The 71,131-nt window shown below is 42.8% G+C and overlaps 5 protein-coding genes across 8 annotated transcripts in view; 2 read left to right on the forward strand and 3 right to left on the reverse strand.

The window, feature by feature from the left end:
• Positions 1 to 12,761: 12,761 nt before the first annotated feature.
• vtna (vitronectin a) lies at positions 12,762 to 17,223 on the forward strand (the record flags this gene model as incomplete). Its single annotated transcript, XM_083773202.1, has 9 exons — positions 12,762 to 12,819; positions 13,191 to 13,310; positions 13,534 to 14,361; positions 14,507 to 14,646; positions 14,891 to 15,047; positions 15,291 to 15,443; positions 15,969 to 16,273; positions 16,670 to 16,901; positions 17,105 to 17,223. 9 exons carry the CDS (start codon positions 12,762 to 12,764, stop codon positions 17,221 to 17,223), a joined length of 2,112 nt encoding a protein of 703 aa, XP_083629328.1.
• A 2,505-nt stretch (positions 17,224 to 19,728) lies between these two features.
• On the reverse strand, positions 19,729 to 27,887 carry scarf1 (scavenger receptor class F, member 1). The gene is made up of 11 exons (XM_083772834.1): positions 27,414 to 27,887; positions 26,982 to 27,043; positions 26,446 to 26,547; positions 25,216 to 25,756; positions 24,749 to 24,961; positions 24,215 to 24,343; positions 23,264 to 23,370; positions 22,921 to 23,032; positions 22,598 to 22,716; positions 21,558 to 21,695; positions 19,729 to 21,299 (listed from the first exon to the last, which is right to left on the reverse strand). The coding sequence occupies exons 1-11, from the start codon at positions 27,509 to 27,511 to the stop codon at positions 20,161 to 20,163; spliced, it is 2,760 nt and encodes a 919-aa protein (XP_083628960.1). The 5' UTR covers positions 27,512 to 27,887; the 3' UTR covers positions 19,729 to 20,160.
• Positions 27,888 to 28,424: 537 nt separating this feature from the next.
• On the reverse strand, positions 28,425 to 41,029 carry rilp (Rab interacting lysosomal protein). 3 transcript variants are annotated; one of them, XM_083773595.1, is made up of 9 exons: positions 40,294 to 41,028; positions 39,140 to 39,269; positions 37,583 to 37,704; positions 36,032 to 36,217; positions 34,603 to 34,754; positions 34,305 to 34,427; positions 31,946 to 32,032; positions 31,496 to 31,549; positions 29,965 to 30,087 (listed from the first exon to the last, which is right to left on the reverse strand). In XM_083773595.1, the coding sequence occupies exons 1-8, from the start codon at positions 40,654 to 40,656 to the stop codon at positions 31,501 to 31,503; spliced, it is 1,212 nt and encodes a 403-aa protein (XP_083629721.1). In that variant the 5' UTR covers positions 40,657 to 41,028; the 3' UTR covers positions 29,965 to 30,087; positions 31,496 to 31,500. The 3 variants fall into 3 exon arrangements, with proteins under 3 accessions (XP_083629720.1, XP_083629719.1, XP_083629721.1); XM_083773594.1 differs by lacking the exon at positions 31,496 to 31,549 and having other exon boundaries at positions 28,425 to 30,087; positions 39,140 to 39,266; positions 40,294 to 41,029; XM_083773593.1 differs by lacking the exon at positions 31,496 to 31,549 and having other exon boundaries at positions 28,425 to 30,087; positions 40,294 to 41,027.
• Positions 41,030 to 43,469: 2,440 nt separating this feature from the next.
• prpf8 (pre-mRNA processing factor 8) lies at positions 43,470 to 66,952 on the reverse strand. The gene is made up of 43 exons (XM_083773665.1): positions 66,798 to 66,952; positions 65,996 to 66,119; positions 65,536 to 65,704; positions 65,238 to 65,402; positions 64,845 to 65,063; positions 64,344 to 64,556; positions 63,218 to 63,343; positions 62,776 to 62,881; positions 62,100 to 62,290; positions 61,627 to 61,746; positions 60,486 to 60,675; positions 60,082 to 60,201; positions 59,610 to 59,744; positions 59,342 to 59,471; positions 59,009 to 59,205; positions 58,627 to 58,833; positions 58,142 to 58,305; positions 57,893 to 58,019; positions 57,255 to 57,447; positions 56,765 to 56,952; positions 56,296 to 56,534; positions 55,984 to 56,130; positions 55,114 to 55,324; positions 54,815 to 54,931; positions 54,437 to 54,684; positions 54,029 to 54,208; positions 52,896 to 53,031; positions 52,292 to 52,461; positions 51,461 to 51,590; positions 51,150 to 51,296; positions 50,743 to 50,903; positions 50,333 to 50,524; positions 49,694 to 49,931; positions 49,201 to 49,329; positions 48,562 to 48,675; positions 48,271 to 48,444; positions 47,816 to 48,009; positions 47,390 to 47,629; positions 46,941 to 47,082; positions 46,460 to 46,600; positions 45,580 to 45,719; positions 44,487 to 44,689; positions 43,470 to 44,107 (listed from the first exon to the last, which is right to left on the reverse strand). Exons 2-43 carry the CDS (start codon positions 66,105 to 66,107, stop codon positions 43,953 to 43,955), a joined length of 7,020 nt encoding a protein of 2,339 aa, XP_083629791.1. The 5' UTR covers positions 66,108 to 66,119; positions 66,798 to 66,952; the 3' UTR covers positions 43,470 to 43,952.
• Positions 66,953 to 67,102: 150 nt separating this feature from the next.
• LOC310864147 (arsenite methyltransferase) overlaps positions 67,103 to 71,131 on the forward strand; it is a 4,526-nt gene continuing 497 nt past the window's right edge. Inside the window, exons 1-10 of one of the 2 annotated variants that reach the window (XM_083772727.1) lie at positions 67,103 to 67,216; positions 67,627 to 67,760; positions 68,202 to 68,352; positions 68,449 to 68,585; positions 68,702 to 68,771; positions 69,674 to 69,755; positions 69,894 to 70,025; positions 70,108 to 70,250; positions 70,367 to 70,492; positions 70,997 to 71,131. The exon at positions 70,997 to 71,131 is cut by the window's right edge and continues 497 nt beyond it. In XM_083772727.1, coding sequence (XP_083628853.1) covers positions 67,187 to 67,216; positions 67,627 to 67,760; positions 68,202 to 68,352; positions 68,449 to 68,585; positions 68,702 to 68,771; positions 69,674 to 69,755; positions 69,894 to 70,025; positions 70,108 to 70,250; positions 70,367 to 70,492; positions 70,997 to 71,074 — 1,083 coding nt within the window. In that variant the 5' untranslated portion in view covers positions 67,103 to 67,186 and the 3' untranslated portion in view covers positions 71,075 to 71,131. The remainder of the gene's footprint in view (positions 67,217 to 67,626; positions 67,761 to 68,201; positions 68,353 to 68,448; positions 68,586 to 68,701; positions 68,772 to 69,673; positions 69,756 to 69,893; positions 70,026 to 70,107; positions 70,251 to 70,366; positions 70,493 to 70,996) is intronic. The other variant, XM_083772728.1, reaches the window with a different exon arrangement.

The following is a 71,131-nucleotide window of genomic DNA, read 5'->3' on the forward strand; positions in this document are numbered from 1 at the left end:
ATGGCTGATTATGGTTGGTCTGATACCACTGTGCGATGGTATTCTATGTGGGTCGGTGGCGGTGTTGGTTACAACTGTTGGCCACCAGTTGTGACCAAGACCGCCACCAACCCACAGGAGAATACCATCGCACAGTGGTATCAGACCAACCACAATCAGCCAGCCTTCAAACCAAACCCTTCGACCTAGAAGAACGTGAAACTGCAATGGGAAAGTTGAAACCCGGAAAAGCAGCAGGGATTGATGACCTACTAGCAGAAATGATACAGCACCTGGGACCTAACGGAAAGACCTGGCTTGTGGGGATGCTGAACACATGCATAGCACAGAAAACCATCCCTTCTGTCTGGAAAAAGGCCAAAGTGGTTGCAATCCCTAAACCTGGCAAAGACCCATTATCCCCAAAGAGCTACCGACCCATTTCCCTCCTCTGCATCACCTACAAGCCTATCCCGTCACACCAAATTGGTCGACACAGCCCTAAATGACACCTGTGGCATCATCATAGGATGCATCAAGACAACACCTGACCCTGTCCCAACACCTGTTTACATTCGAGGGTCGCCGGTCCTCTCGAACGGAACAGTTTAACGTCATGCCCAGGACGAAAAGATATAGAGAACACCAACATGACAAATAACAGCAGGAAGGCATGGGCCACAATCCACCGTCTTGGCAAAGACCACACCACCCATAATTCACAACGGTCACAGCAAACTCTATTGCATCACAACTGGTGTAGTTATTGGATGGAGCCCGCACACCACCAAAAAAAAGAAAAACAACATACTATAGTATGCCCTCCGTGACCATGGACTTTAGCCTTTCGCTTTTCTGCAATTTAACCTTTTTTCAAATCCTCAACAATGATGAAGAATCGCGCACTATAGCGTGCCACTTAATGACCTTGACCAATATCAATGACCTTGAGCAGTATAAATTACCTTCAATAAGACTAGTAAATGACCTTGACCAGTATAAATGACCTTGACAAGTACAAATGACCTTGACCAGTATAAATGACCTTCACCAGTAGAAATGACCGTGACCAGTATATGACTGTGACCAGTATAAATTACCTTCATGAGACTAGTAATTGACCTTGACCAGTATAAATGACCTTTAGAAGACTAGTAAATGATCTTCACCAGTATAAATGACCTTTAGAAGACTAGTAAATGATCTTCACCAGTATAAATGACCTTGACCAGTATGCGGTCCGTGACCATGGACTATAGCCTTTTGCTTTTCCTTGATTTTCACCTTTAAAAAATCCTCAACAATGATGAAGAATCGCACACTATAGCGCGCCGCTCAATGACCTGAGACCATGGACCAATGAATGAAATACAACACATTGAGCAGGGCACTGCAGGGAGTTGAACCCCGTTCCGGTAAACCAGAAGTCCGACACCAGTGCCTTAGTTTTTGTGTTGTTGTTCATTTATTTCGTTTGCATGTGTGTGCACGCTTCAATGACCACTGTTGGACCCAATGGCGATCAAGGACCTCAGGGAGCCACCCATAATTCACAACAGTCACAGCGAACTCTGTTGCATCACAACTGGTGGCCAACAGTCGTAACCAACACCGCCACGACCCACAGGAGAATACCATCGCACAGTGGTATCAGACCAACCACAATCAGCCAGCCCTCAAACCAAACCCTTCGACCTAGAAGAACTCAAAACTGCAATGGGAAAGTTGAAACCCGGAAAAGCAGCAGGGATTGATGACATACTGGCAGAAATTATACAGCACCTGGAACCTAACGCAAAGACCTGGCTCGTGGGGATGCTGAACACATGCATGGCACAGAAAACCATCCCTTCTGTCTGGAGAAAAGCCAAAGTGGTTGCAATCCCCAAACCTGGCAAAGACCCATCATCCTCAAAGAGCTACCGACCCATTTCCCTCCTCTGCATCACCTACAAGAGAGGCTGCTACTCCAACGCCTCATACCACTCATAGACACCAAGCTGACTAAAGACCAAGCTGGTTTCCGTCCCGTCCTGTGCTGGACAGAGCTCAACCTCACCCAACACATTGAGGATGGGTTTGAGGGAAAACAAATAACTGGAGCAGCAACTGGAGGGCGAAGCAAGCACGCAGGCAGCTTGTGCCTGCCTGCGTGCCTGCCTGCCTTCCTCATGTGGAAGCTGCATAGTTGAGTTTGTGTGTGTGTTTCTTTTTCTGTCTTTCTTTCTTAGGACGAAGATCAAGGTAGACGCCGTTGGAAGGCTCAACACAAGCCGATGCCCCTAGAGATCCATCCCAAAGCTTCCCTCAGGGAGTCCAGCAAGCCAGCTAGCCAGCAAGCCCGCCTAGTCAGCCAACGCAGCCAGCCAGCTCCGCCAGTCAGCCAGTGTAGAAAGTCAGGCTGCCAAGCCAGCGCACATCAGCCCTTGCAGTCAACCATTGTAGCCATACCAGCCTTGCTCAGTCAGCTCAGCCAGGCCTCTCTCGAGGCCTGGCTCTCTGTCTGCCTGGCCCGGTCTGCCCCGCCCTGCCTTGCAGCAACAGAACCAGCCTTGCTGGCAAGCCAGCCAGCTCAGAATACGAGCTCAGCAAGCCAGCGCAGCTGGCAAGCACGCAGTTAGTCTAAACCAGTTTCAGACTGGCAGGCCAAGGCAGACAGACAGGAAGACCGAGGCGCCTAGGCAGGCAGACAGGCCAGGAAGGCAACAAAGTGCAGGCAGGGGGACTGTCCGGCCTAAGGCTGCGCTGCAAGGGTTGGAGCCTGGCCAGCTCCTGCTGGTCTAGACTGAGTGGCTGTGGCTGCACAGTAAGGCTGCGGTAACCTAGTCTGGGCTTGCTGCTGCACTGGCTTGCTCAGCTCGCATTCTGAGCTGGCTGGCTTTCCAGAAAGGCTGGTTCTGTTGCTGCAAGGCAGGGCAGGGCAGACCGGGCCAGGCAGACAGAGAGCCAGGCCTCAAGAGAGGCCTGGCTGAGCTGACTGAGCAAGGCTGGTATGGCTGCAATGGCTGACTGCAAGGGCTGATATGCTCTGGCTTGGCAGCCTGACTTTCTACACTGGCTGACTGGCGGAGCTGACTGGCTGCGTTGGCTGACTGGGCAGGCTTGCTGGCTAGCTGGCTTGCTGTGCTCCCTGAGGGAAGCTTTGGGATGGATCTCTAGGGGCATCGGCTAGTGTTGAGCCTTCCTATGGCGTCTACCTTGATCTCCGTCCTAAGAAAGAAAGACAGAAAAAGAAAGACACACACAAACCCAACTATGCAGCTTCCACCTGAGGAACCGAGACGCAAGAAAAGAACTGAGCGTCACTTGGGATGGTCACAAACTCTCCAACCATACCCACCCCATGTATCTTGGAGTTACACTGGACAGGACACTCTTCTTCAAAAAAACACCTGGAGAACACAAAAGCCACGGTCAACACCCACAATAACATCCTGTGAAAACTAGTGAACTCCCAAGTGGGGCGCAAATCCACAAACAATCCGTGCAACTGCCATGGCCCTGTCTTTCTCTACAGCAGAGTATTCCTGCTCAAGCTGGAGCCGATCACGTCACACCAAATTGGTCGACACAGCCCTAAATGACACCTGTCGCATCATCACGGGATGGGTCAAGAAAACACCTGTCCCGTCCGTGCCTTCATGCGCTAGCCGGCACCTCCCCCCGCACATCAGACGACTGTGTAACGCTCAAGATGAATGGAAAACACAGGAGATAGTCAGTGAAGTCTGGAATGAAATGATAGAGAACACCTCACACACACAGTTTCCTTTCGTGGCTGTTTACATTCGAGGGTCGCCGGTCCTCTCAAACGGAACAGTTTAACGTCATGCCCAGGACGAAAAGATATAGAGAACACCATAATGACAAATAACAGCAGGAAGGCATGGGCCACAATCCACCGTCTTGGCAAAGACCACACCACCCATAATTCACAACGGTCACAGCAAACTCTGTTGCATCACAACTGGTGTAGGTATTGGATGGAGCCCGCACAGCACAGGTATAAGAAAGACGTGATGCAGAGGAGGGAAATGGGTCGGTAGCTCTTCGGGGATAATGGGTCTTTGCCAGGTTTAGGGATTGCAACTACTCCAGCCTTTTTCCAAACAGAAGGGATGGTTTTCTGTGCTATGCATGTGTTCAGCATCCCCACAAGCCAGGTCCTTGCGATAGGTCCCAGGTGCTGTATAATTTCTGCCAGTATGCCATCAATCCCTGCTGCTTTTCCGGGTTTCAACTTTCCCATTGCAGTTTCACGTTCTTCTAAGTCGAAGGGTTTGGTTTGAGGGCTGGCTGATTGTGGTTGGTCTGATACCACTGTGCGATGGTATTCTATGTGGGTCGGTGGCGGTGTTGGTTACAACTGTTGGCCACCAGTTGTGACCAAGACCGCCACCGACCCACAGGAGAATACCATCGCACAGTGGTATCAGACCAACCACAATCAGCCAGCCCTCAAACCAAACCCTTCGACCTAGAAGAACTTGAAACTGCAATGGGAAAGTTGAAACCCGGAAAAGCAGCAGGGATTGATGACCTACTGGCAGAAATGTTACAGCACCTGGGACCCAACGCAAAGACCTGGCTTGTGGGGATGCTGAACACATGCATAGCACAGAAAACCATCCCTTCTGTCTGGGAAAAGGCCAAAGTGGTTGCAATCCCTAAACCTGGCAAAGACCCATTATCCACAAAGAGCTACCGACCCATTTCCCTCTGCATCACCTACAAGGCTATATGAGAAGCTGCTACTCCAACGCCTTGTTGCCACTCATAGATACCAAGCTGACTAAAGACCAAGCTGGTTTCCGTCCCAGCCGCTCCTGTGCTGGACAGAGCTCAACCTCACCCAACACATTGAGGATGGGTTTGTGGGGAAACAAATAACTGGAGCAGCATTCAGAGATCTCTCTGCTGCCTACGACACTGTCCAACACCGCACAATGGTCAGGAAAAGCCTCCTCAACAACAGGCGCTTCTATGTCCAGTTAAATGACCAGAGGAGTAAATGGAAAGCCCAAAAGAACGGCCTCCAACAAGGTAGCGTGCTCGCCCCCCTCCTTTTCAATATCTACACAAACGACCAGCCACTACCCAATGCCTAATGCCAGCGTTTCATCTACGCCGACAACCTCTGCATTACGACCCAACAAGCAGACTTCCAGAAGATTGAGTCTGTCCTTGAAAGTGCCCTCCAAGAAATGTCAAGCTACTACAATACAACCACCTGAAACCCAACCTATAGAGAACACCTCACACACACATAATTTCCTTTCGTGGCCGTTTACATTCGAGGGTCGCTGGTCCTCTCGAACGGAACAGTTTAACGTCATGCCCAGGACGAAAAGATATAGAGAACACCAACATGTCAAATAACAGCAGGAAGGCATGGGCCACAATCCACCGTCTTGGCAAAAACCACACCACCCATAATTCACAACGGTCACAGCAAACTCTGTTGCATCACAACTGGTGTAGGTATTGGATGGAGCCCGCACACCACAGGTATAAGAAAGACGTTCTTTGTTGAAATACTGACAGCGTTTCGATCCATTTGATCTTCATCAGGTCATGTGTACACAAAACATACACTTTTATACTAAGGGAGTGCCCCCATTAAACAATCAAAATACCACATTTTGGTGCCCCTCCCATCACTGCAGGTGTGACACGTCAACCCTGAGTGAGTAGGTGGGGACCCAGACATATTGATGTAAATATAGTCTGTTCAGAAATTGTAGTGCCTCTCATAGAGCTTGTAGGTGATGCAGAGGAGGGAAATGGGTCGGTAGCTCTTCGGGGATAATGGGTCTTTGCCAGGTTTAGGGATTGCAACTACTCCAGCCTTTTTCCAAACAGAAGGGATGGTTTTCTGTGCTATGCATGTGTTCAGCATCCCCACAAGCCAGGTCCTTGCGATAGGTCCCAGGTGCTGTATCATTTCTGCCAGTATGCCATCAATCCCTGCTGCTTTTCCGGGTTTCAACTTTCCCATTGCAGTTTCACGTTCTTCTAAGTCGAAGGGTTTGGTTTGAGGGCTGGCTGATTGTGGTTGGTCTGATACCACTGTGCGATGGTATTCTATGTGGGTCGGTGGCGGTGTTGGTTACAACTGTTGGCCACCAGTTGTGACCAAGACCGCCACCGACCCACAGGAGAATACCATCGCACAGTGGTATCAGACCAACCACAATCAGCCAGCCCTCAAACCAAACCCTTCGACCTAGAAGAACTTGAAACTGCAATGGGAAAGTTGAAACCCGGAAAAGCAGCAGGGATTGATGACCTACTGGCAGAAATGTTACAGCACCTGGGACCCAACGCAAAGACCTGGCTTGTGGGGATGCTGAACACATGCATAGCACAGAAAACCATCCCTTCTGTCTGGGAAAAGGCCAAAGTGGTTGCAATCCCTAAACCTGGCAAAGACCCATTATCCACAAAGAGCTACCGACCCATTTCCCTCTGCATCACCTACAAGGCTATATGAGAAGCTGCTACTCCAACGCCTTGTTGCCACTCATAGATACCAAGCTGACTAAAGACCAAGCTGGTTTCCGTCCCAGCCGCTCCTGTGCTGGACAGAGCTCAACCTCACCCAACACATTGAGGATGGGTTTGAGGGGAAACAAATAACTGGAGCAGCATTCAGAGATCTCTCTGCTGCCTACGACACTGTCCAACACCGCACAATGGTCAGGAAAAGCCTCCTCAACAACAGCCGCTTCTATGTCCAGTTAAATGACCAGAGGAGTAAATGGAAAGCCCAAAAGAACGGCCTCCAACAAGGTAGCGTGCTCGCCCCCCTCCTTTTCAATATCTACACAAACGACCAGCCACTACCCAATGCCTAATGCCAGCGTTTCATCTACGCCGACAACCTCTGCATTACGACCCAACAAGCAGACTTCCAGAAGATTGAGTCTGTCCTTGAAAGTGCCCTCCAAGAAATGTCAAGCTACTACAATACAACCACCTGAAACCCAACCTATAGAGAACACCTCACACACACATAATTTCCTTTCGTGGCCGTTTACATTCGAGGGTCGCTGGTCCTCTCGAACGGAACAGTTTAACGTCATGCCCAGGACGAAAAGATATAGAGAACACCAACATGTCAAATAACAGCAGGAAGGCATGGGCCACAATCCACCGTCTTGGCAAAAACCACACCACCCATAATTCACAACGGTCACAGCAAACTCTGTTGCATCACAACTGGTGTAGGTATTGGATGGAGCCCGCACACCACAGGTATAAGAAAGACGTTCTTTGTTGAAATACTGACAGCGTTTCGATCCATTTGATCTTCATCAGGTCATGTGTACACAAAACATACACTTTTATACTAAGGGAGTGCCCCCATTAAACAATCAAAATACCACATTTTGGTGCCCCTCCCATCACTGCAGGTGTGACACGTCAACCCTGAGTGAGTAGGTGGGGACCCAGACATATTTATGTAAATATAGTCTGTTCAGAAATTGTAGTGCCTCTCATAGAGCTTGTAGGTGATGCAGAGGAGGGAAATGGGTCGGTAGCTCTTCGGGGATAATGGGTCTTTGCCAGGTTTAGGGATTGCAACTACTCCAGCCTTTTTCCAAACAGAAGGGATGGTTTTCTGTGCTATGCATGTGTTCAGCATCCCCACAAGCCAGGTCCTTGCGATAGGTCCCAGGTGCTGTATCATTTCTGCCAGTATGCCATCAATCCCTGCTGCTTTTCCGGGTTTCAACTTTCCCATTGCAGTTTCACGTTCTTCTAAGTCGAAGGGTTTGGTTTGAGGGCTGGCTGATTGTGGTTGGTCTGATACCACTGTGCGATGGTATTCTATGTGGGTCGGTGGCGGTGTTGGTTACAACTGTTGGCCACCAGTTGTGACCAAGACCGCCACCGACCCACAGGAGAATACCATCGCACAGTGGTATCAGACCAACCACAATCAGCCAGCCCTCAAACCAAACCCTTCGACCTAGAAGAACTTGAAACTGCAATGGGAAAGTTGAAACCCGGAAAAGCAGCAGGGATTGATGACCTACTGGCAGAAATGTTACAGCACCTGGGACCCAACGCAAAGACCTGGCTTGTGGGGATGCTGAACACATGCATAGCACAGAAAACCATCCCTTCTGTCTGGGAAAAGGCCAAAGTGGTTGCAATCCCTAAACCTGGCAAAGACCCATTATCCACAAAGAGCTACCGACCCATTTCCCTCTGCATCACCTACAAGGCTATATGAGAAGCTGCTACTCCAACGCCTTGTTGCCACTCATAGATACCAAGCTGACTAAAGACCAAGCTGGTTTCCGTCCCAGCCGCTCCTGTGCTGGACAGAGCTCAACCTCACCCAACACATTGAGGATGGGTTTGAGGGGAAACAAATAACTGGAGCAGCATTCAGAGATCTCTCTGCTGCCTACGACACTGTCCAACACCGCACAATGGCCAGGAAAAGCCTCCTCAACAACAGGCGCTTCTATGTTCAGTTAAATGACCAGAGGAGTAAATGGAAAGCCGAAAAGAACGGCCTCCCACAAGGTAGCGCACTCGCCCCCCTCCTTTTCAATATCTAAACAAACGACCAGCCACTTGAAACCCAACCCATCAAAAACCCAACTATGCAGCTTCCACCTGAGGGAGACGCAAAAAAAGAACTGAGCATCACAAACTCTCAAACCATACCCACCCCATGTAACTTGGAGTTACACTGGACAGTTTAACGTCATGCCCAGGACGAAAAGTTATAGAGAACACCAACATGACAAACCCTACACTTAAACCCTCTATATTTAATAAAAAACAATTCTGGACAGGAATCCTGTATTGCAGGGGTGCCCAAAAGGTACATCGTGATCTACCAGTAATCACAAAGGCTGTGCAGGTAGACCATATGGCATGCCCCTGTATATAATCTATCACTTGAATTAAGGTGACTTGACACCAGCTCAAATGTTGCACACAAACATCAGTAGCAAAAGTACAAAGTTATTGTGACAGTAATAATTGCTATAGTGTGTGTTCAGTAACAGGAATATTCCTGTCTCTCCAGCTCTTTAATAAATAGAAAAGGGTTTAATCAGGAGTTGTAGTAGCCACAGGATAATCTAAGCGGTGGATATTGCTCTTGTCTTCATGTCTTTATGTATGTAAATTGTCTTGTTGTTTGTGTCAAATGCGTGTATATGTGTTCTGCATATACTTGGCTGCTGTGTTGCAAGATAATGGGAGTTACTGATACTATGGGAGTGAATGGGAGTGAAAGGGAGGTACTGTTACTATGGGACTGATACTATGGGAGTGCATGGGAGTGGATGGGAGTGAATGGGAGGTATTGTTACTATGGGACTGATACTATTTGAGTGAATGGGAGTGAATGGGAGGTACTGTTACTATGGGACTGATACGATGAGAGTGAATGTGACTGAATGGGGTGTACTGTTACTATGTGACTGAATGGGAGTGAATAAAAGTGAATGGGAGTGAATGGGACTGAATGAGAGGTACCGTTACTATGGGACTGTGTTTAACAAAAAACTGGAGAGACCGGGAGACCTCTGTTACTGAACAAACACTATAGCAATGATTTTGTCACAATATAGAGCTATTTAACACTGTTACTGAACACACACTATAGCAATGATTACTGTCACACTATAGAGCTATTTAACACTGTTACTGAACACACACTATAGCAATGATTACTGTCACACTATAGAGCTATTTAACACTGTTACTGAACACACACTATAGCAATGATTACTGTCACACTATAGAGCTATTTAACACTGTTACTGAACACACACTATAGCAATGATTACTGTCACACTATAGAGCTATTTAACACTGTTACTGAACACACACTATAGCAATGATTACTGTCACACTATAGAGCTATTTAACACTGTTACTGAACACACACTCTATAGCAATGATTACTGTCACAATACAGAGCAATTTAATTTAGGTAACCAAATTGACCCCAATAGTAGATCTTTACACTCTCAATAGTTCAATTGTTGTTAAGCATCTGCTTAATTTCCAAAAAACTACACAATTAGAGAATGTAGAAGATTGCTACTTTTGATCCTTGGATTTTATAATGCTGATTGTAGCATAGCGATAGTGGTTAGTGACTGAGCTTTGTTAACATGAGTGCCCGGGATCGTTTCCCACCAATTTCAAAGAATGTTTGTTGCTTCGTGCCAATTTTCACAGAATGTTTGTCCTTTTACCTACCAGACAATACTCTTCTCACCTCTAGTCGATTATTTATTCAGCGTTTGAGCCACGGACCAACATTTGAGGCCATCTAGTCTCTCAGACCCATTTGAGCCACTGACCACCATTGTGAGAGTCTATTAATGTGAAATGGTGGTCCGTGGCTCAAACATGTTATCACTTTTGAAGTTACTTGTTGTGTTTAGATATGTAAATACTACTCTTTAAAGCCGTGTTTCGGTAGTCGAGTGGGTACTGTCGACGGTTAGTAAACATTGAGGCCGGGCATAGTTGTTTATAAACCTTCGACACTAACCATTCGGCTACTGAAACACTGTTTTACAGTTTCGTACAAACATCATATATAAACATCATAACAAGTAACTTCAAGTGATAGACGTTTGAACACACAAACAACAACAGCGTTAAGTATTAAATAACATTTATCACTTACTTGCTCCGAAGACCGATGGTGACGTGGCACTTCCAAACAAACACTGACCAAACCTACCTCCACGCGTCTCTTCCGTATTTGAGGGCGGCGGCACTTCCTTCCGGTGTGAGGCCACGCCCGCGAGATTTAACCGCGAATCTATTGTAGTCAAATTGTAGTCATATTGCCCCTACGTTACATCCGGGTCCCTTGGTCCCATCCGCTTCTAATGCAAAATAGCTACATATGAACGCGTGAATCTTTTTTTTTTTTTTTTACAATAACGTTATTTGTCAGAAAGGAAGCCATTGAGGGTTAAAATGGGTCTTAATGCTTCCAACTCATATAACTGTCACCAACAACACTTTTAATGATATTACATGAAGCAGACAGCCCTGTGATGAAACCTTTAGCATTACACTGTGGTTAATACGTTTTTATTCACAATGGAATGTTATTGTACTCTTAATATATCATGGTGTAGCACAGCACAGTAGATTCATATTTCAATCGATCTGGGATGTTAAAATTGTGCAAAACTCTGTTCAATGAATGGCCTCTTCTGCTACATTAAAATTACTAAACATTAAACGTTACTTATACCTGTTATTGAGACTCCTATAGAGCATGTTGACATGGATAGCTTGGTTAGTAGTATCTCTGTTAGTTAATGCAGTTTGATTGATTCAATTAATAGCCTATTTTATTAGACAAAAATGTAGAACAGTAGTGTCATAGAGTGGAAAATGCCATTTGGTTTAATGTCACAGAATGCAGTGCCACGTAGAGCAGCATGATAAATGGTTAACTTTATAGTGTGTTCAAAAATGGCAGATCTGCAAGTTCAGTGTCTTGAATGAGATGTGCTGTGAGTTTGCATATCTGCTATTGTCCAGCATAGGACCGTTGCACAGTGAAGTATAGACAAGGCTTTAGGATTTATAAGTCGTTTTTAGAATATAATAGAATATTCACTCCAGTGAATAGCATTTATCCATTTAGATAACTTTTTGATGTTATTTAATTACTTATTTTTACACAGAAACATAATGTGTGTCTTTACAATAACTGTAATGTAATAATAATACTAATAATGTAATGTAATAATTATTAATTAAATAACCTTATTTTATTCTGAAGGCAACCGGATGTCTTAAATTAGCTAGCTCTCAGACAGGAAGTTCTAAATTAGCTCAAAAGACGGAGCCTCCTCTTACCATAATAACTCTATGCCTCTTACAGCTCAGACGTAAAACATCCCCAGCACCAGTGTTACACAAGAGACTGCTGGTAAGGCGGCTCTACCCCCTTGTGGAGTAGCAGTAGAACAGCAGAGAATCATTCAAATTAATGTCAATTCGAATTACACGACCAGACCTACTGTACTACCTGACTGGTCCTGACTCCTGACTTGAAACACACTTGTAGGTTCAAGGATGCTCTTTGACCTTATTAATGCATTGTTTTGCATTCACTGCTCCTGAACACGTGACATAGGTCTACTGTCTGTCTGTCATACTTCTGTCATACTAAGCTTTATTTAAACATCTTTTAAGTTTTACTCTTCAGCCATTGTGAAGGAAACATCTCATTCACAATGGCTGAAGAGTAAAACGTAATAGATTTTTAAATAAAGCAATATGACACATATGCTATGTAATAATGATACAACATTTAAACATAAAAAACAAAGGTATATAAAGGATCAAATATAGCTGCACATTATTACCTGCAATTCACTGAATGTGTTACTGTACTTGCCATGCAAATATATTCGATAATGCAGCTGCTTCTCCAATACATCTTGACCTGACAATAGGAATATTCAAGAAAACTGGACAACAAAATGTAGCCTAATGCTTTCTTTCCTTTTCTTCTATTTTGTTTGTCTTTCTTTTTTTAAGGAGGGTGGATGTCCTGCTCTGTTTGTCTAGTATGTTCTCTATTTCTATCAACCCAACCACCCCACCCCTCCTCCATACATTGTGCACTCCTCTACTTGAGGAGAAACTGGAGTGCAAACAAGGTTTGGGTAAACAAGAGGGTGAATGACACTTATTTCCACTGATTGGTAGCACAAGGCCCAGCATTACTCGTCTACTTACGGGACTTCATTCACAGAGAAAGCATGAGACTGAGGCCGATGCTGCTGTTAGCTCTTCTGGCTACGGCCTTTGCTGCTGAGGGTAAGTCTGAATATTTATATATTTATAATTGTAATAAGTTAAAAAAACTATTTATTTGTGCACTTTGGTCAAGTCAAGGCAGCAATATTGGGAAAGTCGAGGCCTAACTAGTTTGTAAGAATGTACCATTTTCACCTCCCGATTTCAATGGGTGCAGATACGGTATATTGGTCAGTGTATTGACAAGGGAAAACAAATTGTTTTGTAAGACTTGATCATGTGCTAATACCATGTGTACTGTATATGCGCTTTGTCTGAAGTATAAATATAACAAACATTACATTGTTTGTTATATTGCTATATTGTTATATTTGCTTGCAGTGCCACACGTTGGTTTATCAATTCTCTCCACTGTGTCTGTTAATCTCCAGAGTCCTGTATGGGTCGCTGTGAGAATGGATTTGATTCTCAGAAGAGCTGCCAGTGTGACTCTATGTGTAAATATTACACTAGCTGTTGCTTCGACTTTGCAACTGTTTGTCGCATGAATAGTAAGAAGCGTCTTTACTAATGTGTTGATAATCCATTAACATGCTTATTGTAAACCCAGTAAAGATAATGCATTGGATATAGATATTGTCACTAGTAGTACCCAGTAAAGATAATGGATTCGGTAAATATCAAAGTCACTACCCAGTGAATATAATGGATTGGATAGATTGGTTTGGTGTGATTAGATTATGATCACTAATATAACAATTTGTTCTCTCTCAGACCGTGGGGACACATTTATCATCGCTGAGGATGATGATGACTCGTTCACCAGCACTCCCACACCTCAAGTTGAGTCTAGTCGCCATCGGGCCCAACCCACACACCGCCCCCAACCCACACACCGCCCCCAACCTGCACACCGCCCACAACCCACACGCCGCCCCCAACCCACACACCGCCCCCAACCTGCACACCGCCCACAACCCACACGCCGCCCCCAACCAACACACCCCAAGACCCCAAACCCAGTAACACCAGGGGCACTGGACCCTGTAACTCAGAGGGTCCCGATTACAAAGACACAGAGCCCCCAACCCGCACACCGCCCCCAACCCCCACGCCGCCCCCAACCAACACGCCCCAAGACCCCAAACCCAGTAACACCAGGGGCACTGGACCCTGTAACTCAGAGGGTCCCGATTACAAAGACACAGAGGGCTCCCACCACACAAGCTCCCATCACACAAGCTCCCATCACACAAGCTCCCATCACACAAGATCCCATCACGCAAGATCCCATCATACAAGCTCCCATCACACAAGCTCCCATCACACAAGATCCCATCACACAAGCTCCCACCACACAAGCTCCCACCACACAAGCTCCTACCACACAAGCTACCACCACACAAGCTACCACCACACTAGCTACCACCACACTAGCTCCGACCACACAGAAAGTTGTAACCACAGCCCCAGTAACAACAGCAACCACAGAGATAGTGACCACAACTAGTACTACCCTTGACCCGGATGCTAAAGTCTGTAGTGGTAGGCCTTTTGACTCCTTTACACAGGTGAAAAATGGCTCCGTCTATGCCTTCAGAGGTAAGCATGACAAAAAAATTAATGAATAAGATAATATTGTTCTCTAGTTTCCATTGGTGTTGAGCAGAACATAATATTGACTGAACTGACATGAGACTTTAGACTAAAGTTAACTGGAAAACAAAAAAAATATGTCCTGACCTAGGGGACTACTTCTTTGAATTGGATCAGAAGAGGGTGCTACCTGGTTATCCAAAGCGCATTAAGGATGTCTGGGGCATCAGTGGACCCATTGATGCAGCCTTCACCCGCATGAACTGCCAAGGAAAGACCTACATCTTCAAGGTGGGAATGAAGAAAAGTATTTTCTGTAAATTTAGGAGTTGGGTTTATCTCTGCTGTGACAATTAAGGGAATTGTAATGCTAAAAGCAAATCAGAAATGCCTACACCTAGGCTGCTAATGCCGCCTGGTTCGATTTCCAATCCTGATGACTTTTGCTGCATGTCACTCCCCATATCTCTCTCAGTCTACTATACCTACTATCACTAAAGGCCAAAGCCCAAAAAATATCTTAAAAATCCCACAGGGAGACCGGTACTGGAGGTTTGATGATGGTGTGCTGGATGATGACTACCCAAGAGATATCAACGTGGGCTTTGACAAGATTCCAGATCATTTGGATGGTGCCTTTGCCCTCCCTGCCCCTGGTCACCATGCCAGAGAGAAGGTCTACTTTTTCAAATGTACCAGCAAGTATATTAAGCTATTAATATTTGACATTAATTAACCATGTTAGCCCAAGCAAATTCAGCTGCAATGTGTTTGTAGATTGGCTATTTTCAGCAGAGAGATTTGGCATAGAGCTGAAAAAGAGTTCATTGTCAACTCGGGTCCGTTTTACTCAGTATAGTAGAAGTATGGTAAAACGAAGTGTTTAAGTTAATATTAACTGCATATTATAGAATGTGTCATGTCTTCTCCACCAGCGGACCAGTATTATCTGTATGAGTTCACGCATCAACCATCACATGAGGAGTGCATAGCTATGTCCGAGAGGTCTCCCTCCACACTCTTTAGTCGTTATATGGATGTGTACTTTAACAACTACGAGCAGATGTTCCGTGAGCTCTTCTCTGACCGTAAGTTGTCCTGTTGTGTGGGTGATCTAAATATTGTGAGCATTTTGGAAGTTGCAGGCAGAAGAGATTTTGTCAACTGAAAACCTATAGACCAATTTAACATTCTATTGTAATAATAATAATGTTTAATAATTGCTTGCTTTAGTTTCTTGGATATAAAGATCACAGAAGATCAGAGAAACAGTTTGCTAGATTAACAGTTGCAAACAGGAAGTTCACAAAGTTTGGAACATTACAGGAAACAGTTTGCTAGATTAACAGTTGCAAACAGGAAGTTCACAAAGTTTGGAACATTACAGGATAGTTTAGGCACCCGGATGATCTACCCTGATTACATCAGATCGGGTCAGATTCAGATTACAGCGCTGACCCGTAATTGTCCTTTTAATCTAGTAAAGGTAAAGATGTGTGAGGAATAAAAGCGATTAAGAGCCCCCTTGCCCATACCATCTTGTGTTCACATCAGTGTTATTATTTACAGCTTGAAACAGTATAATTTTTTAATTTCCATACCCTCTTCCTTAGTGCCCCGGCATAAAAGTCATCATCATTTCATTAACAAGGACTGGAAGGGCATTAAGTCACCCATAAATGCTGTTCTGGCTGGCAGAATCTATGTTGCCCCGCCGGGCCCCTCAAGCCCTGCAGGCCGTGATGACCACCGATATGACCCACAAAGGAATCAACAATATGGCCAACAGAGGACCCAGTATTATCAACAGTATGGACAGCAATGGGACCAGCAATACGGGCAGCAGGGGGGTCGTCGCAGGCAAAACCGCTCACCTTTCTGGGAGACCCTGGCAGAGCGAGGGATGAACATGGGCCAGGGCTATGCTGATAGAGGGATGAACATGGGCCAGGGCTATGCTGATAGAGGGATGAACATGGGCCAGGGCTATGCTGATAGAGGGATGGACATGGGCCAGGGCTATGCTGATAGAGGGATGGACATGGGCCAGGGCTATGCTGATAGAGGGATGGACATGGGCCAGGGCTATGCTGATAGAGGGATGGACATGGGCCAGGGCTATGCTGATAGAGGGATGGACATGGGCCAGGGCTATGCTGATAGAGGGATGAACATGGGCCAGGGCTATGCTGATAGAGGGATGAACATGGGCCAGGGCTATGCTGATAGAGGGATGAACATGGGCCAGGGCTATGCTGATAGAGGGATGGACATGGGCCAGGGCTATGCTGATAGAGGGATGGACATGGGCCAGGGCTATGCTGATAGAGGGATGGACATGGGCCTGAGGCTGGCGGAGAGGAGCATGGAAATGGAGGGGAGACAGGGAAGGGACTGGGATGGACGATGGGATCAGGACAGACGGGATAGCAATCGCGATAGCAATCGCAGAAATGATGGCAACTACGACTCTAGATATAACCCCTATGTGAACAACGGGGAACAGCGGAATTGGCCTTTGCAGAGTGTGTACTTCTTCAAAGGAGGTAATGCTAATGGAATAGGCAATTTAATCCTTTTTATGTACAGTATATAGTAGATAGCAAGTTCCTTGATACATTATATTTCACACACAGTTCATTTTGAACTTTCTGAATTTGCTTTGAAACATAAGTAATAGCTGTGAATATGTTTCAACAAAACTGGTCAAAGAGAAGAAATAAATATCAAACTAATCTATGTTTTCCAGATAAGTATTACAGAGTGGACCTACAGACCAAGAGAGTGGATCCTGGCAGTCCTCCATACCCCAGATCCATTGCCAAGTACTGGCTCGGCTGTTCGGACCCTATTGGGGCAGAGAAATAGTTTACATCACTCAGTGTTTACCAATGAATTGAGATAAGTATTTTACACCAGGGGTTATTGTTACTTAGATCAGCTGTAGATTTTGCGACTGAACATTATTTATAGTGATAAGTTGTATACTGTAGTATAAACAGAATTATCATGTGGCATTACTGCTTTTATAACCCAACAGATTTTTTTGTTGGATTTCATTAAACCTATGAATCATACTGTACATACACAGAATTAATAAAGACACAAAATATGCTGTCTCTTGTGAAGATAGCGTGTTTCCCTGTCTGACAAGTATTCAACAACATGGCTCTTATTGGAGATCAATAAAGCTCCACCACTCCTGTACACCACAGCACTGTCTGGACCTCATGATGGTCAAAGTTCAACTGGTTGACTTTTGTTACTCAATGACTTTGTTGGTCTTTTCTGTATTTAGTAGTATCAGTTAAAGGACGACTTGCTTTTCAACGTGTCTTCATATATTTGGTCCTCGCTAATGTTCATTATAAAATAGCACAGAAACACGTCGTTTGTTAGTCAGATTTTTTCTTTTTTTTTTAAATAAGATGTACATTTTTGTTATCACCAGAATGATGGCTTGCATTATAGAATATTAAAAAATAGAAAGCCTGCAGTTTCTATTGGGTTGGAATCTGGATTCCCCCTCGATGATGTGACTGTAAGACGGGTTTCTGAAATGCCCACAGCCCTCCTATAAGACACTTTTGTCTTTTTTTGGCACTCCTCTGTGTACCACCAGAGGGGGGGCTCAAGTACCACTAGTGGTACTAGTACCAGTGGTTGGGAACCTAACCTACTTTGTGACAATATGCAAATGAACACAAGTTGAGGTTCAGGGTTAGCCAAAGCTAGTCACAGATCTGTTCAAAGACATCTTCATTCATCATTCTGGTACAGAGCCTGCTTAAGGTTAGACTTACTACAGTCTTAGACTAATACAAAGTGTAAAACTGAATTAAGAGCTAGTTGAAGTTAGAATTTTAAATGCGTATTGTAAATCTTATTTGCCAAATGACTACACCATGACCAACTTAACCATATTCAAATGGCAACTATTTTGCTCCCATGTTATATTGGTATGCGCATGACATGAGTCAAATGGTTGCAGCAATGAATATGATATATTGCACTAGTACCACATCATTGGTGAGAGGCCGATTGTGGTTGAGGTCCTTGGAGGCTGACACAAATATGTCTGCCTGGACTTGAGCCCATCAATTATATGACAGTACAGGCAACAAAACACCTGGCGGTGTGACCTGGATGCAGATGTGAAGAAGCCTGGACATAATATAGGGGACAGCAGGAGAAACAGGACCAGGATGCCCAGAGAGCTCATGTTTGCAGCCTAAGCCCAAAGGTGTAAGTAAAGAACTACAGGAATTAAAAAATGAGGGAATAACTTTCTGAAGTACTATTGTAGTGTTTTCCTTTTAGATTACAGTTAAATAAAGATGATCTTGGCATTGAGATTCTTTTAACTACAAGGACTACTCTACCCTCCCTGTGACTGATGACAGTGTCTTAATTGAAGGCCAAGGCCAAATAGAGAACTACTACAAAGCATTGTTTTGTTTTTACATGTTTAATAGCTCTGTATTCTGATTGCAATCATTGCTATATAAAATGTTTGTTCTCCCCGTCTGTCTCCAGCTCTTTAGTAAACATAAAAGGCATATTCAGGTTGGGATGCGTATTATCCAATCAGGAGAGACAACTACAGGATGCAGGAATAAATGAAACAAATAAAATTGGAAGAAATTACACAAAGAAGTGAGTGGAGTCAGTGGACAGAATTGCAATTGGAACACTAAATTGAAGCGGATGAATGGGTATTCTTTCTTTCTTTCTTGACCAACCTGAGAATGTTGCTGAAGTGAACACTATAAAAAATATTACTGTCACAATATAGAGCTTTAACCTTTCAACAAAAAAGGAAACAAATGCTTTGTTTTAACCAAAACATATAACTTCAACTACATTTAAAGGGAAATGTATGATACAAAACAATGAGTTGCATTCAGACGTGAATCGCATCCCATAGCCATTCCTCTATACCACTGAGAACTATAGCATTTCTCTGGGTACAGTATACGGTGATACAGTATACGTCTAAAGTAGTAGATGGAGGAGCACATGTGTTGGATGCAACCATGTCCCAACAGTGTGAATTGACTACACACCAAACAATTCTGTAAACTGTAAGACTAGTGAATAAAACACCTCATGTAGTAATAGTGTGCTTCAATCTCCAACTGTTTAAGCATGGAAACCTTGAGCCAGAACTAATAAAGATGACAAGACTAAGAGTGGAATGCTGAAAGAGATTCAACTGATTCAATGGAGGAGACAGACACATATACAGTACTTGTATCTTCATCTGAGCTACGTATGCTGTAAGTCGGGACTCACAACTTATATTGTGGATGTGGTCTCAGCATACAGGATCCCAGGATGGCTTTCAGCCACTCATAATTCTAAACACTTTTTTGGTTTCAAACCTGCCCAGGATAATAGTGTCAGAAATCCCATGAATAGCTCTGCAGTTGTAGTAGTGACTGATGAATCTTTGTAAAATGGTTGTTGCACTACTCTTGAACCATCATTGTTCAAGTTTATTATTAAGCATTTGCCAATTTATTACAATAATATTTCAAACTTAAATCTTTAAATTAATCATTCATACTATGAATGATTATAGTGAAATACAAGTAGGCTACAAATATGCCTATACAAATTAAGTTTCAACGTTCCCTAGCTTTCACCTTTATAAAAACCTTGTTTCAGACTGCTTTGTGAAGATACAACACTGGAGAGCCCCAGGAGAACAATGTTGAAGCTTTATAAAATGGGTGAAGCTGCGTTTAAATGATGCCCTCTGTTTAAATAACATCAATGTGATACAGTACGTAAACGTATAACTTATAAGTGTTTGATCATGACATTCTCATAGCTGGGCTCATTATTCATGATGCCTTCATTAGCGATAACCTCACTGAGGCTTTCACCATCCGTTACTGGTTTCACAGTTAAGTGCCTGCTTTCATTTTGTTCAATCTCAGAAGCATCACTTTCTAATCCAACCGCTGCAACTGTCACCTGTGACCCTGTGTCAGCTAAAGTCACCTCTGACACACTCTTCAAAATGGATGATAGTGGTCTCTTTGGAATGCCCTCTTCTGATGTTGGAGAGTCATTATCACCCACTGTGCCATTCACATTGGCGGAAGAGTGGTTCTTCCTACTAGGCTTTCGCATGATAACCTCGCCCGAAGGCACCCCTTCTTCCCAGACACTAGCCCGGGACCCAAGACTCCTCCTGGGTGGCTTTGTGATTCCTTCAGCCACCTTTGCCTTGGGCCTGCAAGTTGTCTCCTGATCATTCCGTCTCTGGAGGCTGCCTAGCCGGCGTAGCATAGCCTGCACAGGACCCTCAGAGGTAGCCTCCACCTTAGATATGGGCCTACCCGCCTTACCCACTGTCACATACACTGTGGTGATCTTATCAGTTTCTGGCTCCGCAGAGTGACCACCCTCAGGGGAGGATGCTGGCACCGGGGCACCTTTACTCGCAGCAGTGTTGGACATGGTGCGTCTTCTCCCAGCAGCCCCTGGGGCTTGTGGAGTGGCACGGCATGGGATGGCTGAGTACCTGTTTGCCTCATCGTCTGCTGCCTCACTCAACTCTTGGTTGTCCACACCTTTGCCATCAACATCCTCTTCTTCACTCACCACACCTTCAACGCCACCATCGTCCGTAGATCGCGCAGCACTTCCTTGAGCTTGCAGGGCAGAAATCATGAGAACACCCCATGGGGACTTGGGCTTGGTACGTGGCGGCCCAGGTGGAGCACCCAGGTCCTGGGCTGAGCCACAACGCTCTTTGAAACGGGTGCCTTCAGCAAAGGAGACAGAGGGCCGCTTGGACTTGGCGATACTGGAGGTGCGTGGGATGGCGAATGGCAGAGACATGTCCTCACTGCTGAAGCCTGAAGGGTCCAAGAACATGTTGCATTTGGAGCTCATCTCTTGGAATTCACCACCGGCCACTGCTGGGATGTCTGTCCAATGGCAAAAAAAGGGAGATGAGAGTTTAACCACCCTTTGTCTACTTTGGGCATGTCATTATAGGCAAACATTTTGTTTTAACTGTGAAAATAGCAGATCTACAAGCTTGTAATGTGACATAATGTCTTGTGAGCTTTTGGATCTATTTTCACGATGTTTTAAACAGAGCTTACACAGACAGAGCATCAGCATCAAAGGAGTAACATTACAGTGAGAATAAAGAGTAAACTTTAGTTTTTCTCTATCCTTACCTTCCCTTGGGGGTACACAGTAAAGCGCCTCTCCCTCCTCTTCGTCACTTTCAAAAGAGGAGGCCTCAGTCAACCAGCCACAGGATGGGGGCTCAATGAAACTGTGGTTGAAGGTCAGCTCTGGGTCATGGTGTGAAACTGTGGGGTGAAAAGATGGAAACCAGAGATGCAGTGACAAAAATGTTGCTGATCAAGCAAGGCCTTGGTTTAAAGGAGAATCTGCATGCGTGTGTGCGTGTGTGCGTAATCACTAATGTTTGTGATTTTCTTTTTGTATTACATTAGATCGGAAGTACAACCATTTTCAACTTACTTTGACCAGTATGCTAAAAAGGCACAAGTCATTGTATTAAAGGTATATTCAGTGATTTCACTTAATTCAAATATCACTTATTTTTTTGTTTTGTTGTGATAATACTCCTTACTATAGAGTGTGCTGACCAGAGTTCCTCCCTGTCCCCAGTTAACCCCTGGGGTAAACAAAGAATTCGTTTTTTTTGGCTTTGGCCTTCCGCCAATCATGATTGAACGGGAGCGGGCCTTGGTGTGCGTGCTGTTGGCCTGTTGCTTGCCCCCCCCCACTGTAGTGCGTGCATGTGCACATCTTGTTACCGGGGCAGACCGGGGGGGGGGTTCCAATTCACCCAAATCACTGAATGCTCCTTTAAATCGACTACATAAAGATATAAAGTTATAAAGTAATAGAATTTGAAACCTCTTTATTCACAGGCCATGTATATTATTTTCTTCTTCCTTTTCTTTCCATTAGGCCTATTTAATTGAGCAGTACTTTACAATAACACTGTTCATGGCAAATTAAACAGAATAAGTATTTCCAACTTCCAGCCCAACTCTTGACTGGCTGACACAGTCTTGTTGAGTTAAGCGAATGAGCTTTGGAATCTCTGACGCTCCCTTTAGAAAATGAGCTGCTGCATGGCCACCAGTAGAGGGCAGGGCAGCTCTTGTGTAAGTGATTTAAACAAAGGTTTTGGAGTAGGGACCAAGTTTGTACCTTTCTGAAGAGACATCAGACTCACCTGTGACCCGTGGCAAGCCAGAAGACCAGGCAGAGGCACAGGGGAGAGAGGCACTGATATTAGCCAGAACATTATAGACATGATGTTTCATCCCAACTGATGTGCCAACATCATCCACCCTAGGAGACCATGGACAGGTGTGGTTATAAAAGGTACATTTCGGTATCGTAAATACATGAAGAAGACAGGACATTATGCCATAAGACTACATTAAAGTACAATTAACTTTCTCAGACTGATTCATTATGTCATATTCTGATATTTATTTCTCATTTTGGAACTCAATGTAAACATTGTATACTAGATGAGGGAGTAGTACAGACCTGTCTTTTCCATCCGTAGGACCTCCTCCACAACACAGACAACAGCAGAGTACAGCCAGCAGCAGCAGAAATACTGGCACAAGCACACCTGCTAGGATAGCCCCATGGCCACCTGACACACACACACACACACACACACACACACACACACACACACACACACACACACACACACACACACACACACACACACACACACACACACACACACACACACACACACACACACACACACACACACACACACACACACACACACACACACACACACACCTGATTAACACCAACTGTACCAACGAAAACACACAGATGTGGATGGATAGATGGACAGACAGACACATACTGTTGAGGCAAGCACCAGTAGCTGGGTCACAGCTGACACCTTCTCCACAATCACATGCTGAGGAGCAGTTGAGGCCATACTGGGAGGCGGGGCAGCTGCTGTTACAACTAATACAAAACAGAGGGACACTTGATTACATAACAGTAAACCTGTGGGAAGCTGCAACCAACTCTTGGTTTGTGGTTGAAAATGTTGAGCAGGCTAGTTAATATTAACATCAAATACTTGCTGAACTGAGGTTAAAGTTAAAGCTGAGGTATCTTTAATTCCAGAAAAAAATAAATGTATATTGTGTGGACTTAGTGATGGTCAATATGACTTAAAAGTGATAACAATATTTAATTGTTGATGTTTGATACACTGTATCTCAGTTATATATCGGCCTAAACGGTCTTCATTACACAACTCAGAAATGTACTATGATGGAAATGGAGATTGTTGGAGGATACAATGTAAACATTACTATATTTATTTAGTATATCTAAATAGATTTTTATTATTCTGTTCATTAAAATATATTGATCTGGAAAATTCAATATAGCCAATAGAGGTTTTACAGCAGGACAATTAACTCGCATAACATCTCTTGAAAAGAAGAGAAGAAAAGTTCACTCCTCGCCCAATTTTCAAATAATTGTTCCAAGAATTACTCGGAGGAAGAAGTGCCAACTTCACTTTGGCAGACTGTTTTGCCCTTTTTGCATGTCCAATCCAGGATCAGACAGTCTGCACATTAAACCTCTGCGTGTACGTATAACATTAAACAGTAATAACAATCTATTGTTCTTGTATCAAAGTAAAAGGCTAAATTGAATGTGTCCATAAGTATGAGTTGCCTGAGCAGCCAATACAGACAGTGCACAAAAAAATATCCAACCAAAGTCAAATATTGCTTTAGGAACAATCCATTTAGTCGGCGCAGCTTGTCTGTTGCTTTCTCAGCCCTCTCACCTCTCTCCCTGAAAGCCAGGCTGACAGACACATCTTCCTGTCACATGATGGCAGTTACCATGGAAACATGGGCCACAGAGGAAGTGGCAGGCGTCTCCATATGTCCTATCAGAGCAGATCTCCTCACACCTGGGAGGAAGAAACAATAATCCAACATAAAACAATTTAGCTATTACTGTGTAGGACATCCCAATCTTACTTACAGTAAGATAGGAGGATATGGTTAGATATAGTGATAGAGATACACTATCTCTTACATACTGTAATATGTGCTAACAACCACTAATTAAATTCCAATGCTTTTTAGAGAAAACGTTCTTTGTGAGAGATGTTTGGGCGGGGAACTGACAATCTCTACATTGCTGCAGAGCATTTCCACACAGATTGACAGTAAACAATACTGTCACATGGGATAGTTAAGAAACTTAAGATTTACCTTAGCTGCAGTCACATAGGATAGGACAAAAGGTATAGCATAGATATACAGAACCCAAACACAAATGCACACGCCCACACACCCACACACAGACACACCTTGGTCCAGTCCATCCAGGGTTACACTTCCAACAATCTCCTGTTCTAGGGTCACAAGTATCACCACGCTTGCAATTAGGACACTTTTTCAAACAGCCCTCTCCATAGTAATCAATGGGGCAAGGACGGTCACATCGTGGGCCATACCACCCTGGCTCACAGTCAGCACACAAACCATCAACGGGAGAGCATGGTTCTTTACAGTAACCACAACTATGGACAAAATAAAGACAAAAATGAAAGGTTAGCCACAATAATAGCAAACAGAATCATGATCTAAAGCTACAACCAGTGGCTTATTTTAACAAATACATTTCTATTTGGACTAATCAGTACGTTAATACAATTTAACATCTGCAGTTGTTGGTGACCTCCATACTTCCATTGAGACAGTTTGTGTGTGTGTGACTGTGTGTGTGTGTGTGTGTGTGTGTGTGTGTTCCCTGTGACATAAGACGCAGACTTACCTCATCTTACACCCACTGTCATACTTGCCATCTTCACAGGGCTGATTGCAAAACAGACCTTTGTACCCTGGCAGACATATACACTGTCCATTAAGTGGGTCACAGCGGCTGTGTGTTAGGTCACAGTTGCAACGTCTGTCACAGGTGGGCCCCCACCAGCCTTCCTGGCAGTCGCACATTCCAGTCCGCTGGTTGCACTGGGACATGTAGCAGTTACAACTCAGGCTGCACTTCTGCCCCCAGTGTCCAATGTGGCATTGACACCCGCCAGTCAGCTGGTCACAGGTGGCACTCAACGCACCCCCGTTAAAGCACTGGCAGGGCTTGGCACACATCGGACTCCACCAGCCCTCGTCACATGTGCAGTTGCCGTGGACTGGGTGACAGCGCCCGTGGCGGGTGCACTTGCAGGTGTATTGGCAGACTGAACCCCATCGGTTGGCATTGCAGGTGCATTCACCAGTGACAGGGTGGCAGCGGCCATGTGGGTGACACTGGCACACTTCGCGGCAGTCCGGTGCCCAGAAATCAGGAGGGCAGCCTGGCAGAAACAGGCAAAACAGAATGGATGCCTGAGCAGGACATCTAGCAACATTACATTATTTTTAAGTTTTTATTTTGTTTAACTTTTATTGAACTTGTCCATCGTCCCGAACGGCGAGATGTCATTGCAACATTGTCTTTGGATTGGTTTGTTATTACATTTCAGAATAGCACATGGATAAAGTTAGTGGCAAAGTCAGTGTCAAAGCAAGTTTAACGTTGTTTAATGCAATCAGATAGGACTTGTCTGTTTGGATGTATGGGCTGATAAGGCCATTTGTTGCCACTCAGTAGGCGTTCCTGCATAACTTCCGGGTATGATGATGATGTCACGCGCATATGCTCTATTGTTTCCACCCAGACAGTTCTAGCCCCTACAGTGAAATTAGCGCAGATGTGCTAGTTACATTTGTATTAACATACTGTACCCTACCTTACAGCTTAAAAAAAACAATTATTCATTAAAATATGTCCTGGATTGTGATTGCTTCAAGAACAAATTCGTATTTACAATAATGGCAAGGCAAGACTTATTTTCAAGTTTACATGTAGTTATAATATTTATATATTTTATATAATAACAAGTCCGTATGAATATTAATTTGATTGATCAATGGTATATTTGAATGACCATGAAACTATAACTAAACAGTGGTGTAGTGTTTTATTGGTTTCAATGCGACTCACGTGTTTTGCAGTGGGCTCCATAGAAGCCAGGTGGGCAGCGACAGACACCAGGATACACACAGAGCTCATCTTTCTGGCAGGCTTGCTTACCCTCACACACAGCTACACGCGCGCACACACACACACACACACACACACACACACACACACACACACACACACACACACACACACACACACACACACACACACACACACACACACACACACACACACACACACACACACACACACACACACACACACACACACACACACACACACACACACACACACACACACAATTTAGGCATTTAGCAGACGCACTTAATCTAGAGCGATTTACAGTAAGCAAGAACAACACATGGTACTATATCAAATACATAGAAATAGTCATCAAGGATCATAAGCAAGCTAAGAGCCTAACATCCGACACACACACACACACACACACACAGCAGTGAAACTGAAGCATCACCTCACTGTACAGTGGGGTCACTGTGCAGTTTAGAAGTAGCAAAAACATATTAAATATAACCTGTTTGTTCAAAACTCACGTATCGTGCACTCTGTTCCTTCCTGCTTCCATCCAGTGCAACATACCAAGGTAGATGGGTCCCTGTACATTGGAGGGTTTGTTACTTGTAGTCATCATGCAATACATGTGCAGTGCAGTGAACAGAGGCACCCTAGAGGTGTGCATGATAGTTTAGCTACCAAGTGCCATACTTCAATGTCAGTTTACATCATTGCATAGTTTAAGAAATGTTATGCAAGGAAGAGAAATGGCTTAAAACAAACTTTCAATTGCAATCAGGTTTGTCTTTCTGTGATTAAGTTCAGCGGTTATGAGTGTCTTGTACAACATGTTGAATCAATCAATCAATCAATAATTTGAGATCTGAGATAAGCATTACTTAACATACATAATAAGGCACAAGGACAGACGTAAGGCATAAGCATAAGACATAAGGATGATAGAGCCATACCTGAGATTCTGGCAGACGTTTCTCCCGTCGATGTCTAGTGTCTGTGTGGAGGCCAGAGAGCAGCAGAGCAAAACAATCACAGCTCCCAGGAGCCCCATGTCTCTAAAGACGTCCTAATACTAAACTAAAACCAACGACTAAAGTCCCCGCTCTGGTCTCTTGTCAGTAAGTCCAGCTGTGTTCTCCACACATCTCGCCCTCCTCTCTTCTCTTCTCTAAGTCCTTATTTTCTCTTCCTTTTTCTTTAATGTCTGTTTACCTCCAACTCCAAAAAGGAAATGGAAGTCAGTCTATCGTTCTTTCAAAACCTCCACCCTTTCTCTTTCGTTCATTCTATCTCGCTCTCTCTCTCTTTTTCGGGTGTGTGCCTTGTGGCTCTATGAGAGGTCCCCATGGATTTCCTCTTCCCATTTCCTGGGGAAGTCAAAGCCACTTCCACCTATTGAAGCTGACCCACAGCTTTTTAAAGATGGACACACGCACGCACACACACAATCTACAGTACACGGTATACAGGCAAGCATATACAGACGTACACATGCACACAAACACACGTGCACAGTAGTCACCTTTTCCCAGAATACTTCAGTGCCTCAGAGGGGAGTTGCTTGAATTAAGTCATAGTGCATCTCCAATGAGTCATCAAACATACATAGTATGTACAGAGTTACATGATGGTCAGTATCATGTAAAATTATACTGACATGATATTGACCATGATAGTGACATGATATTGACCATGATGCTGACCCTGATACTGACCAGACCAGACCAGTATCAGGGTCAGTAAGGCCGAGGGACGAAACATCCGTACTTGATCTGCTGCTGGGGTTTTCATATTCAATACATAAGAGATCCTAAAAGGACCAAGACACAACAGACGGATGTTTCCACACACACACACACACACACACACACACACACACACACACACACACACACACACACACACACACACACACACACACACACACACACACACACACACACACACACACACACAATTCATGATTGCATTTTAAATAAGATCTTTATTCAGGTTTAGTTGCCAAAGAACCTTTTCATAACAAAAAAATAAACATGTGTACAAAAATACATTGTATACACATTTAATGTGTAGGAAAATATGAAAATATGTGACAAGGATCAAACATTTTCTCCTGCAACAACCATATGCCTGAAAACCTTCTTTCACTACTTGTGTACGACTATGGTGTGCAAGCGGAGGAGAGCATTACAATCTAATTGATACATTGTCGTACAACCATGTTCATTGCTGACAATATTTGGCTCATGACATGGTCGTACAACAAAATAGAAATGGGCCAATAAGACACAGCTACTGTGGCGTGTGTGTCTGGCAATAACTTAATAACTACATATGGTTATAGGGGCAGAAGAAAGCCTACTCACCATCGCTCATTTCCCCCAAAGGAAACACAGACACTTCCTCTAGAAGTGAAGCACAGGCTGATGCCCCAGTAAATGCCACACGTCATGTACACAATTGAACACAATCCTTATTGTGATATGCTATCGCAGAAATCCTTTTAGGAGTGATTACATTCAGGATGGGGGAATACAGTGTATGTATTCACAGTTACAGAATAGACTGGGAATCAATGGCAAGCTGCATCTTACTTAAGATAATAAAAGTGCTAAATGCCATTAGTCATGACATATTATACCCACACATGGGTTGGGGAAGGACACAAATATACCCTAAGTTAGGCGATTAGTTCAAGTTAAAATTTAAAATATTATGTAGGTTAATAGTATTCTCAATGAACCAATGCCCCCTTGTGGTACAAAAGTGTAGTACTGATTGGTTCCAATACAAGTTTCATTTCATAATACATCATGGTAAAATCTTTGGTTTATACATTTTTTCCCCTCTCTAGTGTCTATACAGTATACACAGTCTCACTGAGAATAATTTGTGGATATATAAGATCAATGACAAAAGTTTTAAAGTATCTCTCTCTTAAAAATGCTGCATTCACATGGAATAAGGTAGCGGTAGACGGCAAACAGCAAAACCTGCTGGACGGCACGGTAAAAAGATTACATATTTTAACATTGATGAACTGCTGTCTGCCGTTACCGTGGCCAGTTCTGGCTGCCGGGCCGTCCTGTTCCGTTTACCGTCCTGCCGTCTACGGCTTGCCTGATTCCATGTGAATGCAGCAGCTGTGCAACACTATGTATGCCAGTGCTGTCCATAATCACATCAATGAGAAATACAGTAACACCAGTGAAACTTACTATACAGGATGTGATAGAAAGTATGATAGAATAAAAGCAAAGAAGAAAAAGGAAATGGTTTCATGACAAGCAATGTCACTTTCACTTTCCTTAAATTCCAAAAGAGCCCCCTTGCTTGACAACCTCTTATTATATTATATTTTAAAACCATATAATAACTTCATTGTCAACATAAAGGATAAGGAAAAGGTTACAAGCACATGTAAAGGGCAGGCTTTTCTTTTCAGAAAAGCAGAAGGCAATGTAGGGGCACAGTGCAGCAGTACATGAGGAATTCACAGAGAAGGCCATGGGTTCAATTCAGCTCACCCCGTTGACCTCAGAATCTCCAATGATCTCCCATGTGGAGACAGAAGTGCTCATGTGGTTGGGGCTCCGGGCACTGCCTGAACCCGTCAGGAAACCAAAGCTATTGGCAACAAGGGAGATAAAACACGCCTGAGGTCAAAATCTACTGCAGAGGGCTAGAGCTAAACATAGGTTAGAAGGATAGAAGATATCCCAGATCTTAGAACTGAGGTGGTGTCAATCTCTTAACTGAAACAGGGGACCTTGCAGATGATCTCTGCAAGGACACTGTGTTTCTGGTGGTGGTCATTGTTGTTATTTAACAACTGTCCCTGTGAGAAATGTGAAAGGTCTTATGGCCTATGGGCAATGATGTGCATGACAAAGCCATCTCATTATTTTCAAGACATATCTTGTGCACAAAAGTCAACTTCGGTGCAACCTCTTGAGTGAATTGAGTAATGGAGGATGGAGGAATCAATTGGGTTAACTTTAACGAACGAGAATACTTCACGCTCTGTCCACTTCATTTTGAAGTGATTACTTATGATGTGTCACACAGCTGGAACACTCCGGATCCCGTAGGGCTGTCATGTGGAGGAGAATATATATGTCACAGGAGAAAGAAAGTAAAACAGCGAAAATAGGCTATACTTTATGTATCCCCTTTTTCACCAAAATAACTTTGGTTCTAGAACTGGTTCTGTACATTTTTGGAACCTTGGTGCTTTCACGGAACCGGTGGCCATTTTTTGATTCCAGTTTCAAACCAACTTTAAGGGTTCTGAACCAATTCATTTTCAGTGGAAACACTCTGAGCTGATTCAATATTAGGCGGGAAGAATAACCGAACCGGTTCAGCCCTGGTGGAAAAGGGGCCACTGATACCCACTCCAAGCAGCTTTGGGAGCCTCCTCTCTCCTCGCTCTCTGCTCCTTCAAAAGCGTTTAGCTGGAGTATTGCTTTAGTACTTAGCTAGTGACTGCAAGCCATGTCCTTGGTGCTGAAAGCTGAATCAATGGGGGTTTCCCTCAAAATGTCCTTCTCAAGTAAATACGCTATCAATCAATCAACTTTTATTTCAGGGCAGTCAGGTGGCGCAGGGGTAAAGAAGTACCTGCCCACCACTGCAGTCTAGGGGTTTGAATCCACTGCAGTGCATCTGGCTTGCAGATCATCTACAGTACACAGTATTATGAAACAAAAGGCCGTGTTCAGGGGAGGGAAGCAAGGGGAGTAGGATGGATGCGCCAAGTCCTCCCAGTGGGGGCTCTTCACTGGCAGGTTAGCCAAAAGGGTGCAACAGCAGTGGCAAGCAGTGGGAGGAATTAATTGGCATGACTAAATTGGGAGAAAAAGCTGTAATAATAACTGGATACTCTATTGTTAGCACCAAGATATGTTGTTCAACAACAATGGGTTAGTCGGTTTAGCTAAATAACCAGCGACCAGCAAGAGGGGACCCAAAATTAGTACTAGAAGGGATAGTGTTGAAGTTACACCAATGAAATACAACTAAAGTTAGTCACCTTTTTCATAGTCTTCCCCTGGAGAGGGAGAGCTTCAGTGTACTTCCCTGAAATCTGAGTCACATGTGTGATGTCACCAATAGTTCAAACCTATTATATAGTCCAATATGTGGTAACATGGCACCTTTAACTTCAGCATATACAGGAAGCTGAATGTACTGACATGTTCGGAAAGAAGATAAGCTGCTGTCTTGGAATTATGGGTAATTATTTTGTTGCCAATTTGCATATTCATAGATCCTTGCCTTTTCTATGAGGATAAAGGTGTTGATATGCAGCAAAATCAAGGGGGTACTTTTATATAAAATAAATAAATAAAAAACATTATTCAAAATACAACATTTTTGTGTGTCATTAATATACTGTACATGGGAAGGGTGTATTTTGAAGGGTATTATATACAGTCTTTTAGACATCTGTATGGATCTTTAGGCTGAAACTTGTACTCACAGATTTCTGATTCGAGATTCGGCTGGTCTCCCATCGGTGCTGTCCTCTTCTGTCTGCTCAAACAAGGGACCCTTCTCTTCCTCATCACTGGCGGTGGAGACAAATGAAAACCATATGAAATATGTGTGTGACTGTGTGTATGTGCGTGTGTGTGTATGCGCTCGCGCGTTTGTTTGCGGTTTACATTTTTATTTTAACTAATCTGTAAGGTATGTTAACTAGTACATGTGCAATTATGCACTAGTCTCACCTTGCCAGATGATCGGACATCTAAATTCAATGTGGAGGAGCAAGTGTCATAGACAGGTCTCTAGTTTTTGGGCGGTGCGCTCAACAGGGAACTACTCAGCGCAGTAAGCTGATTATAAGCCAAAATTGTTACCGTGGATGTCATGTTCCTGATGTCATGTGGGTGTGTCAGCAATATCCCACTAACAATGTGCAATGGTTTTATGAGCTGAACATTGAACAGTAAAGGTTATAAAGGTTATAAGTAAAAACCTGACTGTCAGTTATACCGCCTGCAATAAACGTGCATTCTTAACCACTTGAACTTTGTTGACTAGTGTCCCCCAGGGGTCCAATAGAGGGCATGCGCATGCATAAAGTGAGTGGCAAATCGAGTGGCAAACTGAGTTTAACTTTGTTTAATGCAATCAGATAGGACTTTCTGTTTGGATGTATAGGCTGTCAAGGCCAGAAAGCAGTTTTTTGCCAATCAGTAGGCGTATTTATCGGTGTTATCGGTGTTGCGATGATGTTGCTACTCTGGATGATATTACTGTGGACTCCAGCATCACTGTTATGTAAGGAATCTGGGCATTATCTCAGGAATCTTATGTCCCACAAGAACTCCCACATGAAACTAATTTCATAGATTGCCTTTTTTCACATACAGTACTACATACCATTGCAAACATCTGGCACTTCCTGTCTCAAAAACATGCAGATAGACTAGTCCACATATTTGCTACCTCAAAGCTGTATTGTTACAATCTCTTATTATCAAGCAACAAGTCTCTAAGACACGCTTAGTACAAGAACAATCATATTTCTCTCATATTAGATTCTCTGTTCTGGCACCCTGTCAAATCCAGAATATAATTTAAAGTCCTTATCATCACCTACAACGCCCTTACAAGGCCATGAAGTCCTATAGGCTGATTTTGTTGTTTATTTTCCATTTCAAATACAATTTTACTTGTGGTTCCTAAAATCTCCAAAAGTAGAATGGGAGGCAGAGCCTTCAATTATCAGGCTCCTTTCTCTGGAACCATCTCTCAGTGTTGGTCCAGGACACCCTCTCTATGTTTAAAAGATGTCTTAAAGGGATTGTGACATTAAAAAAAAGGTTTTGGAATTGTTGTTTTTTTTAGGTTTTCTAATCTCAATTGCACCCAAAAAACATGAACTTTTAACATTCAGTAGATTTTCTGTGATCTGGGGTTTTCTGGCTCAAACAGGTGCTCTGATTTGCCGGCAGTAAGTGACATCACTTACTGCAAATCCCATATATGTCAATGGGATTTGCCAGCAGATGTCACTGTTTCACTGTGTTGCCTGTTTTCATTGTAGCTCAAAAGGCCCAAAAAACCCCAAAGAAAACTTCAGACCACAGAAAATCCACTGAATGTTCAAAGTTCAGGTTTTTTGGGTGTAATTGAGGTCATAAAACCTAAAAGAAAAAAGAAAAAGAAAAATAAATGAAAATGAATGTCATAAAACCTTTAAAACATTAACTTCAAAATAAAAAGCTTATATACCAGTTAAGGCTGCCTCAGGCTTACCTTGGACTAGCCTTTAGTTATGCTGCTATAGCTTGTTATAGACTGCCGGAAGATTTTCCATGCCTCACCAAGCTCCTTTCCCCATTTCTTTTTGTGCTTTCTTGCCTCACAGGCATCCATGGATCATGATTATGGACCCCCCAGCAGCAGACCGAAGGTTTCCATGGAGTATAACTGCACACTGTTATTATAGTCATAGTTGTTGCTGTGCATTGTTGTGTTTCTCTCTTCCCTTGCCCCCCCCCCTCTCTCTCTCTCTTTCTCTGCCCCCCTAAAGCCAGGTTCAGTTCAATGTTGCTCATGAGTCATGGGTGAATTGTTGGATCTCTGTAAATTAAAGAGCATAGTCATAACCGACTCTGTATCTAAAGTGCTATGACATATTTTTTTAGTCAGTTACTGCAGCACACAGTGATACTGCTGCTGTGTGGCAAACTTGCATGCAAACCCTCACTTGTGCTGCCGATAACTCTTATCGGCTTAATTGTTATTGCTGCTGTTGTTTTGGGAAGAGAGAGAGAGAGAGAAAATAATAATAAAACGTAAGACAAGAGACAGAGTAAGAGTCAAACCTGCTGCATTCATCCACATGAATTCCCAGCATCTTGGCCTTGATAACCGTCCTCTGTTTCCTGATCGTGGAGCGGATAGCATCTAGCAGGAACCCAGGACACCTTTCATCATTTATGATCTCCCTGTGGACAACACACACATATAAAATAACTTAATAAGTCAGATCACTGATGTGATCAATATTATAAATGAAAAACGCAACATTAATTCTATGCCATTGTAAAAACCATTACACCCAGTTATATGTGGCACCACAATAGTTTAAATGCCTAAAATGTATATAACACCCCACTGCACCTCTGGTAGTAGTTCAGCTCCTCTTGGACCAGGAACAGGTTGGTTCTGAGCTCATTCCTCTCGTGTAGTATGTCGCGTACCTCCTTCTTGGTGAAACAGGGTGGGTCGGGATCACCTGTAGTCTGTTCCATAGACGTCAGACGTGGACTGGACTGTTGAGAGATGGTAAAAATGGTCAGTCTGTGTTTGATGCAAGGTTGAGTCCAAATCCCTAGCCTCCACAGCTTATCTGACGTTAAGCGGTGCCCAAAAGGTAGATCAGGATCTACCAGTATAGATCACAAAGGCTTTGCAGGTAGACCACATGACATGGCCCTAAAAAAATATATAATTTTAATATAAAAAACTATTTTTGCATCTGCCGCTTGAGATGACCTGAGATGACTTGATTGATTGACATCAAAAAGGGCCTGTCAGCTCAAACACACAATGCAATACTTGTTGTTGCGTACAATCATCAGTAGCAAAGTCAAATACCAAAAATAAAAACCAATGGGATGATAGTTTTATTTTGCTGGTCGTTTTGAAAGTAGCTCTGAAGTAAAAAAAGTGTGGGCAGCCCTGGTATAGATGATTATATATATATATTCATTCCGTGGGTAAATCCCTGGCTGTAGGCTACCCACATATTGGTAGCATATTACCTATATTAGCCCAATATTGGCGTTACGCATTTCAGTTGAATAATGTTGTGTGCGCACGCGGAGAAAGACAGTTATTTAATGAAACTCAAGATTATAACGTCCTGTCTCGCTGGCGCCGTGTATGGCTGCACGGCTATTCCTGTGTGTGTGCGTGTCGTGAGGCGAAGATTCCTCTCCTTCCTTGTTTTATTCTCCTGCGGACAGGACTGTCAGGGAGACTATCAGAGCAGCACAGGGGAGTGGCTTAAAAGACGGGGTAGTAGTTGCCAGGTTGGCGAATTGTAAGCGAGTCGTGTGTGTTGAATGGCATTTGAATGGCATTTGTGGGCTTGTGAATGCATTTTCTCACATGTAATTTGTGCTCACTTGCATAGACCTGGCGAATTTAGCGTGGTGAAAGGGCAACAGTGTTCCGGGGGTGTGGGTGCTTCGGGCGATAATGTTTGTAGTAAACAAATGCATTGGCGGCGTGATTGTGGAAGGGAGGCATTTTTGGTGGCAGTGCCAGTGCCATTGTTTGGCGGGTGGTGTCGAGTTTTGGCGTTCGGCGCGATAGGAGGAGATAGGTCCCGGACACTGCGAAGGTAAGTGTGTGACGTCACTGCTGTGTGAGTGTGTGTGGGTGTAGTGTTTAAGATGGTGTTGTGCGTGTTGCAATAGCGACGTAGCTGTTGTGGCTTTGGGTTTCTTGCCATGTGTTGGGTACAAGTTCTCCAATATAGAATAGATATATACTGTATACCCTGCAGAGAGAGAGACAGAGACAGACAGACTGGCGTCCTTACTGGGCTACTAGGGTTAGCGTTGCCTCGCTTCGTTTTGAGGCGTTCTATCTCCTTCTCTTTCTGTTTGAGGTCAGCCTCCATGTCAGCCTTCTTCTCTGCAGCGCTCGTCAACTGGGCTTGCAGGACATTCTGCCTGTGTCGTAACTCTCCGTTCATCTTCATGAAACGTTCCAGTTGCTCCTGGAGCTGGGGACACAAAAACAAAAACAAACAAACAAACAAAAAAAACATATGATGAATTAGCTCCCAGATTGATGTGAAAGGACTCAGTACATAGGATTTAGACTTAAACAGCGGGGGAGGGGTGGAATGCAGGACCGAGATGACAGAAATTCTTTAAAACAAAAGCTAACATTCACTTCAGGCTATAGAAGGAAATCTCCTAGGTGTCCATTTGAGCAGACAGAGATGCTGGATAAACTGTGTGGTTTATCCAGTCTAACATTCACTGATTTCACAACAGTCTGAGTCACATGATCCCAGAAGAAAAGAGTAAAACATAAACAAACCCACACCCAGTAGTTACTGTTTCAATCATTACACGACAGAACATGTCTACACACGCACGCACGCACACACATGTATGCACACACAGAACCTGTGTTTTAGGGAGTCACTGCCTAGACCCTAGACTCATCCCAATTCCAAAGTGTGGCTCATCCAGTTATGTATCAGCACACTTGCTTCACTGGCTGACAAACTAAACATTTTATCCTTTATGTCATTGTCATAGCACAGGACAACAAGTAGGGTAGGGCATTTCCCAGTCTATGAATTGCTGCTCAACTAGTGGACAATGAACAAAATGGCACTATGTGACTATTATATTAACAAAAGCTAGTAAATGAATAATAATTACTGTTTTCCACTTACAGATTAGTAGTACACTTTTGCACATACAAGGTGGAATAATGAAGAAATGTGAATTGGTGCAGGAATGCATATGAACGTGATAGTAATAAAAGGAGTGAAGTATCAGTCAACAAGGCAGAAAAATAGGTCACCCACCTTGATAACATAACTGTGTTGTGCATAAATGTGTTTGTGCGGGTGTCCTTTCATTGATACTATAATCTCAGAATGTTGTTATATTATAGATTTCTATTTCTACTATTTTAGATTTTCTTTCTTTCTTTTTTTTTTTAAATTAAAGTGGTTATGTGTGTCTGCAGGTTTTTAAAATACTGTACCACAAAGAATATACGGTATATATATATATATATATATATATACACATACATACATACATATACACATGTAAAGAACAGTATTAACAAGAGCGTGCAGCTAAAAATAGCTAAAATGGATCCATTTGAACACAGGTTTTTTTCTTTAAAAAAAAAAAAGGTTTTGGACATACAAGGTTTCCACCCGACAGCAATGATAAGCATGTGTGTGTGTTAGCTCTGGTCCATATAACGACTTCATGTCTTTAGGGCTATGGACCAGAGCATGTGTGTGTTAGCTCTGGTCCATATAATGACTTCACGTCTTTAAGGCTATGGACCAAAGCTAGTGTGTACACTATGTACATTCTGTGTCTCTCCTTACCGCTTCCACCTCTTTGGAGACCGTGGAGATCTCCTGTACTTTGGCCCTCAGCTCGTCCCGCTGCTTGTCTACTACTTCCTTAAGCTTCAGCATAACCTCTCTCTCCTGTCGTTGCACGCGATCTGACACACAAACACATGGATATGGTTTTCAAACGTTAAAATGTTAAGGACATCCATAACTTTGAGTGTGTACAAATGGTACAAAGTGTGTACAGAATGGAATATTTGAATATTTGGAATATTTGTGGCAGAGGTTCATCATTGGTATCTAGGAAGTGTGTGTGCAAAGTTTGGCATCGACCGGCTTAACGGTGCCGGAGATTAGCTGGTAACGGACGGACGGATGGACATACACACACGGACGGACGGACGGAGTGCAAAACATACTCTCTCCCCAAGCCTTCGGCCTGGTGTAGGCAATTAACTACCACATGACTAAAAGTCTAACTAATTTAGTTAACAATCAAGTAAATTGTTGTAGCGATGGAAGCTACAGCATTGACTGTCCCACATACTGTAGAACAGGGTCAATGTGGAGCTATAGGAAACTGTAGCACCTGAACAGCTCTTTCCACATGAAAGGCAATACACCCATTGCAGTAAAGTCACAAATGTCAGAGCACAAATAATGTAGATAAATAGATAGACCTTGTCCAAATATATCTAGTCAACATCAGAAATACATTTGAAATGCACTTGTGGATTGCAGGACACTCACTTCACAAATAAATCACAGTATATTAATTATGTCAGCATTTGGCTGTTTAGTGTTACCACATGTCCTAACAAGTATGAGTCAGCAGAACGACTCCATTCTCGTGGCTCACATTACTTTGGAATGGTTTCTGTTTAGTGCTAAGTGTTAGTGAGTTAGTGACTATTATTTATAAGGAATTAATCTAATTCACTGGTTATTTTTTCATGATTTTCTAGTCTCCTGTAACAGAACTGGAAACTGTAGCAGGATGGAGGTATTTGGGAACTTTAGGTTAAAGTTATATTCAGTGATTTCACTTAATTCAAATATCACTTTTTTTGTTTTGTTGTGATAATCCTCCCTACTATAGAGTGTGCTGACCATATAAGGAGTTCCTCCCTGTCCCCAGTTAACCCCTGGGGGTCAAAAGACCATAGGTTTCGTTTTTGACTCTCTATCCTGATTGGACGAAAGGCTGGGTCCCACAGCCAAAAACGAAACCTAAGGTTTTTTGACTGAAATCACTGAATATACCTTTAAAGTCATCATAACTCCAGTTCTCAAATGTCTGGTAGTTATGTGCTCACTAAATTAAATAATTTCATCATCACCATTATAAAACAATATTGATGGAGTGAAAGTGATGTGATTGCTGACCATATTTACTAATAAATGAGTCATTAAAGCAGCATTGCAACAATGCATGTTTATGGTTTTTCTGATCGTTGTTTATTTTTCTGTGTTTTGGTTTACTATGACCGTTGGTTTGAAGAAGTTGGTCTATTGAGAGTGAGAGCTCAATAAAATCATCAGTAAAACAGAAATGGCTCATGGAGGGAGTGATAAACAGGTACCTACCCTCCTGGGCATGGCTGCCCCTTAGCCTACTCTGAAGCTCCTGTCTCTCATCCCGGAGCTGCTGCACCTGAGCCTGCAGGTCTTCACACCTCCCCTTCAACTGCTCCTCCTTCTGCTGCGCCTCCTGCTGCTGAGGGAAGGAGCTTGACCGTCAGTGGGAAGCATTGATATACCCTATATGAATATCTGTACCTGTATTTACACCTGGGATAATTTAACCCAAAGCATACACCTCCCAATTCTTTGAGACACGCATACGTGTATTTCGCAAAATTTGGCAGCGACCGGCAACGGTGCCGGAGATTAGCTGGTAACGATGGACGGACCGACACACACACGGCCTGGTGGAGACAATAACAGAAGAATAATGAACAGAGCTCTGCTACAGTGTATTGAGGGATGAGACTCACTCAGCTGCACTGCCTTTAATCAGATTGAAAGTACCAGTGAAAGGAGTGAAAGGAAGTAATATCCCCCCGCGCGCACACACACACACACACACACACACACACACACACACACACACACACACACACACACACACCACTTCCTCTGCTCTAAAACAGTAGTCTGTAGCACTGTAGGCGTAGCAGCAGCATGGCACTGATCAGCAGGTGCATCATGATATTGAGGAACCTCAATATATATAGAAGTGTGTGTGTGTGTGTGTGTGTGTGTGTGAGAGAGCAACCTGTCAAGTGGCATTTCTTCCTCAGCCTATAATAGTGGGAATAGGCATATCCGTGGATATGCACGGCTTAGGAAGCTGTGGATATGCACGGCTTGGGATACACTTCGTTCAGTAAATTGGCGGTGACCTGTTCAGTACTTGGCCTGGGTAGCAATCAATCAATGTCACAGTCAAAGTGACATTTGCCACGCATAAACACAAATAATAAGAGTGCACTTGACTTGACTGGGGTCAAGCAACATTAATCAAGCACGTACGCTTGTTGTTGTACAATTTGTAGGCTAAGGTTTTTCATTCCAACGGCAGACCCAGACGGGAGGGGATTAAAGGCTTCCATGCGTCATAAGCGAAAGTGTACAGATCTGCAAGGCAAGCTCAGAACCCTATCATATCGGCTATGTTTTCGCTCAGCGACACCGCCGCCGTACGAGTAAATATAAACGGGATGTCTTTCTTTCCTCACTCGTATTTCATGAGTCTTGTCGTTGGCCTCCGCGTCCTTCCCGGCGCGTTGTTTCTTCTGCTGCTGCAGCTGCAGCGTCTCGAAGGTCTTGAGCAGCTCCTCTTCCCTCAGCTTGTGGCCATGGTTCCTGGAGGCGAAGCTCTCCAGCAACTCCAGGACCTTGACGATCTTGGGCACCAGTCCCGCGGCGCTCTCGTTGCCGTAGCTGTCGATGAGCCGTTCCACCTCGGAGCCGACCAGCTTGGCTATGTCGTAGACGTCGTCCACGGTCAGCGCCGAGAACGACCTTTCAAAGCAGCCGTCTGTCTTTTTCGCTTCTGGTATTAAAGGCGTGCTGTCGCTCGCCTCGCATGTTATCTCCATTTCTGCGCCCAGTCAGCTCAGCAGCAGGGCAGACAAGTGCACTTTATCATTCGAAAGTTGAAACCGAGACTACATTTACACAACCGCGTAGAGGTTATTATCTGAAAAGCAGGCGTCTCAAATGTCAGCGGACAACATTCTGATTCGTGATGAATAGCCTACAACACACGAACTTGAATTAAAAACACAACTGAGATCACCATGTGCAGTCAGTAAGTTGTTGTCCAAAATGCAATAAGGTCCACAAAACCGCTACACCCGCTCAGCATTTTCTCCAGACAACACATCCGTATTGTTTTTTGTCCAGCCATAAAAAATATAGAGCTCACAATAATAAAAAGAACATCGAGTACAAGGCAATGCAGTTGCACTGTAGCAGACAGAACTGTTGCCTCACTCAGCCCTGCTATGTTGGTCCCTCCTACTCCTCCTACTTTTCTGACCAATGTAATAAGAGTACTAGGCTACTACATGTTAACGCATGCCAGCCAGGTCGACCATACTCTAATCGTAATGCATGAGAGAGAGCATACAAATTACATTTCCTCTAAAGACAACGCAAATCAATCAGCCGAACATTCAGAGAATGTGTGTTTCACCGATGGATAGAATAAAATAGGCTTGCTCATAAATGACAGGAGAGGAGCATCTGCTATGCTCTAAATTTGAGAGCATAGCAGATGCTCCTCTCCGACTCAGTTTGATTGATTAGGTTATTAACAGTTTGCAAAAGGTACAGAAGAGTACAGTTTAATACATTACAAGGCTAAACATGTATAACTCAAGCATTATGGCTTGTTTCCATTGGGGTCCTGTGTATTAAAATTCGTTGAATCACTGTTAGGTTATTTAAGTTCAACTCCAAAACAATAAGGTCCACAAAGCTGCTGCAGTGCTGACAAAGGGGATTACATTGCCATTCTCTAGCATAATTGGGTCATTCCTACTATTGGTGCCATTTCAGCCTAGTAACCTTTTCAAAACAAAATATTGTTTTTACAGGATTAATTTTTCTGAAAGAGGGCATGTTCAGCTGACAGAAAAAAAACACATTTGTCCAGCTTAATGCATTATTCCATATTTTACATATATTTTACACTGTAACAGGGCAGACACATTTTAGACATAACAGGGGGGACATTTTATGCTAAAGATGGCCATTACTTCTCATGTAATGAAGAATATGGTAGCACATAATATGGTAGCACATTGTGAACACAGAGTAAGATTTTAATATATAGTATCAACTATCAACCATATTTTCAGAATTATATAAATGTATCAATTACCTCTATATTTAAGTGTACAGGGGGGACATGTTAAATGCTTTACCACATATACACCATGCATATGCCATATGCCGGGCATACACAACCTAAAACATTGATTAAAAACGCAAACAGTGATACTTCTGGTCTCCTATCAAATATATGCTACTTTCTGAAATCATGTGGCTAAAGAAATAGTCAGGGGACATTATAGGTGGATTTGAATCAGCCTAACAGGGGGGACAGTATAAAGTAAGGGACAAAATTAATTTCAAGATTTCAAAGCATTAAAAATATACATTTATATATCTTTTTTATTATGTATTGTATGTGGAATTTACATTATCTGTCTTTATCTTTCATTTTATATAAAGATTGTCATACAAGTTGTCATATACAAAAAATGCCTAATAAAAACAGTATTAAAAAAAATATATATACATTTATCACAATTAATAAAAGCATTATAACTATACTATAATAAGAATTCAAAATTTAGATTTGTTTTGAATTTGATTATATTTGTAACTGAAGCTGAATAAACATGATGGGGGACATGGCATTTTAACATACCTCTACTCAAATCAAAGGGATTATTTTATATTTATTTTATACTCGAGGTACAAATATGTTTTTTCTATGGTAGAAAAGCTTAAATGGTAAGTAGTAAGATGGGCTTTTTGGAATTAGTGTTTTTGATTATTTTACACACACATGTATTATATGACCTGGGCACACAAATGGCACCGAACACTATGACCCAATTACAATGAAGACTTTAGACAACTTGAGGACTACAATTTCTATAAACAATAAAAAATAGTTTAAAAGCCCCACTAGCAGCACCACCAGACCAGGCGCTTGAACTGACCCACATTTAATCGATATGCTCTCTATAGAGCGTTGCAGTCCCACCCCCTTTCATGACAACGAGCGACACTTTTTTTCACACGAAAAAAAAAGACACTTTGTAACAAATTATTTGATCGGCCCAAAACATTGTTTATTGTCATGATTTGTCACAACTCGAGTTGGCTTTATCCGTGGCGTAAACGTCTTTAAATAGGTCTCTCGTCGTCATGAAAGGGGGTGGGACTGCGACGCTCTATACTGCTCAGTGGCCAACATACTGTGGTTTTACAGGGCTGCTTCCAGGTATAGAATAACCTATGCATATGAACCATGAAAGTGTTTTCCCCCCACACAGTCTGTCAGAGGGTCCAACATACACATTAAACGTGTCGTCAGGGGCCAGGGTGGCAAATGCCAGCCGTCTTTAAAAATAAAAAAAGACTGGGGCCACCCACGCGCTTGCCCCGGCCTCATCCTTTCCCGTTCGGCACGCCATGGTCCCCCACCCCCGAAACCCGGCACTCCTCGCCTTGTTTTTCTCGTTTGCTGGTTTCTCAAAGGAACAAATATATAAAATTCAAGCAATACTTACGTTAACTGTCAGCTTTCCGGATTATATCCATGATTTGGCAGGGTCAAAACATTGTGCAGTGCTATTTAAGTAGCCTAGAACAAATATAACCACAAAACAAGTTATTTATAAAAGATCTTTATTCAAACTCAAACTACAATATTTCTTGATACAGTACAATAAGTGGGGATGACTGCTGGAATGACAAAAGGATTTTGACTTGTACTTTCATTCCTAAAGGGGTAACAGAATTTCATCTTTTGAAAATAAATTCAATAATCAAACATTACAGATAACTGTATACTTTGACTACTCAGTACTTACATACATGTAAGCTGTGATGCATCAGAAGCTACAGAAATAAATTGCAGAATGTGTTTTCATGCAGAAACCTTAATGGACAAATAGTTAAGGGATGGACTGGGGAATCATGGGGTAAACAAAAAGAAAGTAGAAAACATCCGCATTTTAACAATCTTAAGTGTTCACATACAAATTTCAAACATCAATATCTGTAGCACTTACATCTGCTCAGTAGAAATATTACAATGCCTGAACTGGGCTGGCTCTACATGACTCACATAGACCTTTCTTCAAAAAAAGACTCAGCCATACATATCCTCACGGTCTGCGTTGTAGATTTCACCCTCCTGCAGTGAGGCAAAGTTCAGGAAGTGTGATGGCCGGTGAACTTCATGGTAGAACTCCTTGGGGTTGGACAACTGGAGGTCATACTTCATGTTGGGGTCATGGCGCACACCTGTAGGCAGTTGGAAAGATATTAGGAATGCAATGGGCAATCAACATGATATGCTGTTGACTTTGGTTACATTCTGAAACATGTCAAATGACGTCTAGTTTTATGGTTATTAGATTAACCACTGATGCTCAGAGTGAAGACGGATCCACAGAGAAGCTATGCTGAGAACCTATGTTGAGTCCGTCTATAGTTCGTAAAATTATCATAAATCGATCAATACTTCCATCCATTACAGTAGAGGCAGAGCCTTATACTCATGAAGCAAATGTATTTATGTAAACAGAAGAAGTGAATGCTGTAAAAAAAAAAAAAAAAAAATGCTATAAGCCATAACATAATTCATTAATCTGTAAGCAGAAACTGTGGGTACTGTACTGACCCATGAAGTTGTAGTTCCAGGAGACCTGGCCAGGAACCATGAAGAAACCCAGGAAGCGATCAGAGAGCAGCATCTGCACCCTCTCGTAATGGGACGGTAGGTAGCCCTTGGGGTTATTTCCCTTGTCTGTGTTCTGCCGACCCCACTCATAACCACTGGGTGTCAGCTTGTAGGCGGTCAGTGTGCAGGACCCGGGGGTGAAGCTGAAAAAACAGCATTCACATTAAAGCTAGCTCCTTTAGCAGACATTAATACAGAGTGTTCTGTGTGTCTAGGAAATGTAATCAAAGCTGTGCTGAAAAGTTCCTGGAGGACAATTGATTGAATGTGAAATCTTGAACCCCTATCTCCTGTTTTTTAGCCACTACCTCAGTAGCTGTAACATTGTCCTTGTTCACTGTATAAAATATCAAGCTGATGTAATGGCGGTCAGACCAGCCCCCACAAAATGCATCATGGGAGAACAGCCTAAATAGTAGGGATGCAACGAAAATTCGGCAACCTAAAATATTCGGCCGAAAATGGCTTAAAATGTATTTTCGGCCTATTCGGTTTCGGCTCAAATAGGCCGAATATATATATAATCAAATTGTATAAAAAAGGGGGTAAAATATTAATTTTGTCTTTATTGTTAGTTACAACATGCCTACAATAACTTGAAGCATTTTTTTTAAGGTAATTGCAAAAATGTGCCATAATCCGATTAATCGTTTAAATAATCGCCCGATGAATCGATTATGAAAATCCATAATCATGTCTTTTGCCATAATCAGGTAGCTTTACAACAAAGATGTATTCGGCTATTCGGTATTCGGTTTTCGGCCAACTGTTTCCTATATTCGGTATTGGCCAAGAATTTCCCTTTCGGTGCATCCCTACTAAATAGAGATGTTCTGTCAATATGGGTGGTAATGTATTGTAAATATTGCCATTTAGAGACTATGATAATGCCCAGAGTGAGTGCTTTCATTTCATACCAGTAGAAATATGACTCCAATATCATACATATCAGACACCAGTTGCTGCAAATAAAAATAGCCTCTCTTTTAGGCAAGTGAAGAATATCAAGTTTAAGAGGTCAAAGGGGTCTTACCTGCAGGTAATGATGATGGTCTTCTCTCCATCCCAGGCAGGGTTGTCAGCCATGATCTTGGCATGTGAAGTGACGTCCTGTGGTGACAGCTGAGGGGACTCGTTGGGCTGAGTGTGGATCCAGCCAAGGGGCTCCATTTCCTGGTAATGGGGGACGATGGGAAACGTGAGGCATTGCAGGGTGAACAGTGTTTCCTGATCTGTCAAGTGTTGCTTGATACACTGCCCTAGCCACTTCACACCTGTGTGAAGTGAGGGGCGCTCTAATCATCGTATATCATCATAAAGAATGGTGGTCCATTATTGGCCAAGGTTTCCCACCGATTTGCTCAGACACATATGACATTCATTGTCAATGTTTGTGTTCAGACAACACAAACATTAAACACTATAAGTTAGTTAGAGTTAGTTAGTGACAATTTTGCATCATCAACATTGTGTAACAAAAACGTTGATATGTTATAGGAGGCTTTCAACTCTCAACTGTCAGTAAGAAGTCGCTGATGTTTATGTATGATGAAAAGAGGCGCCCCTTAATAACCTAGATACCTCATTCACCGTTCATTGGAGCGCCCTGCATCGCAGGGAAGGCGGACGTGCAGAAAATACACGCTGCCACTCAAAATGACTACTGGCCAATCACAGCAGGTCATTTCCGGGACTTATCAATTCAAAAAAGCTTTATTGGCATGAGAAAACGAACGTTTACATTGCCAAAGCAAGCGTCTCTGATTGGCCTACCAAATGTCCCCTTCTGCGACACACGCAGAAGCTTGCCTCCCCTGTAATGGAGCCCAAGATACAGACGCACCATACGAGGAGGCCTGGACTATAAATAAAAAATGTTTAAGTGATGTGGAAATATATACGTTCAGTCTTACTTTAAGGTACTCATGTCCAGGCAGCTGGTTGGGCAGGTGCACAGTCTGATGGGTCCCCCACTGGGGCACCATGACGATACAGCGGATCTCCTTCACCTGGGGGTTGTCTGGTGGGCTTGTGCCATACAGGTAGCCTGCAATCTGGAAGGACAAAAGATCACACTCATCGATACAAGCATATTGGTTTCACATTCACAACTCTGTCACCAACTGTTAGCATCAAGAGCCATGATTCATGCTGCATGCATGGTCTGTGCAGTATCCACGGGCGATATGACACAATTGTGGTCTATGCAACCATGCATGGAACATCTGAGCACAAAGCCATACAACTCCATACAAGATTCTGTAAAAATGTGAAAAGTCTGCAGTTGTCTACCAGTAGTAGAATACAAAGACAGAGCAAAGTACATAATTACGTAGTAATAATTTCAATATAACAATATCATTTCAATGCAATGAAATAATTTCAGATAAACACCTGTGCTCGCAGATCTGAGATGCAGATGAACTTCTTGAGGACATTCTTGGGCAGAATGTATGTGTATCCTGTCTCCTTGATGTCATCAGATGACACATAGATGTGATTCGTCCTCAGGTGGAGATTGGCAGCTGAGATTGCTCTGTGGGAGGCGCAAGAATCACTTGAGTTAGACAGAAACAGATCATGTAAAATAGAAATGTATCTGTCGACATCACGATTATCTGCTTGGATCCGGTTCATAAAATAAAGGCTTCAATGGAGTTTGCTCCAGTGCCTTCTTCCATCATGCCTTAGAAGTCCTGCTCTTGAGACGCACCAGACCAGCCTTAACTTAAGCTCGAACCCCCCCATTATTCCAGTATACATTACACACACATGATACACAGACGGCCTCATCACAGTAGTTTTGCAACTGCTTCATGGCTCAACTAATTATTGTGGCATACCTGACCCTCCATTCGGTCTTGGAGGAGAAGGTCTGCGTCTCATAGTTGGAGGTTGTTGAGGTGATGATCTCATCCCCGTGTTTGTTGACAGTGCGCGTCTGTGTGGCTGTCAGCTGTGACTGCTCCTTTGTCTGCTTCTCAATCTCAGCAATCTGCTGGCGCTGCTGTGACGGAGCAGAGATCTCCATACCCAGGATGATGTCACGGATCTCCGACTGGGTGAGGGAGGCCACATTCACACTGGAGAGAGCGGAGAGTGACGTATAAGCATATGTTTGAACTTTGAGCTAGTGCTTTGACCATCAATCCTAAATTGGTGCAAGTTCTAAAATGGTCCAAGTTATCACTGACAGACAAGGCAGTCAGAGGCAGTTAAAATACACATGCTCCGCTAAACCTTCAACCTACAGTGGGTCTACTACTCACTTGTTCTTCTTGCCGTAGTCAGCCAGGATCAGGTCTTTGAGCTGCACCTCCACCTTGATCCACTCCTCGTCAGTGAGCGTGGGCCAGATGTGGTGGGGCTCGGTGATGGTGGTTTTATCAGGCTTCAGGATCACCTTGGCTCGATCGTTGTTGACATGGAGGGCTCTCAGGATTAGGATGAGACGGGAGAAGGCCTACACACGAAGGAGAACACAGCAGACACACTAATTACACAAGATGAAAATAAATAATTGAAAATCGAGGTTTGGGGAGGATTTATGACTTGGGGTTAGAAAAAAGAGGTTATATTTGTTTTGGCTCTGAATTGCTTCTTGTACCGTCAACAGAATATACATCTAAATTGTGTCACTTAAATACACAATAACCAGAAGCCCATTTAACTCCACATGAATCTTAATCTAGCATGGGCACTGGGCAGTGTGAGTGTGACTCACGGTGTATGAGGAGATGGTCTTGAGCCAGTCATCGTAGAGGTTGAAGAGTACCATCTGGGGCTCAGTAGCCTTCAGGATCAAGTCTCCAAACTTCTCCACTTTCAGACAGGCCTGGAAAGGCAGCTGCAGCTCTGACCCTTTGATCACAATGTTGGGGAAATCCAGCAAGTGGACCTAGAGAGGTAACATACAATGCATTAGACATGCAATCAATGAATGCAGATTGGACTATCATGAATGCATACAGAGCTGCTAATCAGGACAGAACATGTTGGCATGTCCAAGTCTCACCTCAAGTGGGTCAAGCATGCCCTTCCTGGTCACAATGATCTGCTTGGGCTGCTCTTCCACAGGGAGGGATCGAATCAGAGCAGCCACCTCTTCAGCTGTCTTCCATTTGGCCAGCTACAGAGACAGAGGGAGTTCAAGTACTTCAGCTGAGTCAGGGATGACGGTGTTGGTTACAGCCAAAACAACCCCACAACTAGCCTGATTCAGACTGAATGGCCTTTTATTCACAAATACATTCATTCTGAAATTGTCTTCTAGTTAAATGTTTTTTTTGTGGGGGTAAGACTTTTTATGTTCCTCCTAAACAATCACTAATGATGTTATAGATATCTGAAGTTGTTAATGCCACGCAAAAAATTAAGGCTATGTAATGTTTTTCCATTAAGTATTTAAAGATTTGTTTTGTGGAACAATATCTAACCTTTCCTGATGTTATACTGCAAATATTCAACATTATTGAAACAAAAAGTCTTAATATCAAGAATATACTGTTTATATAAAGCTAACACAAAAATAAGTTTCACTGTACAAGCTTATTGTTTGGCCAAATATAATATTTGGTATTGAGAGAATCAAATTGATAAGTATAAGTGTAATATCGTTAAAGCAAGACAATAATCCACCCTGGCTATGAAGTACCTGTCCCAGACGTTTCTGCCCAGCCCATACAGAGGTGTGGATGATCTTGAGGAAGAGCTGGCCTGTCCTGGGGTTGAAGATGAAGATGGCACCGTTGATGGGCTTGGTGGTCAAGTTACCCTCAAAGGTCTGAGGAGAGAGAGATAGAAAATACATGATTAAACAAAACTATTTAGCATATCAACTGTCTTTATAAAGTAGTAATAAATAAAACATTCAAAAAGTCTGATGATGAAGCATCGAAACGTCACATGCTCACATCCAGTGATGGTGTAAAGGAACCATTACATTTTAAAGCTTTGGAGCATAGCGCAGTGTGCAGACTTTATTCTTTAGGGATTCTGACCTCCTCAATCCTGCACCTAGTTTTTAGTGGATGTGTCGTGCCAGCCTTATAGTTTGTTTAATAAACAAACATTCCCATGGCCGCATTCCAGAAAAACTGTATTACGGTACACACATACTTTTCAGAATTTAGAAAGCGTTTTCTCACCTTGTGGATGGTGACTCGGTAGACATTGGTGTCATCTACGAACCAGATGATCTGGTTGGAGAACAGCTCGCCATAGTTCTGCGAGGACAGGTAGGGCTCAGTGGGCTCTGAGGAGTACAGCTGGAGACCCTTGCGGATGCGTTCCCTCAGCACGTACAGGGCAGGGTTGGCCTTCATGATTTTGGCCATGGCCTGCTGGATGAGTGGCTTGCCTCCAGGAAACCAATTACCATAGGCACTTAATAGGGAGAGATTAGAGACTGTCAATACTCAATTTTGGTTATGTTTTGTGTCTGTCATTTGTCAGCAAAGTAACTAGAGAAGGGAATTTTGTGAAACTTTAAGGGAATAAACCTTCTCACAGTTTGAGCTATGGTGTTACAGATGTTCACACTCATGTAATAAAAAGCAGCAAGCAAGTGTGAACTCTGACATGCTGATGTGTTAATACGTAGGTTAATTAACATGCTGTTCTCATAGAAAGAAAAACTTGTGACTGCAAGGTAGATTCACAACAATAAGAAACCAATTTGCATCAGATCGGCAGTTATTAACTCAACAGTACAACAGTCAGGCAAGAAATAATAATATAGTGGGATTGGATTATGGTTACGTAACCATGTGAGCAGTGTCACTAACCTGTGCAAGTTGTAGGCCAGGTCGATGGCAATGAGCACCCCAGTCGGGGAAGGGTAGATACTCATGTTGTCTGTGGTGTAGTCCAAGAACTTAGCCCGAGCATAACGCTCGATGTCGTGCGAGTCGTAGTCACCCCAGCGCAGCTGGATGTCAATCCAGTACTTCTGTGTGGTGGTGCTGTCCATCACGTCCCTGTAGGCAGAGCATTATGTTTGAAATAAGCACAAATATTGTGGGAGAAATTATATAATGCTTTCAAAATTACTACCAAAACTTTACAGTGCCAACACCTGGTGTAAAAACACCAATGTCAAACATATTCATGACCAGGGCTCAAGACGACACTTTCAAATGACACTTCTTTAACTGATCTATAATGTCAAACGTAACATTATCTCCCGAAGACATACTTGGAATCGGCGAGCAGTGAAGGCCGAGAGACGTTCCACTTGTAGGAAGCGAAGAGGAGGATGTCAGCACAGGAAGAGTTCATCTTGTAGGACTTCCTGGGGTGGATTGTTTCCTTCTGTACCGTCTCAATCTCCAGGGCATCCAACTCTTGGTCAAAGACCTGAACACGCAATAACAGTGGTTTTAATAATGTAGCTGAATGGGTACAGCTCAAATACTTTAAATAACGTGTACTTGCTTGTCCAAGACTGTAATCTTTACAATGTTTTAATAATTTAAACTAGCCCCTTAGATTTCAAATGGATTATGAATTGGTTTTTTTACTACTTAAGACAGTACTATAGTGGGAACCGGCTTATCTGATAAACCTCTAAAGTAGTCGGTGATAAGGTGAAAACCTGCATACCTGACAGAGATCCATAACAATGCTCTCATGGATCTTCTGCCACAAGTGAGCCCTGAAGATCTGAATGAGGGAGATCTTCAGCGTGGGGATCTTGCCGTGCATGAAGATCCCCGTTAGGTCAAGCTGCACCTGGAAGCCTACGTACACCTAGGAAGAGAAATTAAGCTGTTATTTTCATTTCTGACATTTTTTACCCCCTCTTCCAAGCCACCCCACCCCACAACTAGTGTTACTGGCTGCATATAAAGCTCCTGTCACTCCACGTCCATTTGTGAAGTCGGACAGCTTTGTAGGGTGATATCTGTACTTACATTGGCTCTGTTGATGGTGGGAGACCACCAGAGTGTGAATCGACGGTTGGGGATCTGATTCAGACCAGACCTCTGGGCATTGGTCAGCTTCTTCCACTTCATGGATTCCTCAAATCCACTGGCCTTCTCCCTGGAGAACAGGGTGTCAGAGGATGAGGTTACAGTAACTCTGGTTCAAGCAATACAAAACTGATATCTCTACATTTGTGGGAGAAATGTCAATAAAAGTGATACTGTAATATTTTCTAAAAACGTCTTCATTCTCTTCAATGATCTAATGTGACAGTGTGCCTCTGTGTTATCCTGAATTTCCCTCAGGGTCATAAAGTTGTTATTTACGCATATCTTCATATGACTTCTCAATTACAGAGGTTAACAGATATTTTGCCTTGACTTTTTTAAAGAAATTAAATACAGATTTTAGAATTTTGTTCATTAGAATATATCCTTCATATTTTATTATGTGATATACTGCCCAACCAGTTTGAGGTTTTATTAGGGATTTTGCTGTATAATAACAAACATTTCCCCATCTCATCAAAATGTTTGAGTTGATGTTTTGAGGAAAGTTTGAGAGCAAGACTGTCTGTCCTGTTGTCTTTGTTTTGTTTGTCTGTTCACATTTGTCACTGTTTAACTGTTTTTTCTTGTTTATCACATTTATATACCTTTTTTATTATGCATTGTATTTGGAACATTTACACTACGCGTCACTATTATTTTTTTCATTTTATATCACTTAATTACTCATTATCTGTCAATGATATTCTGAAGTTATGTCATATACAAAATGCCTAATAAAAACAGTAACAGTTAAAAAGGCCATCTTACCAGAAAAGACCCTCCCAGGTTGGGAAGTAAGTGCCTTTGAAAAGTGTGTGTTCAAGGATGCCCTCCACACCACCCAGGGCCTGGATCATGTCTGTACGATAATTGTTCAAGTTCCACAGCTTGCCGTCGTGTCTTTGGTGGGTCCACCAGAATGGATTTTGCTTCAGGACCTGTACAAATAATCATACGTTAATAAATTGCAATAATAAAACAAAGAAAAGTGACAGGGCATGCCAGCAGATGGCTGGAGAGAGTTCTACAACCCAGATAAATGGAATGTCCTCAGTTCAATAGTGGATGTTGCATGTCCTACCACCTCTCAGCCCTCAGTTTCCCAATTCTCTACTGCCTCAAAGGAACAACTAAAAGTTCAACATTAAATGCAGCAGAACATAAGGGAACGAGGCACAACATATTCAAAATATGACTATTGCTAAAATAATTCATGACATTTCGGTGAGCTGACCGACCCCAATCGTTATTGAACAAAAAAGTAGAAATTGCATAACATCACTGAAGGACTGTCTGTTTTTAAAATTAAACATTTAAGTTAAATTAAAGAACTATTTCACTAAACAACCATCTAATCGCTGCCTGTGTTTACCTGGTACTGTTTGAAGTCAGTCCGGACTCTCCAGCCCTTGTCGTAGGCCAGTGTGTGTCTGTCCTTCTGGAACAGAGTGTTGATACGAGGGATCCCTCTGTCCCATGAGTCCTCCAAGTCCTCCAGGGTCAGACGCCTGGGATACAAAAGACACGCTGATATTACACTTTATAGTATCAACTGTTCTGGTTGAGTGACAAAGGGAATTAGAAATGAGGGAAGGTAGAAAAGAAGAATGAAAAAAAAAAGTACAGTTGGCATTGTTTGAACCCGACATGGAAATAAATCATCACCAAGCAAAGTGTTAGCAAATTTGGCTCAAAAACAGATAAGCAGCCTCGACTGACACTGAGAGCGGATGACTACTTTTTTCTACATAACCATCCGAGATGGCCTTTTCACAAATAGAAATCATGAATAATAAATGTCTGAAACTACAGCTCATACTTCTCAGCACTCCTAGATGTAAGCACAGGCATCACACTAACAATAGGGGTGTGTGTGAATGCATTCTGCTGTCAGTGTGCGTTTGGGGGTGGTAAAGTCAAAATCGCCTTAACTTTATTACTGGCGCTAGGTGGTAGCATAAGCACACTTAACGTATGCCAACACGTCCGCTCTCACTCTACGCTCCTCGTTTCATTTCCTGGTTATTCAGTGAGGTGGGGGCTGTTGTTGTGAGCACAGTCATCGTTATCCGTAGCTCATACAACTTATCTAGCATTACAAACAGTTACATGTGCTCAGCGATGCGATACAAACTCAAATGATTTACGCGATCGTCGGGATGCGTGGCGGCTCACCCCATGGACAGTGCTCGAAGCTTTAGAGATACAGTGCGTTGAAAGCTGGAGCTGGATTTAAAAATCCCATAGCTGGTGGGGACGGAGGCTCTCCATAGTAACCGGAGCAATGCTAAAAGGTAAATTGCCGGTCGCCACTTTCATATATGAGTATGTGGGTTGTCTACGGACATGTACGTAGACAGCACCTTTAGCTTAGATTATAAACGTAGAAAGAAGAGAAAAAGTTAAGAGTAGATTGTGTGTGGCTCTTGGATTTAGATCTTGGGATTAAAAAAAGGTTGGGAATCACTGATTTACACTGAATCCACTAGATGTTTGAAGAATTACCTGTTCTGGGCAATGGCCTCCTGCCTCTTGAGGGCATACTCTGCCCACACCCTCTGGGAGTCAATGAACTCACTCTCCCAGGGTTGAATGTAACGATACAGGTTAGGGATCAGCTGGTCCTCCTCGTGGCTCATACCCGAACGGAAGTGAGTGATGCCCACATCCGTCTGTTTGGACCACCTGGTAGGAAAACATCCTGATTTATACTCGATTGTACAACAGAAATCGCCCATCTACACTGCTTTCTATTACTATTCCATAACTATATCTTGGTTTAAAGGCCAATTTCCAAAGCTCTTAAAATTAACATAAGTCTGAGATTCGATTAAACAGCCAATAGAAACTGAAAAGCCTAGTATCACACTTGTTAAAGCACAAGACTACCACCATCTCCAACTCTTGTCTTACCGTAAGTCGGACTGGGGGATGAGCACGTGACCCATGGACAACATGCCCAGACCGCCCAGCTCTTTGGGGGTGTAAAACACCACAGGGGGGAATCTACTGGGCATTTTAGAGTTGAGGCCAATCTTGATACGAGTCTGGATCTTGTTCTCACACTTGACCAGCAGATCTAGGAGCTCCTGTGTGTTGACCACCGCCTCACGGAAGTATGTCATCAGGCCAATCAGTGCTGTGTTCCACTTGTTCACAATCTGGAGAACATGATTAGAAATTATGCCGACTGGTTATTTATCTAAATTACTTCAGTTATTAAATTAATTTCACCATTGTGGCAGGGTTATTTAAGACTTATGTTTTGTCCACAAAAGGCTCCTAGCTGACCTTTGTAAATGTAGTGGATCCTGAAGCCATGAGGATCTGCCGCACTCTGTTGTGGAAGCGCTGCATGGATTCATCATCCACACGCAGGAAACACTGAGCTGTCCGTTCTTTGGTTACCTATACAGAAGGAAAAAAACAAAAACAGAATGAGGACTTGTACAACCAGTACATCCATTCTTTGCATCAAGTAAAAAATGAAGTGTGTGCAACTGTGCCAGAAATGCTATACAACACCACTAGTCTGGAAAGTGGAAACACAATCTTTTTGACCCAATTGGGTTTCTTCAGTGCATCCTTGCCTCATTTTGCAGGTTCCACACGCCGTCCTTGTGGGTAAACTCTTCATAGCTGGTGCGGCACTTGGGAAGGATGCGGCACTCGAAGCCACACATGTTGAAGAGCAGGTTGGGGTTGTCCTTGCTGTAGACCGACACAAAGCTGTTCTCCCACTGGATTGTAGTCACTGAGCGGGGTAGACGATTCTTGATGTCCCAGAACACAGCACGACCACTGAGATGAATGGAAGGCAAAACAGACAACTATTATTCCACATTGATGAGTTACGACTGATCAACAGAACAGACCAATAAACCAGTGTTTGAATGGGAAAGCATGCTCGACTGTCAAAGTCACATTTGATCAGTAATTACAAAAGTATAACAGTAACACGGAAGAGTTTGAACATGTCGAGGAGTGCCTGGTGGTGCAGTCAGTCAGTGCAGACCCTAATTATGGTCGCTGTTGGGCAGACCTCTCAGGGTCTTAACAAGAACCATGTATTCTAAAGCATCCAATGTAGTTTTTTGTCACAGGCTCTTTTCACTGGTTAAATATTTATAAAGGCCACAGACAGACCTAACCACTTTGCTTTTAAAAATGCTTTCAAAAATAGCAGATCTACAGTTTTGCTACCGTGGCTCTGGACCTTTACATCAAAGTAGGGCATACAGAAAGTTTAAATATAGAGATGCATGGCTTCGGTCCTACAGCGACAATATGCTCCTTGAGAGTTGCAAGAACCTCAATTTAAATATCATGTCTGCCATGTCTCCCTTCGCTCTATCATTGGTTTCCTGTCTATCTACTCTTTACATTCTCCATCAACAAATAAAGCTAAAATGGCCTAAATTAAAAAGATATAGCGGATAATATCCAGAGGCATAACTCACAGGTTGACATCGTGCTTCATCAATCTCATGCGAGCGTCACGTGGCCAGCACTTCTTGTTGTTGTAGCCAACAATGTTCTCATTGTTGGGATCAGGGTGCTCTGTGAGGTACCTCTGAATCAAGTCCCTGGCCTCATCAGCTGAGAACCTGCGCACACACACATTACACATCATTTACCATTTGAACATTATATAAATTTTTCTTTAAAATCCATTCTTTAGTCATAAAGCAGAAACTACAGACTGTAAGCGAGACAAATTTGTCAACAGGCCGCAAGCTACACTTATTTGTATGTAATTTGTGACTCAGCACCTGAAGAAGATGTGGATGCGGTCGATGTATCGGCAGTATAAACGAATGGGATGAGCGCTCTCCGTCACCGTGTCCTGGAAGCTGAGGAAGTCATTGGGCATCTGAGGGGGGCCAGCCATCTCACTGGCACGGTGTAGGCCCAGCACCAGCAGGTCCATCACCAGGCCATAGTACTGTACAATGAACGAGGCAAACTGAAGGCCTCGGATGATGCCATAGGAGTTGGTGTGGTTCATGTCCTGGATGTGGAGGAGAGAGAGAATAATATATTTATAAAAACAGTAAGCAACGTCTTCATTTGTAATTTCAGTTTATATACTGTTTTGTTGATGAAGTTCAAATCAATAACCATCACTTTTGGTCTAATGCTAAACAAATCAATAGAACGTTTCTTTATCATGCTTTTTGTTTCAACTAACTTAACGCTAGTGAAAACTGAAAACACATCTTTAATATGCGTTTGGCCGACCTTGTAATTGATGACCACGTTGTTCTTGGCAGTCATGTAGTCAGCAATGTTGTGGTCCACAATGAGACGCAGCAGTCTGTTAAGCAGCGTCAGATCAATCTTCTCGTACATCTTCTCATAGCGGGACTCCAACATCACGTTACATTCACCCTCCATCGTCTCCCACACATCCTGCAAGTTGTTGATGCCTGGAAAATAAAATGTCATTTGGGTAATACTCACTTTACTACTCGTTAGTCGCTCATCAGTTATTGATCTCACTGTCACTGCCCTCCACCCAAAACCACAGATGACAAGACAAATACCCATACAATATGTCTGAATGTTCACAGGCCAACTGCAAATGCTGTAGGCGCAAGCTACATTCATTTTAATATTCCTCCAGTTCTTACGCATAGGCAAGCTGACCAATGCAAATGCGCCTTTGTAGGAGGACAGTAACCTTCTTTTATAGCTCTGACTTCATGAGAAGCGCAGACAGATGCCTCACCTTGACACCACTTATAGACCAGCAGTGGTGGAGGCTCCGTGTCGGCAGGTTTGATCCAGGGAGGAAAGAGTCGCCTCTTGTCCGCCTCGTACCACAGGTATTGGTCGAGGTAGGCGTCTGTAATTTTCTCCAGGGGCTCCACGTCGTACACTGGGACCAGGTGGCTGTAGAGGTCCATGAACTCAATACCCACCTGGAGACAATAGGAATAGGGCACACCGACTGAGATGGATGGCAGTGTAAAGAAAGGGTTGGTTAGCTAAATTTGGTTCCTACTTAGAACTGAATGTCGATACCCATTTAAGGCTGCATAAATTCTACTTTTTTGTGCCCGTTTGGGCTGAAATAACAAGGTTAGGGTAGGATAATTAGTTGCAAAGGAAGTGTCACTAATGTACTGCTATTCATTTTCCCCAACTTCTATGCTTTTATAACCAAGACAGTTAATTTAGTTTACCCATTTAGACCTGAGGCCAGGTCCAAAGCCTAACCTACGTTTTCTGAACAACTTTAACAATAAAAAAGAAATGTTGCTATATGCAGCAACATCTAAAATGACTCGGATGCTTTCCAGGATTGAAAGGTGAAACAACATATAGGCTTTGGGTCAATAAGATGTGTTTTAGGGTGTTGCTGACCTCTTTGAAAGCTCTCTGGGTGAGCAGGTGACGTTTGATCCTAGACAGGGCCTCGTGGGGGTTGTCGTAGGCCTGCTCTATCAGACCCAGCTCCTCTCTCTGAGACTGGTTCAGACGTGACTTCACACTGACCAAAAGAAAATCAAGGAAATAAACAATGTAATTTCACCCAATGTGGAATTCTTTGATGTTAGCAGATAAAACAGATAAATCTTCATCTTGAATGAATGTAGCACTGAATGCCGTTACCTGTAAGCCTCCTTGAGCCTCTCCAGGGCCAGGATGAGCAGCTTGGTGTCATGTTTGTATGAGAGTGGGGGAAAGGGGATGGGAGAGAAGCGACGGCTCTCCAGCCAGTGCACGGTGGTGGTGTAGATGGCAACAGCCTCTTCAGCTGTGATGTAGGGACCATCCTATTGACAACGACACATCACTTGTTAAAAAATAAAAAGATAAGTATAGGTGACCGATCTGAAGAGTTGGGATGCGGGACTTAATGATACCAATTTCCACTGCTTATAATTAATGTTAATGAATTAATATACAAATATTTAGATGCAGGCTATTACTTGGGCCTTCTAAGCATATTTTATTAATAGACATACTCGTGCAGAGGATAAATTAAGATTCGATCTTCATGCAACACCTGTCCATTATTGCAGGATTGGATTGCAGCTTTAAGTGGTCATTAAAACGAGCAGTAAGAGCTGCCCTCTAGTGGACAACAGCAATACCTTCAGGTAGTTGTGCTGTCTCTCCTGCTCTGCCTTTAGGTAGAGACGGGTCAGTCTCCCCAGGTTCTTTTTGCACACGGTCTTGTCCACAGTGGCCCCACGGCGGATTCGTTCACGGTTGTAGTGGGCAGTGTTGGTCCACCAGTCAGCCTTGGCCTTCACGTAGCGCAGAATCATGTTCTCAATTGGGGTGGGCAAGCCAGGCACCTTCAATAGAAAATCCCATGAAGAAGGTACATCACTGACTCAAATAAAAACCTCGTCAGTGAATTAAATTGCATCTATACAAATACTTTAAGCACTGCTCTGTGCTCTTTAAGTGCTTTACTTTAATTTACTGGCAAATAAAAACTGTAAGCTTAGTGAGTTCTACAAGGCTGACCTTCCAGGGGATGTTTGCTTTCCAGCATCTCCAAGACTCGCTCAGGTGCTGCAGGATGGTTCTGGCCTTGTTCTGCTTGATGCCTTCAGGCATCATGTCCAGGATGTCGTGCATCACGGCCGCACGCAGCTCCAGATCAAAGTGGGACTCCACGCGCTGCTTGGTCACAGTTTTAGCCACACCCTTTGAATGACGCCCTGTCAGTGTTAAAGATATCGTGAAGAAATCGTTGTTAGAAATCGGTTACATTGGCAAGGCTCTGAAATTACATTTAAACTATTTGTGAATTGTGCACAAGCACTGGGGGAATAGCAGGGATGGTGGTATGCAGACCTTCAAACTGCCTGGCCAGCAGATTGCCCAGCCACCTTTCCAACAGCGGAGTGATGCCTCGCATGAAGAACAGCCACACCCTCCAGCCAGGGGCCCAAAAGCCACAGCCTGGACCTTTACCCACAGGACCCTAGTCAAAGATACATACACACTTAAATTAGTGTTAAGTATAATGAGATGTTCTCAATGGTGGAAAATGTGTCCTTTCTATAACTTCACTGTTATGAAGTTATAAATGTTATAACATTTATTCTGTCAATGTACTCACGGTGTTGAAGCGGTAGTAGATGAGGTGCTTGAGGTCTTTGCACATGCGGATTTGTCTCATCAGCTTGTACTTGTAGCGGTACATGCCGGTCAGCTGGCCCACATGGGCAAAGATGTACTGCAGCCCATCAGACAACTACAATATACATATGGGCAAAGTTATTTAAAAGAATGTGTATGATCATGGCTACCGTAACAGTTACATTTTGCCATTCTGATGATTCATTATCGGAGGTATTTAACCGCCATTTGAGAGTGCACATAATCAATAAAAAGTGTGAAATAACGAGTTAACACTGGCAGTGAACCATTGAATTTAATACAAACGCTGGCATAAGACTCATTCACAGATTGTAATGCTGCATGATTGTAACAGCAGAAAAAGGGAAAAAAAGTGTCCTTTGCAGGTGTTGGTGTCCACTGTCCACTACAGGATGATTGGTCCTACTGTATAATAAGGATCTAGTTCCTACCTGGAATGCGTCAACATTTCCCAGTCTGTACTGCACGTGGCTGTCAACCACCAGCTTGCTGAGACGTAGCACCTCTCTGCACAAGTGGAAAGCATTTCCGAATCTCGACTTCTTACGCTCCTAGAGGCCAGGAACACAGACAAAACATTGTCAAGCAGATGATATCGTGAACATCATTCTCTAAAGGCTAAATTATGTGATTTATGTCAATATGTGCATAGTGTCTGTCAGATAAGTAATGCAAGAAAATAGGTCAGATTCAGAGCAACATAGGTATATTGCCAATTAGCTGTCAAGGCATCACTGGAATTTTACATTCAACTCAATCATCAGCGGTCACTCAAATGTAACTACTGCAATGCTCTCCGTTATAATGTGTGGCTAGACTGCCATGGCAGATGTACCTTAGTGGTGAGCGTCTTGACTGGCTTCAGGTTAAAGTTGTAGTCGAGATGCAGGTAGTTGAGATTCTTTCTGTGGATGAGCAGATTCAGCATGTTGTAGCCCTGTCGGCACACCTGCAGACCCACTTCCACCCAGTCCAGCTTTGTGGACTGGAAGAACTTGGTGGCCTTGAAGGAACGGAAAAGATACCTGGAAACAAATCAAAAACACATTAAGAAGAAAAAGAGTATAATACTTCTTAATGCCTCCCTGTCCAACCTTTAGCTGTTGATAGTAAATTATTGTGCCGTTTGGGAACAAAGACGCACAAATCTCCAATTTTGGTTTATGGGGAGTGTGTTCCAAATTTTAGGGGCACGGACAGAGAAGGCTTGTTCTCCCTTGTTTACACGATGAAATTTCTCGGGAACCTTTAGGAGAGCCCCGTCTGAGGACCTAAGGATACGGGGAGGGTTATAGGGGTGTAGGAGATCAGCAAGATATTGGGGTGCCTGGCCCATTTGTACCTTAAATGTTAATAAAAGGATTTTAAAATCAATTCTAAAAACAACAGGGAGCCAGTGAAGTGTAGCCAGGACCGGAGTGATGTGGTCCCGTTTCCTGGTGTTTGTCAGGAGTCTGGTGGCAGCGTTTTGGACAAGTTGTAAGCGGGAAATGGATTTATGGGTTAGGCCTGTGTATAGTGAGTTACAATAATCTAAGCGTGATGTGATGAATGCATGAATAACTTTTTCAAGGTCGGGGACTGTTAAAAATGGCTTGATTTTAGCTATGCTTCTTAATTGGGAGAAGCATGCTTGTACGGTTTTCTTTATTTGGGTGTCAAAGCTAAGGCCTGAGTCAATGAAAACCCCAAGGTTTTTGGCTACCGGTGTGATGTTCATAGCCATGTCTGCTAGGCTGTTTTTTAGGATGTCGGTGTCGCTTGGAGGGCCAAAGAGAACTATTTCGGTTTTATTTGCGTTGAGCTGGAGAAAGTTTTGGGACATCCAACTATTTATGTCCAGGAGACATGCCTTAAGGGCGACTAGACTGTCAGGGGTAGGGGACTATGGGATTGGATTAATCAGGAGGGTCAAAGTAGAAAGCTCAATGAACTAATAACATGCTGTTAACATATAAATGCTATAAAACACTCACCGTTTCTTCTGTGCTTTGGGTGGTCTATGTTTAAGGGCATTGAGCACGTAGTACTTGAGCAACTTCTGGTAAGACACACGCACCTTCACAGGCTGGCCAGCTGGACAATGCTCACGGTACCTGTTAAGTAAAATTCACAGTTAATTTTTATTTAAAATAGGAATTACTGCCTAGGCCGTGGCTCCAGGCACCTTGTAGTCCAGTCTGGCAGTGTGCCGCGGGTTCGACTCCTGATCCCGACGGCCTTTACGGCATGTCACCCCCCCCCTTATCTCTCTCCCCATTTCCTGTCAGCCTACTGTCTATCCCTCTATAAAAAAAATATAAAATAAAGGCAATAGTCACAAAAGAAACATTACAAAAAAAAAAGGTATTACTAAGCATGTTCAACCATTTGTTTCAGTTGCTAAATGTTTCTGGTTGTGTTTTAAGCTCCATTTGATTGTGCATCACATCTGGTTCAACATGCTCACCAGTTCTTGATGAGAGGGATGTCAATGGCACGCCTGGTCCGTCCAGAGCGTAGGTTGAAGGGACGTGGGGCCCAGAGCAGGGCGATGCCATTGGCAGTATGGTCTGTGTAGAGCGGAGTCTCCTTGAGGAAGGGCTCCACATACTCTGGCAATTCAAACTCCTCATCATCTTCAGGCAAGGGCTCCTGACTCTGAGTGGTTGGAACATGAGTTTGCAAGGTTATGGTGAGGTGATATGGTTTTACAGAGATGTGCATTACATTCACCCATTCACACACACATCTATGCTGGAGGAAACCATGCAAGGCACCAACCTGCACATCGGGAGCAATTAGGGGTTCAGAGTCTTGCTCAAGGACACTTCAACACTAACTCTGGGGGAGCCCGGGTTCGAACTGGGAACCTTGTGGTTCCCATCCGGTCACTCTACCCCTGAGCCACTGCCGCCCCAAAGGTTATAGCCATGTCCTTCTCCCACAACCACCAACTAACAGAAGTATATTAATGATAAAATATGTCTGAATGTTCACAGGCCAACTGCAAATGCTGCAGGCACAACAAAAAAGACCATTCATTATAATATTCCTCCAGTTCTTACGCATAGGCAAGCTGACCAATGCAAATGCGCCTTTGTAGGAGGACAGTAAATTCAGCTGCACAATATAGGCAGGCTTACTTTGACAGAGTGTCTGTGAGAGATGGGATTAATCAGAGGGTCAAAGTAGAAAGCTGGCAGATCTGGATCCTCAGTCTTGATAAACACCACGTTGGGTGTATGGTACCTGCAGAGGCACACATTTCTTACAGTTAATAGTTGCAGAATGCAGGTATTTCGCATACAGTTATTTTATCCCAACCTTGAGGTGCAACAGTGTGGCTGTAATGGATTATTATAGACTGAATGGTTTGCAATAGCATTACATATACACAAAAACACATTTTACAACAGCATGCCTTGAGATTGAGGCGTCACACCAAGGTATCATTTCCCATTCACAACAACCTGTGCAGATACCTTCAAAATATCATAATCAAAAACTAATTCTGCCTCAAGAAACAAATAGGTCCAGCAAAATAGTGCATATTCATTCAACAAAGTCTAATGGAGTTTCTCTGACCAGGTAAGGTGGACGTGGTGGGGCAGGTTGTTGTACAGGTACGGGAAGGCAATCTTGTACTCCGTCCTAATAGGCTGTCTGATGATGATCTTGTTGATGTCATTGAACTCATTCCAATCTTCATCCCTGTGGAATGAGAGATGTCAATGAACTTAGTACAACTACTAACATGGTGTTAAAAGATAAATTAAATATATAATTGCAAATGTATGCTCCACCCACAACCACTAACTAACGGAAGTATATTAATGATAATAAAATATGTCTGAATGTTCACAGGCCAACTGCAAGTGCTGTAGGCACAACAAAAAAAGACCATTCATTATAATATTCCTCCCGTTCTTACGCATAGGCAAGCTGACCAATGCAAATGCGCCTTTGTAGGAGGACAGTAAATATAGGCAGGCTTACTTTGACAGTGTCTGTGAGAGATGGGATTAATTAGAGGGTCAAAGTAGAAAGCTCAATGAACTAATAACATGCCGTTTACATATAAATGAAAAAATATAATTGCAAATGTAATAAGAGGACAAACAGCGTACACTGCTAATAAAAAAAGTTTAGGATTGTTAAAATATACTATAAACGTGAGCATGCATAAAATGCATCATCCACGTTTTTCCATAGCTTTTGAGGACGAGCTCTCGAGACACAATATCTACTGGGAAGTTGTCAGAACAACTTCCTCACCATTGATTGAACAATTGATTCAGAATCAGATTAAACAAAAAAGCCCTGAAAATTGTTTATAGTAATACAAATCAACAGACAGCACATGTAACATAGTAGAGATCTTCTAAAAGGACCATGCCGGTTTTGTAGCGTGTTGCATTTTAATTTGTTTTAGTGATGATTTGAGAAATCTAGCAGAAAATAGTCCCCTGAGAAAAGATTAATTAAATTAAATTAAATTCAAACATATAGCGCAATGATGCTTGGCCAACAATGACTAGCATGATTCAAGTATGTCTGATAACAATGATAAAGTATGTTTGATATACTTGAACAAACTATAATACCAATGCAAAGTCTAAAAGAAAGTCTCAATTTATCTACGATATACTATGGCTGCAGCTATGGTCATTAATAATGACGCCATCTTCCATTACTGGTAGATGTTCCTTACTGGAGGTTGACGTCTCTGACAAGGGGCTCAAACTTTGGTCCCCCGGGAATGGCCATGTTGAGGGCCTTGGAGGTGAAGAAGGCCTTGAGGTCAAACAAGTAGAAGTAGTTGTAGTCCACCAGGTCAGTCAGTAGCTGGTTGGCCAGGCGGTACAACGTGGACATCATAGGTAGGGTGAACTGCCAGCGACGGTAGGTGGTGCCATTCACATACCTTAGGAGCAAGATTGGAACAGGTTACAATCTCGCTTAAATTAAATTAAATTCCAATTGTCGTCATGCTTGTTACTATCAATTCCTCTCTTAATTTGCCTTTTAACATGTTGCTTTAGAAACTTTTAAATGATTACTTCTATTAATTTTAGCAAAGGTAGGAGTCACTAAGAAACAAATGAAATGTTTGTCTTAAGCCGAATTTATACTTTGTCACATTGCAGGGGTTTTTAATTGAGTCATGCAACAAAGTATAAGTTAGCTCCTAGGGTGTCAAAGCAGGATTTACTTGGTGGCGTCTTTGAGTGGCTGGTGCTCATAGAACCATTCAGACACCGAAATATCTTCCTCATTGTCTAGTTCCATCTGAATGGCCTCCAATGGCTCCACATCCAGGATGTTATCAGCGTAGTCGAGTGGCGGCTCCTCATCGTCGAACGGGGGAAAGCGCATTCGTTTGAAGTGCCGGCGGTCACGTTTTTCACGACGCATCATGATCCACATGGCACTGGGTTAGGGAAAAGCACATTAGAAAGAGCAATGGAAATCTTTGTTTTAAACGTATGACAGTTTTCCTAGAGATATTTGAAGCCTTTTCTCTCATAACTTTTTGTGCAATTCAACCATCACAGGCAAAAGCCTAATTACACAAAGATATTACTATTATAACTGGCGGCCTTACCCCCACTGGGCAATGTAGACAGGCTCTATGACCCAAGGGATTTCATTGACAAAGGAGATGGCTCCTGTAATGTGGTAGAGCACAGGCACATCTCGGATCTGCTCCCAGGGCATAGGCATGTTCTCCAGCAGCTTCAGCACCGCATGAGGCATGTACTTCAACGCACTGAAAAAAATAGTTTTTACTGATTTTGGGCAGCTTTACAGCCAAGACATACAAAACAACACCACATTGATCTTAAAAGGAACATGAATACTTTTAGTTTTGACACACTCGGTTGCAAGACATTCATGCTCACCCAAGGTAGACCCTCTTGTCATGCCGAAACTTCCTGTTAGTCATGTCTCCATGGTCCCTAATGATCTTCCGGACATGTTCTGGAGGCATGTCCTCCTTCTGGGCATCCACAAAGCCAAACTTTCTCTTTTCAGAGTAGCGCTTTGCCTGCAACTGCTGCCATTTCCTTGCTAAAGAGCAATTAACAATAGACAGACATGTCAAATAGTACGATTTAAAGCTACAAAATTTGCTGTTAAAACGGCAAACCGTTTTCATACACATATCAAAAAGGAAATGCTCATTGGAAATCACTCTACATTGAAATTGCACATAATGCAGGCGGCAGCAGGACTTTTCATTATTGAAACAAGCGCTTCCAAACTCCAACACTGAAATTTCTTGACAGAAAGTAGCTCATAACATCTTGACAGTGGATTTTTATTAAACTAACTATATTTGAGGCTAAAACTCATACATACCTTTCTCTTGCAGCTTTTCTTCAGACATGTAATCTGGGGCCTGTACTGAAAGAGGTATGCCTGGGGGCATCCCCCCGGGGACCCCTCTATTATAGGGAAAGGTAGATGCCATGGCGCCTCACGACTAAAAAGCAACAGAGCAAAACACAAACACAGCATTTGCAATAAAAATGGTGTAAATGATGTGCCAGTGTCAATATCATGTATGTTAATGCAATGAAAACCAAATGCTCTCAGTGTTATCACCATATAGCCTAATTAGCTTAGTTGTGTATATTCGTACGTCTCTAAATGTTTTGATGAATTGAAAATGGTGGGCCCTATTGTAAACAAGTGAAATGCTTTATGGTGTCGTACACTCACTGTTAACAGTTTTTGTATTGAGTTGTACTTGAAATGTACTGTAATTCTGCAAACTGTTAATAAATCAATCAAAGAGATGAATGAACAATGAATAATGTAGTTGGTCAGTCACAACTCACAAGCGTGCAGTGCTACTGCACACATCAACAAAGAAGACTGGTCATTAGCGTACAACTAATTTAAAAGACACTACACGTTAATCTAAAGCACCAAGTCCATTAATATTGCACACGTGGACAATTAGTCCATCATATATCGTACTCTCGTCCACGTTATATACACTGTGTTTTGGTTAAATTAATCTAGCTAGCCTGTGGTTGCTCTAAGCAGCCAGGCCGAGACTGAATGGAGTTGCTAAGCTAACCTTAGCATGAACAAAAACGCACAAATAAACTCCATGTAGGGACTGTTATAACAGCTCCTAAACGCAACCAGTTACCTCCTCCTCCACGGCAATTACTTAATGGCGTCGGTAGCCTCGGTCCTTGGTCATTTATTTGAACAAAGTAGAGTTGTCTTTTCCCCGCTTTGAGGAACAGTGCGTTCCTTGAACAGCAGTACGCACTACGCACAGCTAACGACCAGCACGCGTGCTGGTGCGCACAGTGGAAACCACAGACAACGAGTACGCCGTTTACGTCTACGTTACCACGAAAACAAAGAGCGGATACGCTGAAGCCTGAAGTATACGCAAATGGCTCTGACCCGACGCAAACGTACTAGGACAAATTCCCCGGATGAAGAGAGAGACCGGAAAATCTTAGTTCAAAGTTCAAAGTTAGACTTTGATCAAACTTTATCTGTTTTTTATGCACCCGTCGTGACAGAATGCAAGGTGAAGTGCATGAAAATGTGAAGGTATTGTTTTGTTTTTCATAATTTCATAATTTAAATTGATATATTGTAATTGTTGTAAAATGTAATCTATATTGGGACATTATGCGGCTGCCTAGCCCCTTTCGGGACCCTACACTGCTTGGAGGGCTAGCGGCTGCCATATTACGGCAATTACGCTACTTTGTTTTTGTTGCCTGACTGACCCTAGGACTGACCACAGTCACGCAGACGAGACAGGGCCTCAAGCATTTCACTAGCCCAAGATTTAGACTCGTCGATGTATCGATTCTGACAGATTGAAAATGTCAGAATCGATAAATACATCTATGACAGTCTAAATCTTAGGCTATCCCTTTTCCATATACAATTCAGTTGTATTATTATTTATTTATGTGTGTCTGTGTGTGTATTTAATTGGTGTGTGCATCTAGAAATACTATGGCTCCCGCCTGGAGTCATCCTGTGATCTGCAAACAAGTGCTGCTTCCTGCAGTTTGTCTGCCAGACTGACATCCAAAGATGCTCTGAATGCATTGAACCTGGTTCACCCAGAAGTAGTTAAAAGGTAGGAGGACTTGGATTTTATTAAAGACTTTCAAGATGTCACATTATTATTTATTGCATTTGTATTGAACATTTGGAATGTGAATGTGATTTTGAATAATGACCCTTGACATACATACACATTTTTAAAGAGTTTTATACTTTTCAAATCCCCTTGAGTCTAACAACACTTACAACAGTGCCACACAGTTGCCATTTTCTCATAGTGGATGAGATCTCATAGTGGATGAGATGTCCACTGGCATTACACATGGGCTAATTGGGCTCAATGATCAATCTGGCTAGATGTCTAGATAAGTTCATTGTTGTGGTGCATTTGTGATAGGCTGAAAGCATGCACATTTTAGTCTCAATACTGCTATAGTGCTAAGCAACAAATACTAGGGTTTTACACTGTGCCCTTTTGCTGCAACTTATGATGCTTTTCTGTTGTACTTTGCAGATTCTTTGGCTGTGGCCTTCCGGTTCCAGAGAAGCTTGAGGGCTGCAGAATTCTGGACCTGGGAAGTGGTTCAGGAAGAGACTGTTATGCTCTCAGCAAACTGGTTGGACAGAGGGGGCATGTCACAGGGATTGATATGACTGAGGAATTGGTAATGATTGATATGCTCATTCATACACACGAACATACTGTACACAAATGGACATTCCTTTCTACACCTCACATTGGGGTGACTGTCTCTTTTTAGATCCTCGCATCTCAGAAATATATTGATTACCACAGAGAGACGTTTGGTTATGACAAGCCCAACACCTCCTTCGTCCAAGGTTATATGGAGAAGCTTGGTGAGGCTGGCATCCAGAATGACTCAATGGATATTGTTGTGTAAGTCTATTATCTTAAGAAGGTAAATGCATGTTTATTATGATGCTACTCTGAAGTGTATGACCAGTCATCGCACGACAGATTGGTTCCATTCCAAATCTGTGTTTTCTTTTCAGATCCAACTGTGTGATCTGTTTGTGTCCTGACAAAAACACAGTGCTACAGGAAGCTCACAGAGTACTAAAGGTTAGAATCTTGTACAATTTCTCTACTACTATATAAAGTTGAATTTGGGGCGGCGCCAGGTGGTGTCTGTGGTGGCATACAGTCGCACACATATGCACATACTGTATATGTCTCTGTTTGTTGCATAAACATGTTTTTTCCCACCACCATATTAGGTACACATGATCTGGGGAGTGATACTGTGTCAAACAGCTTTTTGATATTCATATACAGTTACTATTTACCTGTAATTGGCTTGCAAAATTAGTGGGAGGGGCTTATTTCATGCAAAAAAAAATCATCATGCACACATCCTGTCTGTCAACCCCAACTTGAAATGGCATGTTGAGGGGCCTTTTATAGAGCAACCCCAAAAGTCATTTCACTTTCATCTGCCTATAATGATGAACCATATGCAGCGATGTAAATAGGTTTTCAATGTAGTGAGGCCCAGGATGCAGGGATCGTCTTTTAGATGAGTTCCAGGGACATTTTCAACGACGTTGACGGAGTCATATTTTGCCATTTTTACAAATTGCAGTGTTTAATTCTCATTTCATTTTATATGGTTATAATGTGGTTATATTCATGTAGAAATCAGAAGAAGAAATTATTATTATAACTAAACTTATAACTAACGTACAGTAGTGCATCCCATGGATGCAGAGGTCGTTTTATTGCGCCCCTTAACTCTAAACTGCGTTTTGGGATGCAAAATGCACCCTATTTTAATCTCTGCATATGTCATAGTACAGGTATTACCCCCCCCCCCCCCCCCCCACAGCCATCCTCTGATCCAAAAATATGATTTTCTTTCTTTTTTCTTGATGGAACAATGCTACATCTATATGTGTCATATTGGAGCAATTTCTTAAATTCCTTAAACTATCACTTTCCTTCTGCTGCACACATGTATAATTCAGGAGGGAGGAGAAATGTACTACAGTGACATGTATGCCAGCAAAATGCTTCCTGATCACTTCAAGCAAGATCCAATTCTGTGGGGTAAATTATATATGCAATTGAATACCAATATAGTATTGAAACAGAGTTATATTTGGGCTTTGTTGATGTTTAGAGTTTTGTGCAAAAGCATCAATAGTGATTTCTTTTGGGGGGTGCTAATCGGTGTCTGTTGGATAGGTGAAGGAATGGGTGGCTCTCTGTTTTGGCAAGACTTCATTTCATTGGCCCAAATGGTGGGCTTCAGCACTCCCTACCTTGTTTCTGCCATTCACATTGTGGTCCATAACAGTGAGCTCAAGGAAAAAGCAGGTAAAAAGTCACATTTTACATTTGATTACTTCTAGTGATCAATCTTCCATTTTGAAATTCATCAGCCTTATTACCTCAACAGGTGATATCAAATATGCATCTGGCACTTACAGGATGTTTAAGTTGCCTAAAAATGCTGTCATGGCAAAGGCAATGGTAACCTATAAAGGGACCATAACAGCTTTCCCAGAGGAGTTTGAATTTGATTCATCCCACTGTTTTAAGGTAATGCTTAATTTGTACTCCAGTGGTGTGCCCTGAAAATAACAAATCTACAATCTCATAACGAGCTTCACATAAAAGAGATACTTATGTAATCATGTATCTGTTGTGCCTTGCAGAAAGATGTAGCTGTGGAAGTTGACGGGGAGATGGCATCTGTTCTCCAGACCTCTCGTTTCTCTTCTGATTTCAAAATTCAGATGTCTGATGAGCCAGAGGCAAGCTCCTCAAAACCACAGCGACAGGTAAATTGCTCTGAACAAGACATAACCTCGCGCAGCCAGACTAATTCTGGGGCAATTTCGAATTTGAATATCTAACAAGTACCTTGTTTTATCCCTATTTCTTATTACGACAGTAACGGTTATCCTTACTGGGGTCTACTAGACTCACTAGACCTTGAAGTGTACATAACGTAATGTAACAAACATACTAATCAGGAAATCTAGAACAATGAAAACAATGGATGGATGCTTAATTAATTAATTAATTAATTAATTAATTAATTAATTAATTAATTAATTAATTAATAATAATAATAACAATAATAATATTTGGACAATTGGTTTTGTAACAGAATATTTATGTTTTTATTTGTATATATTTCTTAAAGATTTGTGTGACTGAATATATTATAATCTTTATTTCAGACAGAAGTCCATAGCACATAAAGTTATCATACGATAACATACAACATTCTTTTTATATATTGAATGACATATAAGGATATCATTTTGCTTTCTCTTTAGTACTGTCACCTGAGCCCATTTATTTTGTCCGACAAGCTGGGCACCGCAGTGAAGCAATGCTCCAAAATAAGAAAATGAAGAGATCTCTGAAACCAGAACCGTGGCCACACATGCAACATGTGACTGTCTAATCAC

Source organism: Protomyctophum parallelum (genome assembly GCF_964188405.1).
Source record: "Protomyctophum parallelum genome assembly, chromosome: 9".
Taxonomy (NCBI): Eukaryota; Metazoa; Chordata; class Actinopteri; order Myctophiformes; family Myctophidae; genus Protomyctophum; species Protomyctophum parallelum.

Coding starts and splice junctions, on each gene's coding strand:
- scarf1 (XM_083772834.1), bottom strand. CDS start 27,511: ATGGGGCTCCTGGGAGCTGTGATTGTTTTGCTCTGCTGCTCTCTGGCC. Junction 23,033..23,263: donor TACTGGTGCTTGCCTCAACA/GTATGTGTCTGT, acceptor TGTGTGTGTCAG/GTGGCCATGGGGCTATCCTA. Junction 21,696..22,597: donor TGGCTTGCCACGGGTCACAG/GTGAGTCTGATG, acceptor TTCACCCCACAG/TTTCACACCATGACCCAGAG.
- rilp (XM_083773593.1), bottom strand. CDS start 40,656: ATGGAGATAACATGCGAGGCGAGCGACAGCACGCCTTTAATACCAGAA. Junction 37,705..39,139: donor GGGCAGCCATGCCCAGGAGG/GTAGGTACCTGT, acceptor TTTGTGTGTCAG/ATCGCGTGCAACGACAGGAG. Junction 32,033..34,304: donor CATGTGGATGAATGCAGCAG/GTTTGACTCTTA, acceptor CTCCACCGCCAG/TGATGAGGAAGAGAAGGGTC.
- prpf8 (XM_083773665.1), bottom strand. CDS start 66,107: ATGGCATCTACCTTTCCCTATAATAGAGGGGTCCCCGGGGGGATGCCC. Junction 59,472..59,609: donor TCTACTACCGCTTCAACACC/GTGAGTACATTG, acceptor ATCTTTGACTAG/GGTCCTGTGGGTAAAGGTCC. Junction 58,306..58,626: donor GACAGCACAACTACCTGAAG/GTATTGCTGTTG, acceptor CGTTGTCAATAG/GATGGTCCCTACATCACAGC.